At 38.2% G+C, this 72,089-nt stretch overlaps 3 protein-coding genes and 2 pseudogenes across 3 annotated transcripts; 3 read left to right on the top strand and 2 right to left on the bottom strand.

Annotated features, from left to right (window-relative positions):
* The first annotated feature begins 7,178 nt into the window (after positions 1–7,178).
* On the top strand, positions 7,179–13,515 carry LOC149829076 (putative prolyl 4-hydroxylase 6). Its single transcript, XM_090017270.1, has 8 exons — positions 7,179–7,308; positions 7,386–7,475; positions 8,503–8,560; positions 8,683–8,787; positions 10,359–10,416; positions 10,526–10,701; positions 10,774–10,831; positions 13,093–13,515. The coding sequence occupies exons 1-8, from the start codon at positions 7,235–7,237 to the stop codon at positions 13,461–13,463; spliced, it is 990 nt and encodes a 329-aa protein (XP_089873396.1). The 5' UTR covers positions 7,179–7,234; the 3' UTR covers positions 13,464–13,515.
* A 4,524-nt stretch (positions 13,516–18,039) lies between these two features.
* Positions 18,040–34,845, top strand: LOC149829077 (uncharacterized protein At2g24330-like). Its single transcript, XM_090017271.1, has 6 exons — positions 18,040–18,173; positions 20,114–20,386; positions 21,986–22,130; positions 33,114–33,223; positions 33,344–33,761; positions 34,378–34,845. Exons 2-6 carry the CDS (start codon positions 20,117–20,119, stop codon positions 34,632–34,634), a joined length of 1,200 nt encoding a protein of 399 aa, XP_089873397.1. The 5' UTR covers positions 18,040–18,173; positions 20,114–20,116; the 3' UTR covers positions 34,635–34,845.
* Positions 34,846–35,464: 619 nt separating this feature from the next.
* LOC149829078 (thaumatin-like protein pseudogene) lies at positions 35,465–36,203 on the bottom strand (annotated as a pseudogene).
* An 8,366-nt stretch (positions 36,204–44,569) lies between these two features.
* On the top strand, positions 44,570–49,146 carry LOC149829079 (serine/threonine-protein kinase D6PK pseudogene; annotated as a pseudogene).
* Positions 49,147–54,996: 5,850 nt separating this feature from the next.
* LOC149829080 (HIPL1 protein-like) lies at positions 54,997–68,774 on the bottom strand. The gene is made up of 7 exons (XM_090017272.1): positions 68,403–68,774; positions 68,097–68,254; positions 65,023–65,808; positions 64,702–64,918; positions 62,673–62,851; positions 55,726–55,967; positions 54,997–55,594 (listed from the first exon to the last, which is right to left on the bottom strand). Exons 1-7 carry the CDS (start codon positions 68,527–68,529, stop codon positions 55,201–55,203), a joined length of 2,103 nt encoding a protein of 700 aa, XP_089873398.1. The 5' UTR covers positions 68,530–68,774; the 3' UTR covers positions 54,997–55,200.
* Between the last annotated feature and the right edge of the window lie 3,315 nt (positions 68,775–72,089).

The following is a 72,089-nucleotide window of genomic DNA, read 5'->3' on the forward strand; positions in this document are numbered from 1 at the left end:
TAATCGCTTTTACGGGTTATGTCTATGTCAACGAAGGGCGAACATTACAAGCCTTTATTCACTGCATACATCGCTAATTCCTTTTGTGATTTTCACTCACGTAGAGTGAGCATCACAATGATTTATGAACAATACACGTCTCTAATCGCTTATTGGATTTTCATTAATGAAGGGCAAACATTACAAGCATTTGTGCACTGCATACATCGCTAATCCCTTTTGCGATTTGTAAGATATTATGTGTTTTCGAGTAGCGATTTGTGAGATATGGTTTTGTTTGTTAATATCGATTTGTAAGCTATTATGTTGAATTTCCGTATATCGATTTGTAATATATTATGCTCAATTGTTGTATATCGATGTGTAAGATATTATGTGTTTTCTAATGTCAATTTTTATGATATTTGTAGTATGATTTCTATTGTAGAATTACAACAAAGAATTATAACATTAGAACACATAATTATCTATTTACAACAAAGAATTATAGAATTACAAAAAAAATTATCAATTTACAATAAAGAATTATAGAACTACAACAAAGAATTATAGAATGCTAAACATTACAACGATTTGTAAGATAAGAAAGTTAAATGATATAACTATTTTGAAGCTGAAGAATCACACACGATTCCAGTGTTGCGTTGCTCACTTTTGAATTGAACAGAGCCTGTCATGAAACAGAACAATATCAGACACTACATTAAGTTCAACAAGAAATGCGAACATCCTCCCAAAATTGTTACATACCAAAAGACTTGTCATACTTATGCCATCATTCCCAGTATTGTGAGAGGTGTACGCTTCAATACCTGAAGCGTACGCCTCAGAGGCGAAGCGCACGCTCAAGGTATTGAGGCGTTGCAGTGAAGCATTTTAGGCTTGAAACACACGCTTCACTCATGTGAAGCGCACGCCTCAAGTCGAAATGTGCTTCACTTCTAAGGCATGTGCATCATGTTGAATGTCGTCTCCGATTCTCGATTTTGTTTCGAAAGAGATCAGAAGAGGTGAAATTGTTGCAGTGAGGAAGTGATGGCGTTTGCCATTTTTGCTAGAATCGTTAAAGTTTCCCGACGGAATTTGAGGGTGTAAGAGAGGGAGTTGAATGGCTAATAGAACTAATCCGACCGCCAAGAGCATCCACGAAACGAACCCTCAGAATCTTGTAGAGAAGGTTTTGAGGTCGAAAATCTATCAAAACACCTACTGGAAGGAGCAAGAAGGAGCAATGCTTCGGTCTCACCGCGGAAACCCTCGTCGACAAGGCCATGGAGTTGGACCATTCCGGCGGAACGTATGGTGGGAACAAGAAGGCGACTGCTTTTATGTGTTTAGTAATGAAGATGCTTTAGATCCAGCCGGAGAAGGAAATCGTCGTCGAATTCGTCAAGAACAAAGATTATAAGTAAATGCCCCAACTTGCTTTTTTTTTTTCTTTGTTCACTTGTTATTATTATGCCCTCGTTGATGGTGACTTTTACTGAGTCACCGGCAGCCTTGTCGGTGACATACCTTGTAACTGGGAGGCTAAATGGGTATGTGCCTGTATCAGTGGCCACTCAACCTAATGTCACCATCGCTGAGCTCCTGGAGGTGCCCTCATCGGGGAGCAAGAGTTGGATGTCGTTGGGGGTCGCTGCCTCACCGACAACATCACCGGCGACATCCTCATTCACTAGATATAAAAAAAAAGGGGCATTTGCCCTCGTTGATCTATGCTTTGGCCGACCATCCAGGTGCGATCACCAGAAAGCTTTGGGGGACCTCTTCTATAGACAGTTGTCGATTCACCGACATCTTTTTTTTTCACTCACCGGATATCGAAGGGGGCATTTATCTGGTTTTCTCATAAAACCATCGTTTCCAAAGAATGATGCATTGTCAGTGACGGTTGCCATCATCGACGGCCTTTCGACTGGCTGCCAATGTCAGGGTGACATTGATCGGCGACGTGAGCGATGTGGGTCATCATTACCCTTCTGAGAAAAAAACTGATGGCTTTCAGTTTTCTCAGAAACCGAAAGCCATAGGATTTTCAGTTTAAAGCAAGGTACCAGGACAAACCGGGTATTCCAACCCGGTGGCGGGCCCAATCCAAACCCATTTTGGGTGGATCGGGTCTGCCCGGATCTTATCGGGTCGGTCCTGACCCAGGATCAAACGCAGACGCATTAATGGTTTTGGGTTTGGGTCTGGTCTAAATTCAAATCTGTGTCCTGTTTGGACCGGGTCACTGAGTCAGACCCGGATCCTGTGTGGAAAGGGTCTAACCCAGATCCTATGTGGTTTGGGTCAAACCCAAATCTTGTATGGATAGAGTCTGCTCCAGATCCAATTCGGATAAGGTCTGACCCGGGTCCTGTTTGGACCAAGTCAGACTCAAGTTTTTGTTATGGATCGAATCTAAATTCAAATTAAATCGGATATGATTCGTAATATGGTCTAGATAATATTGACACCTGAACCAGATTAGTGACCGATACAACCCTTCTGAGACCGGTTTAGAGCCATTTTTTACTGGTTCCTTATGATTTTTTACTGGTTTTGAGATGTAGAGACTTTGTTTTCATGAATTCATGAAAAGACAAGGATTTTCTCATTTGCTTTGTTCACTTGTTATTATTATTTTATATTGTCATTTATTATTTATTATTAGTTTTTATTTAAAATTTTCATTGTTTTATTAATATTATATATTTTATTATTTTAATCATGAAGCTTACGCTTCAACGCCTCGAGGCTTACGCCTCGCTTCATAACAGGCTCAACGCCTCACTTCGCCTCATCGCATTTAACAACCTTGATCGTTCCACTCAAACAGGTCAGGTGGATTGCAGGTTACAACAATGTAGTGCACGTCTGTATGGTATTGCTGCATGTTGAAAATTACACAAGTTAGATATTGATAGGTTGCACGTAATACAATTTATATGAGAAACAATATATTGTATTACATATCTGTTCATGCGAAGGGCTGGGTTGCTCAGGGGTTGGTTGTTTTTTAGACATTTTCTTGCCAACCAATTCCAGTGCACCCTTTGTCCTCTGACGATTGCGATCAGGGGCAGGTTTCCTTTTGATACCCTTCACTAGGTGAATATTTCCATCATAATCTACAACATTTACTCCTGACTTATTGAAGATGATGTTTACGCTTCGACCCAACTTCTCACAAGGGTTAGGAAAAGCGTGATTTTTACTGATGTTGTTCGATCGTGTTTTCTTAGATTGGTCTTCACGAGCTGCAACAGACTCATGATAAATTAACTGCACTTTTTCAAGTAATTCCCTTGACACGTTTCTTATACATACATAGGCTTCTTCGCTTTTCGATGCCAAATCTGCAACATGCATAAATGACCTACATAATTGTTGATAACGAGAGACTATCTGGCACTTCTCATCAACACTAGATGGACTGACATTATTTATCTCTAGCAGTTCAATCTTTGTTTGTCTCATCCATCTTCGCATTATATATGATTCAGGTATTTCTTGTATCTTCTCTTGATTAAGTGCCTTTAATGCATGATGACATAAAATACCTTTGAATTCAAACATTTTGCACATATATTCAACTATTATGTTGTCAACATTGTACATAACATATGCTTCTTGCCTTTTTGGATACTCTTCACCATCCCATACAACATGGTATTTATGCACATTCCCATATTGCATACGTCCTTCTATGTTGCAATTCATGACTTATATAACCTTCTTCTTAGTCCATTCAAATACAGTTAGTGTATACAGATCTGCAGGTCGCGTCAATATTTTCATGCCCAAAGTTACAGGGTGGGTGTTGAAGCATTTCACATCTTGTTCAAGCTCATTTTGTCTAAGACCGTCTACAAATAATTCATATTGTTCCATGAAACGGAACATTGTTAAACATGAATACAATATTTTTTTCAATGTAGCATGCATATATTCAGCTCTTTGTGTGCTTATCATACCTGCACAAAAGTATTGTTTTTCATATGCCAATGCCCACTTCTCTTTGTCTGCATATAAATGTTATAACCACATACAGTCTTCAAGGTCGTACATCAGAATCATTTGCTCCCAAACAGACATAAAGGTGACCTCGTCTATGCTCTTAAGTACACATTGTCTAAACTCTTTATCAAACCCTGCCTTCTGATTAAAAAAGTGTCATATGTTCTTTGCTGCATTTTGAAAGATATGCCACAAACATAGGCGATGATGTGCATATTGCCATACATGAGACACTACAGCTGCAATTGCATGATCACCATATGTAAGTACAACTCTAGGGTGTTTTCCATTCATTGCCTGTGTAAATACTCTGAACAACCACTCAAAGATTTCCTTGGTTTGGTCATACAAAAAGCATTGCCTAATATGCAACTCCGTGAATAATGGTTCACTCTGACAAACTGCGCAAATGGCCAATGTTCCGTATTAATCTTCACAGTTATATAAAAAACAAGCACATCATTGAAGCATTCTTAATCTACTCTTGACTTTGAATATGCCGAAAACATATTCACAATATACCCATCTTCATCTAGTTGCATTGTACTAAAGAAACCAGGGTCAATGTTTGATTTTTTCTATAGGTAATCAACCAAAGAACATATTCCTCCATTCTTCATGTTTTCTAACCTCTTCCTTCTCAAGTGGTTTCTTAGATCCAAAGGTGTGAATGGTACATTCTCGCAACCACCATCTACGTGCACACAGAAATTGTATGTCTTCCTTGGTGCAATGTCAGCGGTATCAGCTATTTCAGTAATTGCAACATGAACTGCAGTTACTTTACGATGTGACCTTAATATAGAAGTCATAAATGAAGCGGCTAATTCATGGTTATGATCATTTATTAAAGTACGAACTACATATTTTTCATTCGGAAGTCTTCTTAACACCGTTCTTGCTGGACAGCCGCATCTTGAATCTGGCTTGCTCCTTGTTGGATTTCTACTTGACTTCTTCCAACCTTACTTTGAACAAACATATGCCTTTCTCACCACGACACCCTGTGCATTTTTTGCCCAAGAATATCTTCTAACACTGAAGCTAATTTTTAAGGCATAACCATTATAAAATTTGTATGAAGCTTCCTCATTATTAAACTGTATTTCCTCTACGAGAACAGAGTCAAGTGTACTATCATGTAGACTTGAGATGCCTGTACCTTTGTCAAGTACACTGTCATGATCGTCTACCTCATTATCGAATTGCAATTCGTCTGCTGGAATATTTAAGTCAAGATTGAATACAATGCCTGCACCCTTCTTATCATGTGCATCATTAGTGCATATATTCAATTCTTCAGGTGCGTCGATAGTACAGATGTTCGTTGCTTCATGACTTTCCAATGATTGAGATACGTTATCTTCACTGCAACTAGTTGATATGCTCAACACTGTCATGTGCAAAATATCAATTTGCGTTAGCCTGCGCATACGTTTACTACGATTTATTCAAGATGCATATAACAACGACTATCGATTAGTTAAGCATAATAGCTTACAAATCGATATTAGCAAACAACACCATATCTAACAAATCGATACTCGAAAACACAAAATATCTTACAAATTGATACACGATAATTCAACATAATATATTACAAATCGATAGTAACAAACAAAACAATATCTTATAAATCTACAATAGAAAATACATAATATCTTACAAATCGATATACGACAATTCAACATAATATATTACAAACCGATATTAAAAAACAAAATAATACCTGACAAATCGATAATAAAAAACACATAATATCTTACAAATCGATATACGATAATTCAGGATAATATATTATAAATCGATAATAACAAACAAAACAATATCTCACAAATCATTACTAGAAAACACATAATAGCTTATAAATCGATATACGGCAATTCAGCATAATATTATAAATTGATATCAACAAACAAAATAATATTTTACAAATCGACACTAGAAAACATATAATATCTTACAAATCGATATACGGCAATTCAGCATAATATATTATAAACAAAACAATATCTTACAAATCGATATACATGTTACTATAACCACAATTTGTGTTACATTGCATATACTGAGTGAATGGATGATACCGGATGGGGTAGAGGCCTTTGCTCGCATCTGTAACCAAGCATTTTTGTCAACAGGTCCCAACGTCTTACAAATGTCTTCAGGTTTCTAACCGTTGAAACAATAAAATCTTCCTGGAATAACAAAACAATGCCTTAATGACACTCATGATGACATACGTTCTTCAACAATAGCACGATGACATGGAAAGGTACTCACGACGCTTTAATGGCATTTGTTGAAATGTTTGTGCTTCATTGCTTTTTTTCATACTGCCTAACGAAAACGAAGAAGAAGAGAAGATTGTAAAAAGAAATGACCGACAAATCTCCCTTGACGCCCACCAATGATCGAACCAGTCGTTTGATTTATAGTTATCTCCACGAGGTAGGAACGAACCAGGAAAAGTTTTTTTATCTAACAAGTGTCTTTCTTTGCTTCTCCCTCTCCTCCTCCTTTTGTCTTTATTTTTAGCTTGTGCTACAATAAAGGCGGAACGTGAAAATGTATATACGGAGAGCGGGAGAATATTTTCGTCTAATGCATATCTATCGTATGGGAAGACATTTTCATCAAAAGCATATCTACTTTTTTTATATGTTATTTTATTATAAAGTCGTCATGGGCAACACTGGCATATGAATTATCGTGGCTCCCAAGATATTCCTCCGTACACACGGGAACACATGAATTTGTGTTTCGGGGCCACCCTCTCAGCAAGAGACACCGTTTCACCCTGGCAACCATGGCCCGTTATTTGTTGTGGGGACCCGCCAAGTGGATGGTGAGAGGGCAGGAGCTAGCCTTTGACCATTCCACCTGAAAGAAACCCCACTTGTTGCACCATCCTCACGTCTTATTCACCAATAGACAAATGAGTCCAACTGCCCAAAGTTCCATCTCTCACATCAACCTTCATGGGGATCTCCAAAACCACTATCAAAAGTTTAAAGCAGCCAACAGAAATAGCTTTGACTTTAGAGATAGAGAGAGTTTTTATATCAGTGTGCGGCCATCAGACTGCTGATAAACTGGGGAACTTGTGAGAGGAAGGAGGGAACCAGCCATACTTTATAGATCACCATGCGGAACCTTCGCTCTGCGATCCTCTCCTCCTCCACTGTTCTTCTTCTGCTTCTTCTTGTTCATCATCACTATCAAAAGTATGGCTTTGCTGGTTCTGTTACTGCTCTTCTTCTCCCACCTCAATCCCTCTCACTCTCTTGATCTTAAAGAACTGTAAGGGCCAGGCTTTTTTTTCTCTCATCTCTTCTCTCATCTTTTGTTTTTCTTTACCTATCCTTTTGGTGTTGCAGGTACCGCTCTCTTCTTGGAATTGAAGAAGTCGCTGATCCTTCCTATGGCTTTGATCCCACCAAAGTCAGTCAAGTTTCTTGGCGTCCAAGGTATGAATTCCTTCTCTCCATTAGATAATCACGGAGAAAACCACTGATTTTCTGATCACCGGCAAGTACTATCATTTAGCTAGCCCTCGGAGTAAAACAGGGGCTCCCCCGTGGTTGGTAGGAGCTGTCAGTGCACTTCTCCTTGTGGTGGCAGGTTCAAAACCCAGTGGTACGTTGAATAATAACTTGTGGGTCTGCCTAACCCCAGCTTGCCTTTAAAAAAGAAAACAATTGTAGCACCATCTTGGGATACTACCCAAATTACTTCCTAGTGGTCATTGTTGTTGATAAAGGAGGCGGTAAAGGTAATGACTCCTTCGTCCTAGGTTCGAGGTGGGTTTTGTAAGGGGGGTGTTTGAGTATCCGTCCGCTGGACGCACCGAGCGCGGGCTCCATGAATGTCTGCACGCCCGCGCAAATGAGGGATGCGGGGACGCTGATTTGGTGTGTTCCTTAGACGTGAAAACAATGTCTGCGTTGTTCCCTACCTCCACGGAACAGTAACCGACGGACGGGAAATGGACAATAAAAAAGAAAAACAGAGGTTTTTTCTATTGTGCGTGGATGCAGCAGGACAGCACATCCTGAAACGTCTGCAAACAGTACAGGACAAGACACGCTGTCCTATCCAGCATTGTCCGCCATTCAAACGCTCCCCAAGTTTTTGGGTGTCAGTAACCCACGTCGGCCCATTAAAAAGGAGGCCGCAAAAGGACACCTAGCGCGTTCCCGTATTTCAGGGTGCTGGGGAAATGCTGACTGCAGTCAGTCTTAACCTTTTGCAAGAAGCGGCCGCATCAATACTTGAACCCATGATCTCTCACCGTCAGCCTGATCACATTATTGTCAGTAGCCCAAGTCAGATCCATTTAATAATCGGATCCGGGTATGGTATCAAGTTTTGCACCCCAATACAACTAAAATCCAAATCCTAAACATTGGATCTTGAAATTAATAGTTTGTTCTTTTTTTCTTTATGGATTCCATTGAATTACAACATAATTTATGTTATTTTTGCATTAATTAGGGCTTTCTATTACAAAGGGTTTCTGTCCGACGAGGAGTGTGACCACATTATCAATTTGGTAATTTGGATCCCTTTTATTCGATGGTTTTGTTTTTGAAAGATTTTATCTGATGGTTTTAGACTCGTCCATGTATCCAAATTCATGTATATGGCTGAGTTGTGGTGTTTGGGTTATCACAGGCAAAGAGCAAGCTTAAGAAATCTATGGTGGCAGATCATAAAAGTGGGGATGGCTATCTGAGCAGTGTCCGTACGAGCACAGGGGTTTTCCTGAGTAGGGGGCAGGTGAATGAGCTTGTGTGTGTGTGTGTGTGTGTGTGTGTGTGTGCACTTGCACACGCGAGATAATTATCTGGTGGAATTGTTCCTTAATTAGGCTCTGCTGGTCTGCAGTTTTAATGTTTTCTCGCCTTGGTTACCTTCACCAAAATGCATGATAAAGAAAATGTTTATAATTTCTAAAACATTTGAAGTTTAGGTAGAAAATTACAGAACTCTTTTAGAAAATAAGGACAAGTTTGACATGGGGGACAAACGCCACGCCGCAGGGCAGGACGCTCGGCGTTTGTCCGGGACGCTCCCCGTCCCACCAAACTTAACTGCCTAGGATGCGCTCCCCCATCATAGTGACAAATATAGCGAGATTTGTGAAAATCTTGCGATAATATCGCGAGAAATTGCCTGAAAGTTTAAAACGGCAATTTCTCATGAGATTTTTAAAATATCGCGAGATTTATGAAAAAAACATAAATACTGTGATTTAAACGTGATATTTACGTTTTAAACTGCTATTTATCATAAAAAAAAACGTGTATTTTTATTTTAAAATATTTTTATTAATAATTTCTTATAAAAAAATATTCTTTATATTTTTAAATTTTTTTATTGCCTAAAAAATGCGAGATTTATGAAAAATTTTCAAATTCTCACGGGTTTTTGGAAAACAAGATTTTGCCGTTTTTAATGTTTGTCACTATGGCGCTGCATCCTGCACTGTGCATGTTGTCCGCACGTATCAAACGTGGGACAGCCCGCCCAGGCGCGTCCAGTGTATCAAACGCGCCCTAAAACCCAAAAAACTATTTGGCGCTAGACGTCACCATTGCTCGTAGTTTAGAAAATAGAACTCAAGAAACTATTTGGTGCTAGAGGCTACCGTTATTCAAAAGTATAGTCAATACTTGTAAAAAACAAAAGATAGTTTGTAAAATATCATATATGGTTTGTTTTTGAGGTGTCTATACATCACACATAAAGGGGTTTTTGAGTGCACGGACCCAACTGTGTAGAACAAGCCTGTCTGGATACTCTTGTCTGGGCACAGAGGTGTCCTGGACAAGTTAAGCTCTTGTTTCAGGTGTTCTACTCCTTTTTTTTTTGTTTTAATTTTTGTGGTTCTTGTCCCAAGTGTCCTGGACACGACTGCTCCAGGAGGACGTGTGGGACACCATGTTTTAGTCATCCCACACGTGTGATGTTTATGGGGGCATGGGCAGTAGCGACCCACGGACATTGCTGTCCGCACAATCAAACGCCTCCTACAGTATCTAATACTTGGGACATGGTGTGCATCATGTCCAAATAGTGTTGAACACTTTATAGTTCAGAAGTAGCAATTTTCAGCTCAGGTCAAGATATGTTGGTGCCTAGGTAACATAGGTGCAGGTTTGCCAATTCGGCAAAAAAATAAAAACTTTTCATTTTCTTCTTATCAAACAAATTGTCTTGCTTTTTCTTAGACAGTTTATCAAGCCAATGTTGTCATGAGCAAAATAGAAAAACCCTTTATTTGTTTTGAAACAGCTCGTCTTTCTGATCAGTTGTTCCCATTCTTTTTCTTGAATATTGATATGAAGGATGCAAGTGTTAGGAAAATAGAGAGCAGAATCGCTACTTGGACATTCCTACCAAAAGGTAATCTATGGTCTCCTCTATATTGTTGATTAAATTTTCTTCAGAAAAAATAAGACAGTGTTTGGCAAACAGAAGCTCAATGGGTACTTGAAAAAATTGTTATGATCAGAAAATGCTGAAGGAATCCAAGTGCTGCGGTATCAAGATGGCGAAAAGTATGAACCCCACTTTGATTATTTCACAGATGAGAAGAACCTTGCTCGCGGCGGCCATCGGATGGCAACAGTTCTCATGTATTTATCAGATGTTGCAAAAGGAGGGGAAACAGTTTTTCCCAATGCTGAGGCAAGTCGTTGTAATATTTAGCACTTTATTCCTTGATTTTATATTTCTTAAAATGTAAAGTGTGGTTTGCAGGGTGTAACTCAAGTAAAGGATGATACTTACTCAGAATGTGCAAGAAAGGGTTTGGCAGGTGCACAACCCAAACTGTATTGATTTTTTCCCTGTATATATATGTATATGAGTGACTAGAATATGAGAACTGAAAACATGAGAACTACCTGTGAGCCACAAATTTCATAAATTTTTTATTCTTTTCTCTTGAATCTAACCATTCGAATGTGATCTACATGCTTGGTTTCATAAGAACAAACTCTTGAATCATCCCATTTTGATGCATAAATGAGTTTTTTTAAGGCTTTAAAATCAATGGCTCATATTCTTCATAAATATTCAAGCATTAAAAAATCATATTTTTTCATAAAAAATATACAAGCCAATGTTTCATTCCTAGAAAAATCATCATGCCAAGCACATCCACATGGTTGGATTTGCAAAAAAAGTGTTGAAAATGCCCATATTTTTTGTTCTCATATTCTAGTGATATATATATATATATATAGGGAAATGAAAACCTATAAAATGGGCACGGTTTTAAATGAAACATGCTAATTGATTTTCAGTTATTTTTTTTTTAAACTCAAACCCCATAGATGTATTCAGCATGATTGATTTACTAGAAATAGATACTTGGATCATGAATTTTGGATGAAAATATAGTATTTAGAGCGTAAAAAAAAATTATGAAAATTATGAGTTGTTGATTTTTGAAACCTTATAAAAACCTATCCATACATCATAATCAAATGCCCCAAGAAGAGATTCCTATAAAAACAAGCATCTGTACGGTTAGAATTTCAAAAAAACACCAAAAATCGAATAACATGTTTCATTTAGCGACCGGCCCATTTTGTAGGTTTTTATTTCCCTATATATACGGAAATGTGTAGGTGCATAATCACTTTTGAACATAACCAGAATGAACTCGTGCTGAGCGTCCATCGCGCGTGCAATGGACTCTCAATGAAAGTTTGCACCAAATAACACCTTTAGTGCGACAAAAAGTCGCTGCTAAATTAAGGTCTTGTACCTTTAGCAGTGGTTTTTTGTCATGGCTAAAAGTGTTTATGTGGAAATAATGATGCTCAAGGTCCCATACCTTTAGTGGTGACTTTTTGTCGTCGCTAAAAGTGTTTATGTGAAAATAATGATGCCTCAAGGTCCCATACCTTTAGTGGCAACTTTTTGTCGCGCTAAAAGTGTTTATGTGAAAATAATGATGCTAAGCATCCATCGCACGTGCGATGGACACTCAGCGTGCAATGGATGCTCAGCGCAAATTCGTTTTGGTCATGTTTGAAAGTGATCATGCACCTACGCACTACTCCCTATATATAGAGAGAGTTCCTCGTCCTGTTTACACCGTGTGGATGGTCTTAATTTTTCATTTTTTACATTTTTTCGGTTCTTTTTTCTGCAGTCTAATCTTACAGATATGATATACTTGGCTTGTTTTGTAAGAATCGGCTCTTGGATCATCCTATTAGGAACCAGTAAATCTCATAAACCATATTAGAAAGGGTTTGTCCTGTTTTTATATGGCTTCAAAAATCAACGGCCTAAAACTTATATAAATTTCAAGGATCATAAAATAGTACATTTTCATCAGAAACCCACAATCCAATAGCCTATTCCTTACAAATGGATCTTCTCGAAATAATCATTTGCTTGGAACAATGGAAATCAGAACACACACACACATATATATATATATACACTTTTCGAAATTATATCATCAGACACCTTCTTTGGGACTAGGGGTGGGCATCTGGCCAGCCCGGAGATGGCCCGGTTCTTAACGGTCTTGGGTTTGAAGATCAGCCCATTGGCCCAACGAGCCAATGTAAAGCAGGCCGGGTCTGACCTTACCAGACCTAAATCCATTTGTAAATAGTAATAATTAACAAGTTCTCAACTTTTCATATACTCAACTAATTATCTTTCTAATTTTCATAAAATTAATGCAACTAATTAGGTAAATAGTAATAATTATCAAGTTACTATGCTATAGTTGATTTTTTTTTTAAATATATCATTAAAAAATTAATAAATAACTCAGGCCCATCGAAATGGCCCGAGCCCGACTCCGGTACCTAACGGGCCGAGCCTAAAATCTTGGCTCAAACCCAGCCCATGGCGGGCCAGGTCGGCTTGGCCCATCGAGCCGGCCCATTGCCCACACCTATTTGGAAGTTTATGCTTTCCTTATTACCTTCTAAAACCAGGTATTTTGTTGCTTACTTGCCTTTTATGCTACTATTCTGACTGTTTTAAATAAATCATTTCAGTCATGCTATCCAATCAATGCTTATTCTCTCTCTACTTTGTTTCCAGTGAAGCCTAAGAAAGGGGATGCAGTACTCTTCTTTAGCCTTAAGCCAGATGGAACAACTGACCCAGCTAGTTTGCATGGGAGTTGTCCTGTGATTGAGGGAGAAAAGTGGTCTGCACCATGTTGGATTCATGTCACAGACTTCACTTCGGTGGTAGATGTAAAGGAGGCCATCAAGGAAAAGATTGATCTTGTGGCAAGAGAGCAACCCAGCATTGGCATTGCAGAGAGTATAACAGATGGAAAAAGGAAATTCGGAAATCAGCATCATGTTTGCACAACAGAAAATAAGTGCAAAAAGGCAAACGTTTATGATATGGCTGCTTTATGCAAGGATGTTTGCAGCATGTGTATGGCATATGGGTTTCATTGATCTTATGTATTCTCATAGGAAAGAACTTTTTGATTGTGGAATGAAATAAAAATTTGTTTTTTTTTGTTATTGCATGATATGAATCCTATTATTGTCAAGTAACAGCCTATAATATTCATCTTGTAACCATGATTAGAAATATCAAAAGGAATCTAGCTTTTCTTTCTTGAAACAGCCCCACAATATTGATAGGTTAATTTGTTTTTATCCGAGTGTCAGTTTGAGATGTGATTTGGTATATTTGAAAGGTAACATCCTCAACTTTAATTCATCTTTTAAATGCGAAACTAAATTTTCTTATCTTAAAACAGTAGAGACTGGTACGATTCAATTCAACGGATTTGATTGTGTCATAGCTCTATAATTTGGATTAGATTTATTTATTTTATCGTTGAATGAACTGCATTGCTGATATTGACCCCAAAAAAGAAACAGTAGGTACAGCTAGTCCCGTGAACAGCCAACCATCTCACTGTGAAAATTGGATAGGTTCTATCTATGGTCATTAAGGCCTCCTAAAAGGATCGACTAAATTCATCGAGTTGTTCCAATGAATTGAAATGGCCAGTTATTAATGGAACACGCTCAAAGTGATTTCTACATGAAAAACAGGTTTTTGGTCAAACAAGTCATCTTGTTTTGGCCCTAACTTTGTGTTTAGGTGTCGAAATAACATGATTTTTGTCATAGCCAAAAGTTAGATTCTTTAATTTAAATTTTATTTAAAAAAAAAATCTTTAAAATGTTATTTAAAAAAAAAAAATGCAGTTGAAATCAGATTCACCTTATAAAATACCAGAAACACCATGTTTTTGAAAAGCATTCTTGTGGAAAACATTTTTTGTCAAATTTGGTGTCTCTACAAACCTATCAAGACAACATAGGTTGAATTTCCAACTCAGAAATTATACTCGATAAAAGGACCTCAGCACAATTGCTTATAGGGATGCACACTAGCCAGGATCAAGCCGAGCTTGGGCTAATTCGGCTTGGCTCAAACTGGTTGTTCAAGCTCGGCTCAAGCGGAGCTTGAACAACTTATGCCTGGGATTGGCTAGAGTTGAGCTCAAGCAAAGCTTGGCTCGGCTCGAGCTGAAAACATTTATAATAAAATTTCAAAGTTTTTTTAGATTTGTGTCAAAAGCACTTTTTTAAAAAAGTGGTGGGATATGAACTCATTTCACTTTCAAAAGAGTCCAAAAACTTAACCGTTAAGGTAACACCTCTTTTGTGTTCACTTAAAGAAAAATACAATGCATATATAAAATCTAATCTATTTATATAACTATGTAAACAGAGCTTAATCAAGTTTATCTAGCCTAACCGTGCTTACACTCATATATAGTACTCTACATTTTTTTTAAACGGGAAAAACCCTTATGTGGCTCTCCTCAACTTGATGGTACATCTTTACTTGCTGTTAAAGTGTAATTAGACCTGAGCCTGCATTCATTCGAATGTGGTGTTGATGAATCCAAGTTTCAGACTAAATCCTATTATATCTAGCTATATACAAGCTTGAGGTTATCTGGATCTAGGGCTCTGCTTAACCTAACCAATTCCAATACAATATGGTTGAAATTTGAACCTACACTGGAAGATCCAGTAAAAATGTTAGTGCGTACGTAAGACTTAGAGTGGCAGTTGGACCTAGACATGGTTGGTATGTTTCTAAACTAAACCGGATTGAAAGTGAGATCCAAATAAACATGCCCCGCTTGATATTCTTCCTTCTATTCATTAAAAGGCAGTTCCTACAATATTAAGTCTGTTCTGCAGAGTGGCGGAGCCACGGGTGGGCATGAGTGGGTGGTCGCCCACCCCAAAATTAGAAACCAAGTGGGAAAAAAAAATCGAACACGTGTTGGGCACGTGCCAGACACATGTCGAGGGTGCTCCCTTAAATCGAACCCGAATCAGATTCGAGCCAGATGCAGACCCGGGCCCGACCCAGGCTTTCGATCATTCGAGAGTCTGCGTCTTTAAAAGACGCAGGCCGAAAGAGGCGAGGAGTAAAATCTTTGCCGTTTTCCCTCTCTCCTTTGCTCTACCCCTCCGTTCTCCATCTGTCACTGGCGACCACATTTGTCAACGCTCCTCCCCTGGGCTCTGCAGCCACCGGCGACTGCACCGCTGGCTTTCCTTCGATGAACCTGCATTGCCCCCCTCTGAGCTTCTCCCTCTTTGCTGCAAGCTTCGGCGACGCGAGCTGCCAGTGTCAGACCTTCCTTCTCCTTCATCATCTTCCTTTCGCCTGCGACCATTTCTAGCCGCCGACCATCGCAGGTAACCTCACCACCCCCCTCTCTCTTGCTTTTTTAGTCGATCAGCAGGAGCTGAAGCCCATGCCTGTCGCTCCATTTTTTGACAAAGCACGGCCTGCCGACGGGTGTGGTCGGCAGGGGCTTTAGGGTCCCTTGCCTCTTGATGTTGTTCGGTAGGGGGCTTCGCTCCCCCCCCCCTGCCTTGTGTTGTTTCCCGACAAGGGGCTCCGCCCCCTGTCCCCTTGTTTCCAGACGGGGGGCGAGGCCCCCCCTTCCCTCTTATGTTTTTTGGCGGGGGGCTCTGTCTCTTGCCTCCTTGATGTTTTTCTAGCAAAGGGGCGAAGCCTCCCCTGCCCTATTCTTGATTTCCAGTAGGGGGTGACCCCCCTGCCTCTTCTGCTGTTTCCCGGCAGGGGGGCAGCCCCTTACCTCTGCTGGTGTTTCCGACAAGGGGCTTCACCCCCATTGCTTCTGCGAGCCCTTCCCGACAGGGGGCTTTGCCCCCGTCCCTCGATTGTCGGCAAGGGCTCTGCTTCTCCTGTCCAACCAATGAAAAACTTTTGCTCCACCACTGGTTCTGCTTATTGTTCAGTAGTTGTCATAAGCACACCGAGTAATCATGCATTAGGTTGGATCCAGGTCCAGATCCAACTGCGGAGGAATGCATCTAACTATTGATTGCTTTCTTGCCAACTTAATCTAATAGACCTATAGGGCCCATTTATATGGATCTGTGGTTTGGTTTCGCCAAGTCATGGTGGTGTCTGCAGGTCTAGAGTGAACAGATTTGCCAGATGCCCGAAATCCTAAATGTCTTTTGCTAATTTTTGACTTTGTTACGTTGTGTTACTCATTTACAATTCTTTGATTTGGATCCAGATTTTTAAGATCCAATTTAGTTATGTTAGAGATGAAGGCTGTTCAGGTCATGGATCCACCAAAAGCTAACGTGAATCCCATCTCAGATTTGACAAGAAAGCAACATGAGAAGGTTTCTATGATAAGAGGTGTTACCAGAGGGGAAATGGGTCTCACCCCGCCTCGCCCCGTTTGGACTTGGGATGAAGGACAGGGTCCGGGTATGGTGATAAATAATAAGACTCATTTAAGACCCGGGTCCAGACCCGAAGGTCCGATTAATACATAAATTCAGGTATAGTTTGTGAAATTTTATACCTGATCCGAGTTTTGTTTAAAACCCATAATTTTTCAATGTAAAAATGATAAAAAAATATTGTTTTACTGAGTATGGTCCGAGTCTGGTTCATGTAGTTATTATTAGGTCCGGGTATGGTTTCTCTTATGGTGGACCCAATTAGACCCGAACCCAAACCAAATACCATACCTAAAAATTGGGCACAAGTGTGGTCCTACCTGAGTCCCAACCAAACCGACCCGTTGACACCCCTACTAATAGCCCAACTAAAATATATTACCAAGGCACTATCATTTTTTTTTTGTGAATGTCAATGTTGATGTACTTGATTTATTCATCATGATTCATGTTTGATCTGTGTCACTGGGTGCGCGCCCATAAATGTGACCCATTTGTAAGGACAGGTCATTTGCTAGTAATATATATTTATGACAAGGAACCCTCACCGAACCGAAAACACCGGGTGGGGATCCAATACCACCCTGCCCCGAAAGCTACAGACACACCCATGCGCCAGTGAGGTAAAAGTGGACCTTAGGTAGTTTGCTTAAAGCCTGATGATGATAAAGGTGACTTACTTATCGAGTGTTGAGAAATGAGAGAGGTGAAACAGGGCAATTCTGAGCTGGACAATGGCTGTCTGGGACCGGGTCTAGCCCATCCTGCTGTGGCCTTAGTGCTGCTCCAAAGATCACATTCAGATAGAGAAATAGGAATCTGATGCAGGTTGGATCTTGGTATCACAATAGTATCACAGGGTAAAATAGATAGAACAATGTATCATCTTTTGTACGTACTAGAACTGAAATGGGTTGGACCTGATTCAGATGATTGTCTTCGAGAGTGGATCCCCATGGGATCTGGCCACACAAAACCCAATTTCAGTGTTTGGGTCTAAAACAAATGTGGATATGGGAAATCTGATCAAGGTTGGATCTTGGAATGGTGATAATGGACCCTGCAAAAGTGGGTCTATAAACAAGATTTTGCATAATTTTATATGTTTTCTTATATATTTTTAAAATTTAAATATAATTATATTTTTTTGTGAAGGACGAATGTTTTTAATTTATCGCGAGAGTTTTCTTTGCCGAGAAAATCCCAATAACGTGATTTATGAGTCGTCGTGACCTTGGTGCAAAATTGCAAATGGACCCTCTAATTTGATGAGAGTGCAAAAGCAGGCCATTTTGCTTACCCTGTGCTCTCTCTCTCTCTCTCTGTGTGTGTGTGTGTGTTTGTGCCACGGAAGCAAAAGAGGAAGGTCGAGGAGGAAGGCAAGAATAGAAGGTCTCTCTCTCTCTCTCAATTGAGCGATACCCCAAATGTATCCTTTTCTTTCTTTCTCTTTTCTTTGGTCTCCGTTTTTGCCGAGTCCATGGATGAACCAACAGGAAATCCCCAAAATCAAAGGCAATTTTGAGGCATCTGTTCCCTCAGAGGCGCAGATGGTGTTGAAGGGTAGAGAGATTTGCACTCCTTTTTTGGGGTTTCTTTTTCTTTGTTTGAACTTGTTTAATTCTGCTTGCCGAATTGTTTCTTGTAAGTTGTAACCCTTCACTGCATATATGGAGTTATATGTTCTGCTGCCAACGTCTATTCTATAGCGATGTGATTCTTCATGACCAACATTAACCGCAATCGAGTTACATGGTTGAGACTCTAAAACTTGGATGGGATCACTCAGTTTCACTCAATCTGACTTAGGGCATCATCTGTATTGATTTTGATCGGTGTCCATAAATCTGAATAACTTAAATCTCTTCAATTCACGGGAAATTTTGGCTGATGTTTGTGTTTCCTGATATATCATGTGAGTACCAACTTAGTTTTGAAGTTCATTACTTAATAGAAAAGTTATATCATGATTTGTTGATTCATTGACCGGCAGAGTAGGTGCTTTTTGGAACGGGATCTTACAAAAGAGTTGCAATTTCAACAGAATTAGGATCATTCTTGGGCATGTGGATGATATGGCGCTCTAGCGCCATTGAGGACTCTTGAGATTTTTTTTGTTATATGGCCTAAATGGGCATTTTTTGCTGTCTTTTCGAGAAATGGATGCTTTAGTGTTTTGACCTAGAATGAAGAATTGAAGTTTCCTTCTACAACTGCATCTTGAAGCTGCATGATATGTTCAGCGGCTTTTGAATGACATGATATGCAATGAACATGATTATGAGTGTTAGCACTAATGACAAGATATTGACATGCAGTTTTCATGCATCTCATGCCTATGTCACATGGATATGGATGCAAGAGCAGGATACAATGTGGATGTGCTTCGTACAATAGGATCATTTTAAAAAATTAGGACACAAGGGCATGGCCGTACACACATATAAATGCATGTGTAAAATAACAATTCTCAATTACTATAATTAGGAACATCAAATAATGAAACTAAGTTGAAATTGAAATGTAATGTAATTGGTAACAAAATTTTAAAGAAAAAGAACTCAAGTGAATATGAAATAAGTAAATAAGATCATAAAAAGAATAGATAAAGTTAGTGACACAATGTTGACTGTGCATAAAACTGGTTTGACTGTCATATTGTATCTATGTAGTGTTCGAGGATTCCGAGGGTCGTGTCACATAAGATACACATGCTAAGTGTCTGTGTGACATAGTCTCATGCCTTACAATCGATGTACATATATACATTGTTTGTCTTTGAGAGATGCTACATATTTATACGGAAGGGGATTTTAACCAGAGTTACCGGAAGCTTCTTAGATAGGTGGGAAGCTCGCTTCCCGAAAACTTGCTTCGGAAGTGTGATACTCCTTGCTTCTTAAACTTGATGAGAACCTTGATTTCCTTGCGCTTCTCTTATGCTTTCTACACTCATCATCTATTCTTCTTATATGTTCTCTTACTCATCTTTTCATGTTTTTTATGTGTTTTCTCACTCTTCTCTCACTTTCATGTGCCTTCTCTAAATTGGTAGTCATCATTTTTAGATTTTGTTAGAAATTTAATTCTTACACTAAAAAATTATGAAATTTAATATTAGTTACTTTTATTTTAATTTTTCTTTGTGTTTCATTTTGATTCTCATTCAATTCTTATTTATCTTTTTATTCTTTGCTTCCCGCTTCCTATACATTTTAAAATGCATCGTTTCTTGCTTCCACTTCTCATTTCATTTTTTGCTTCCTCTTCCTAGTCTGACAACCTTGATTTTAACTGCTCAACAGCGTCAATACTTTCATTTTTTGGTGTAGGAAATGGCTGATGATGCCGGTGATAAGCAGCCTGCTGTTGAACATTCAACTGCTTCTACTAGTAAAAAGAATGATCAAGCTACAACTCAACCAAGGAAAGGAATACTGTCTCGCATTTGGCATGGAATTTTCAGAAGGGGTGGCGATGACTTTGAGAAGAAGTTGCAATATTTGTCCAAAGAAGAAGCTTCTGTTCATTCAAGGATGAAGAGGAGGGCTCAAAGTTGGCGATCTGCGGCAAGGAATATTATGATTTACTCGGTGCTTTTGGAGGTAGCAACTGATCCCTATCAATCTGACAACACTATTTCTTGAACATCTGTGTTGCACTTTTTTATTGGAAAATGCATGTATTATGTTAACTAACAAGTTTATGACTTTTGGCATACGCTCACACAGATGCACAAGTACACACACACACACACACACATGATGATTCTGTATCCTCGAGTGTGCAACACAGATAGGTGATGATTCTGTGAGCATGCATGCTCCTGCTTCAGTGATGGTGGTGGCGGAGGATGTCACTTCATTTAGAGCATGCCCATTTATTTAGATACCATTGGTATGAATAAATAGTTGATTTGAGACTCAGTTCAACCAAATCAAATTCATTCCTTTGACTGGAATATGGCTGCTTCCATCTACCAGTTTGGGCTAATCCAATGCTTGAAAGTACCATAAAATGTGAGTGTATCACGGACATGATATGGCCAATTATGCACACATATATATTCATGCTTTCTCTCTCTCTCTCTCTCATTTTTGCCAATTTCCTTGGTACCAATAGATGGATTGGTGTTAGTCTACTTTTTTTTTTGACCAAACAAAACCCATTTCTTTGATAGGCACAAGACTGGTGCCACTCCACCAGTTTTTGGTCAAATTAACACTAGATACTGTTGAAAAAATGCTAGTATATCACCGACATGGTGCACTCAATTACACACAACATTTTCATTTGCTCTTGTGTGTGTATATGTGTGTAAAATGATGCTACTTGTGAAGGACGTTTTCACATATCTGGAGTGCATTACTTGAAAAGCTTTCATTTGCCAATGGTTTTAAACCAGAGTTACCAGAAGCTTCTTAGGTAGGTAGGAAGCGCGCTTCCCGGAAACTCACTTTGGAAGCACGATACTCCTCGCTTCCGAAACTTCATGGGAATCTTGATTCCCCCACGCTTCTTCTATTCTTCCCACACACATGGTATATGTTTCCTATATGCTTTTCTCACATTTTTTTTCATGTATTTTCTCTCACGCTTTCACTCACTTGTCATGTACTTTTTCTAAATTAGTAACCATCATTATTAGATTTTAACAAAAATTTAACTCTTTAATTGAAAAATCATGAAATATAAGAATAATCAATTTTATTTTAGGTTTTATTTGCTTCTTGTTCGATTCCTATTCAATTACCATATCGCTTCATTTTTTATTTATATTTCGCTTTCAAATTGATACTTCGCTTCCCGCTTCTTATAAATTTCAAAATGTCTCGCGTCCCGTATCGTTTCCCACCTCCGCTTCCGCATCCCGTGTCGTTTCCCGCTCCCGCTTCTTAGTTTGGCAACCTTGTTTTAAACTCATAAAATCTTAATATCAAATACAATATATTCATGTATCCCTTTTGTGTGGTTTTTTTTCAGTCATTCGATCTGTGGAAATTCAACTTTTTTGTAATGCTTCAAATTTTATTATGATCAGCTTTTCCTTGTTCATTTTTACCTGCAAGAGCATTAGTTTTTCATTTTTTGAGTAGTTTGGAGAGTGCTACTATCTTATGTTTTTCTAGTACATATAGAACTGCATTTGTATGTAAAGAACTTAAATCCAAGGCAGATTGCTTATTTCAATTAATGCTTCTTAGGCTGCTGCTCTGGTTTATGCAATCATGACAACAAGATCATTGGATCTCAACTGGAAGATGAGGGCACTAAGGGTGTTGCCTGTATTTGCTGTTCCTGGTTTGGCTGCTGCTATTTACTCAACACTTTCCAGCTGTACAAGGATGTGTAAGGCAGAAATCTACTTTTTAGAGAATTGTCTTAAGATTTTTTTTTCTTCTCAAGTTAGGTCTTGAATTACCATTTTTAGTTTGACCATTTTCTGCATGTAGAATGAAAAGAAGACCAACGGCTTAACTTCTAAATGGTTTATCACATGGTTGCCAGACTAGGAAGTGGAAGCGGAAAATAATACGGGAAGCAGATGTGAGAAGCGATGCATTTTAAAATGTATAGGAAGCGGGAAGCGAAGAATAAATAAAAGAAATATAAGAATTGAATGGGAATCAAAATGAAACACAAATAAAAACTAAAATAAAAGTGACGAATATTAAATTTTATATTTTTTAGTGTAAAAATTAAATGTTTAACAAAATCTAAAAATGATGACTACCAATTTAGAGAAAGCACATGGAAGTGATTGAGAAGAGTGAGAGAAAACACATAAAAAACAAGAAAAGTTGAGTAAGAGAACATATAAGAAGAATAGATGAAGCGTGTGGAAAGCATAGGAGAGGCATGGGGTCAAGTTTTGGAAGCGAGGAGTATCGTGCTTCCGAAGCGAGTTTTCAGGAAGCGAGCTTCTCACCTATCTAAGAAGCTTCCGGTAACTCTGCCAGAGTTGCCAATCAATGAAGCAGGAGCGAGAAGCGTGTGGAAAGCGAGGCACTATCAAAATTTTAAGAAGCGGGAAGCGTGAGATGAATTAGAAGCGAACCGGGAATCGCCTCAGAATGGACCTAGGAAGCGAACCGGAAACGACCTAGGAAGTGAGGGAGAAGCAAAAAAAGAGAATAAATAAATAAAAATATAAAAAAATGAAAAAGGGGGGAGCATGCTTCCCAGCGCGTTTCGGAAGCGCGACGTTTCGCGCTTCCGAAACACGCTTCGGGGAAGCGCACTTCCCCACTCCCTATGGCCCTTTCGGTAACTCTGGGAAATACAATATCATGCCTCTATCAAGGTATTGCAATAAGACAATAGGGGTGAGTATACCTCTCAACGATTGAGAGATTATCACATGATGCATGGTATTGAAGCCCAAACCACTTGTTCTTATACCCTTCAAAAGAATAGGGTAGCTGAAAGGAAAAATGATCATTTTCTTGAGGTGGCTAGAATTTTATTGTTTGATAAAAATGTTCCCAAGAATTACTGGAGTGATGCAGTTTTAATGGCTGCTTATTTGATTAACAGGATGCCAAGTGACTCCTTGGGAGGATGATATCCTTTGGAGATTCTAGATCCCAAAATCAAGAGGTTTCATGTTGTTCCAAGAATATTTGGTTGCACTTGCTATGTTCATGTTTATGCTCAGTCTAGAGATAAGTTAGACCTTCATGCTATTAGGTGCATATTTTTAGGGTATTCATCAACTTAGAAAGGCTATAAGTGTTATGACCCTATTATGTTATCATGGATGTAACCTTTGAGACTAAATCCTATTATGAATAAGGGGGAGAACAATAAAGAGAAAGTTGAGCCTAATAAATGCTTACCCCTTACTCCCATAACTATTGAAGAAGACCCCAAAGATTGTGTAGATAATGAGGACACCACTAGGATGAAGACATATATGAGAGGAGAGAGAAACATTGTTATGCCTAAGTCGATCATTACCATGATTAAGGAAGCTTCCCAAGATTCAGGACCAAGTGAACATGAGATCTTAGAGACTATACCTAGTCCTCCCTCAGATTTGGACCTGTCTATAGCCATCCGAAAAGGTAAAAGACCGTGCACCTCACATCCTTTGTGCTATTATGTTTCTTATATTGCAACCTCTCGAGCTTATCATGTATTTGTATCAAACTCACAATCTAATCCAATCCCTAAGAATGTGGATGTAGCAATGAGACATCATAAGTGGAGAGAAGCTATGACCCAAGAGATGAATGCATTAGAAGAAAAAAAAATCAAACATGGGAAGTGGTACCATTACCAGAAAGAAGAAACCCAATTGGGGGCAAATGGGTGTACATGCTCAAGTATAAGGCAAATGGATCCATTGAAAGGTACGTGGCACGTTTGGTGGTTAAAGGGTATAATCAATTCTTTGGAGTAGATTATCAAGAAACTTTTGCTCCAATGGCTAAACTGACATCCATAAGAGTTCTACTTCTTATCAACCTGGCAACTTATAAAGGATGGGCACTACACCAACTTGATGTAAAAAATGCATTTCTTCAGGGCCATCTGAATGAAAATATATATATGACCTCTCCTACACGGTTTAGTGTATCCAATGGGAAGAATGAAGTTTGTAGATTGAATAAAGCTATTTATGGTTTTAAGCAATCACCAAGAGCTTGGTTTGAGAGATTCAGCACAACCATTCTCCAATTTGGTTATATGAGAAGCACCGATGATCATACCTTCTTTATGAAAGGTGAGAAGAAATTGTCAATTCTAATTGTTTATGTTGATGATATTGTGATAACTGGAGATAATATAGAAGAAATTTAGAAATTGAAAAATTATCTTTATAAGAAATTTGATATCAAGGATCTTGGGCCTCTACATTATTTTTTGGGGATTAAAGTGTTGAGATGTAAGAAAGGTGTAATGTTGTCCCAAAGAAACTATGTGCTTGATTTGTTGGAGGAAGCAGGAATGCTTGGATGTAAAACAATAGATACACCAATAGATCCAAATCACAAGTTGAGATTCTATGAAGATGACAAAATTGAAGATGTGGTAAAATATCAAAAAATAGTGGGTAAACTTATCATACTGTCACTGGTGATATTTCTTATGCAGTGGGTGTGGTGAGTAGATTTATACATGCGACTTCAAAAGCTTGTACTGATACAATATATTGCATCATGCGATACCTAAAGAAAAATCCAGGAAGAGTAATTTTATATGCTAACCATGGTCACTTCAATAATCAGATGTATGTGAATGCAAACTGGGCAGGCTATGTTGAAGATAGAAGATCTGCTTTGGGCCATTATGCTTTGGCTGGTGGGAACCTAGTTTCATAGAAAAGCAAGAAACAAATTGTTGTGATTAGGTCAAGTGTAGAAGCCGAGTATCGAGTTATGGCTCATGGTATCATGAGGGTTTATGGTTGACGTCTCTTCTTTCAGAGTTAAAAGATTGGGCTTGATTCACCAATCCCTTTATTTTGTAATAATAAAGCCGCCATTGAAATTTCATCAGATCCAATTTATCATGAAATAACTAAGCACATTGAAATGAATTGCCATTTTATAATAGAGAAAGTTGAAGCCAAGCTCTCCCTTTTCCATGTTCGTACTCAATATCAACTGGCAGATATCTTACCCAAGGGTGTAAACCTATGTTACATGGACACTTCTACTAGGTCGAGGTGTTGGTGTCGGACACGGCTCGACAACGACACCGGCATGCCATTTTTAAAGGTTGAAGAGTCCAAAAAATTGGACACAACATGTTGAGTGTTTGACACTTTGACACATATTAGACACGTCCATAGTTGTGTTATAGAGAGAGAGAGGAAGAGGGTTTCGTAACCCCCCTTCCTTTTTCCTTGTTTTATTAGAGATGTTTGTTGAGGTGAGTTATGGGCACCTCGTGTTATATCATTTTAGATTGTCCAAATTGTCATATTATAGATGGTGGTTGAGGTGAGTTATGGGCACCTTGGGACTCTAGAATGATTTGGTATATGATCTCTAATTATGAGTGTGACACTCGTTGTTATGTCTTTTTAGATTGTCCACTTACCATATTATAGATGGGGGTTGAGGTGAGTTATGGGCACCTTGGGACTCTAGAATGATTTGGTATATGAGTGTGTCACTAGTTTGATGTTGGCCATTGATCTTATGGATGCTCTTATTTATATATAAATGTGATGGATATATGATGTTTGAAACCTTAAAATGTTTTAAGGTATATTGAAATCAAGGTTTTAGGGATTATTGTCCAACCTTCCATTGTTTATGAAAATTATGAGTGCATTTGCACATTTGTGATTTTGTGCTTTTGTGCACAAGTGTTCCATATGTTCTTGGTGTGCGTATGTTCATACATTTATTTTCAAGAATATTGTTCTATCGGTTGTTGTATCTTGTTGAAGATACTTTTACATAGTTTATTCCAAAATGTTATTTTTATGGGTATTCTTTTTGAAGAATATTGTTATATTGATTCAAGGTTTGATTTATATATATGTTTGTCATTACAAGTTTGATTACCTCAAAATTCTTCTCCTTTTATGCCCCTTATCTAAGTGTCATCATATGTAGACAAGAATTTTATTACACCTTCGTGTGTTGGTAGCCCTTTGTTGGCTTTTGCTCTCTTGGTCTAGTAGCTGAACACACTTGTCTTGAGTGTTATTTTATGTAGACAAGGCACATTGATTCACACCATGGTGTGTGATTTTAGTCCATGTTGGCGTTTGTGTCCTTGCTCTAGTCGCTGAGATGTATGCCCATGGTTGGCTTATTTCACTCATTTCAAGTGTTATCTTATGTAGACAAGAGATGTATTGTGTTTTAGCCCATGGTTGGCTTGTTACTCTTGTTCTAGTAGCTGAACATACTTGGTTTTGAGTGTATTTTTACGTAGACAAGAGATGCTTTTGGTTCATGTTGGCGTGTATTCTCTTGTTCTTGTCGTAGATGCACTCATTTCAAGTATTATTATATGTAGACAAGAGGTTTTTTTGCACACCTTTGTGTGTGTCTTTGGCCTTTAATGACATTATATTTATATTCTTGATCTAGTAGCTTATACACTTGATTTATGGGTTTTGGAGGACTAATGAGGTAGTTGTTTGTATTAGATGAACTATTGTTGAAATTTGCAAAATTTCATTCATGACTTGTGTTTTAAGATATTCAAGTGAATCATATGGCCTCTTCGTAGGATTATGCTCTTCAAGTGACTTATATGTTCTTTATGGCCTTTTAGGATCTCATTCAATAAAGTATATGTTGCTTATGCCTCTTCGTAGGATTATTGTGGTGTCCCTTAGTGGACTATTTTGTTATTCCCCCATTATGGGGTTGTGTTTGTCCAATATTGGACCTTATGAATGCATTATGCATTCTTGCAATATGTTTCCGCTCACTCTTTAAACATGATATATGATTTTGAAAACTTTGGTTTTTTAAATTTTCTTTTCATGCTAAAGTGATTATCCTATTATGCATAAATTTTGCACCTTGTTAGGAATGTTCCTTTTTGAGTAAAGTGCAAAGATATTTTTTACTTGTTCTTTGTTGTTGTTCCTCAGGATCTTGAAGATAAGAGGAAAATAAGTACCTTGGATAGATCATGGAAGGTACTCATCGTTAAAGACATTGGAGGGAAACATTTACAATATCATTCGTACTGAAGGCTCTTGAAGCCTTGAGATTCTTCCTCGTGCTTTCCTCAATCTTTTCGTTCCCCCACGCAAAGCTTGAGGGGGGGTGTTAAAATGTATCATTCGACAATTGTAATATTATATATATTTTATATATATAAAGGATAATACATATTCATATATGGTATATATGCATATGTATTATCCTAATTATATATATAAAATATATATTTATCTATTTATAGGCATAGGGGTAGTTTAGACATTTCACAGTTTTTACGCATATTCCATTTGGAATATGTTTGTAATTTTATTTTTAATTTTATTTTTAATTTTTTTTTTTATTTTTTCCCTTTTTGTGGTTTGCGCCACCTAGGGAGGCTCCCCAAAGAGTCGTTGGGGAGCCCCCAACGGTCACAAATGTGACCGTTGGGGGCTCCCAACGATTCCTTTGGGAGCCCCCTTGGTGGCCCCTCTCTTGTGTTATAAATAGGGGTCTCCCCCTTGGTATTCTTTACTCCTTGGAGGAGCTTATGCTCCATTGTATGGGGTTTATACCCCCTTCTTCCTTCTTCAATAATATTCAACTTATGACTTTATGTCATATTTTTTGCCCCTTGTGTGGGTTTATGTGTTAGCACATTATGTGCTTGTGTTGTTCCCTTTAATGGGTTTATTCGCACTTCATGTGCATGTGTATGAGTTCTTTATTGAACCTAATGTATTCAAAGCCACTTTCTAACAAGGCCTAGGAAGACATGGATGGAGGTGATAAGAAAGGATATGAATGCTTTGAACCTCACCGAGGACATGGCATTGGATAGAAATGAATGGAGGAGAAGGATTCATGTGGAAGACCCATAATGATTTTCTTTGTTGGTTCATATCGCCGACCCCAATTGTTTTGGGATGAAGGCGTAGTTGTTGTTGTTGTTGTTTGTTGTTGTTGTTGTTGTGAAATTTTATGAATATATTGAATACTTCATGTTTATGTTTCATAAAATATATCCACATATAATGAGAAAAGTTATCAATGAAAAAAACATAATAATGACTACCGCAAGGAGAAACACTAGGTGCTGATCCCCATACATTAAAGTGCACGATTTTAAAAGGTTTTGAAGCCCTTTCTTAAAAAAAGTACATGACTCTTTGCAATTTGACAACTTAAACAAATAACACTAGCTGACTCATATTCTAAACTGGACTCAAGAATGAGTTTATTAGAAATCAATCTTTCAATAAAACCACGACTACAATGAGCAAGACAACTGTGCCAGACATTGACTTTATTTGATCAAGTAGTACTAAACAAAACTGATGGATTGAATGACTCTATACTAGGCTTCAAAACTGAACCAGCTAACTTGGATATAGGATCTTCTTTGAAGATGTACATATTTTTCGATCTTTTGCCTATCCTCTTTGTGTGAAGATTTTCGACATAAACAAAAGACATAATCAATATCATACTTGAATTGGTATTATCCACAAGTTTGGAAACATGGATTAGATTTTTCTTGATATTGGAAAAAAAAAAGACTTTGGAGAGATTTAGGGAGTGCAACTCTTGATCTTCTACTATATACAATGCCTTCTTTATACCCTTGAAATTCAGTTGTAGACTGATCAGCTGTTTCTTGCTGCCCACCATCCAGTTCAGCATTCTCCTCTTGTTCCTGCTCTCCAATGTTCGGTTCAGCTGCCTCCCTATTCTGTTTTTGCTGAACATATCCAGGAATAAGGAGAGCAAACAATTCAGCACGAAGCCACGACTGATAAGACTCAGTTTGTGTACCTCCTTTATTCGCAATCCGATCTTCCATGTCTTTGGGCACATCCTTGAACCACTCATCAAACAAGACATTTCGAGATATCCGGATACACCTCTCTGATGGATCATAACAATGATCCCTTATAATTATCTACATATCCAACAAATCTGCACACACGAGCTCTTCTGTCAAACTTAGTCAGCAAAGCTTTGTCTATATGAACATGATGAGTGCAACCGCATGCCTTCAATTCATCATAATTCGGATTTTTTTTCCATACAACATAAAAAATGGTGACTTATTGCCCAACTTCTTCATTGGTAACTTGTTTATCACAAACACAACAAAATGAAAAGCTTTCGTCCACAAGTATAATGACATTACTAGCATGAATCATAGCAAAGCTACTCTCCACAATATGGTGATGCTTTCTCTCTGCAATGCCATTTTGCTGAGGTGTATATGGACAAAATATTCTGTGATTAATCACATTATCTTGTAAAAATTAATGAATTCATTTGGGCAAAACTCTCTGCTCCCATCACATTTGTAATTGAGAAAAGAAAGCGAGAACTTATTCTTGACAAACACATGGAATAGATGAAATATACTAAAGATTTTAGATTTATCCATGAATAACGAGTGAAGTCATCAACAAAAATAACATAATATTTGCTCCCAAACAATGAATTCTTGGGTGTTGAATCCCATACATCAAAATGGATAATTTCAAAAGGTCTTGAACTATTATTATTTGATATGGAGAAAGGCAATACATGACTATTGCACATTTGACAGCTAGGACATAAATATGTTTCAAACTTATCTAAACTAGACTTGGGAATCAAAGTGCTTGAAACAAGTTTCTCAATAAAAGACCTACTACAATGGGTTAAACGACTATGTCATATTTTAAGCTTATTGGATTCATGAACACTAGAATCATAGACAAAAGAAGACGATGACAATAACAACAATTCCAACTTTGGCAGCATACTCGAATCTGGCTTGACAAGCTTCACAAGACTCTCCTTAAGAATGGTACATATTTTCACATCTTTCCCCTTTAAGGAACATCTTCATGAGAAGATCCTTAACATAAAAGGAATTTGGGGTAAATATGATGCTAGAATTAGTATCATTCACAAGTTTAGAATCAGAAATCAATTTTTTCTTAATATTGAGAACATAAAAGACATTTAACAAGGAAAGAGACTTGGATTTGGACATAGAAATGGTAATTTGACCAACATGTGATATGGGGTGTTGAGTTTGATCGTCAGTAATAACATTGCTTTTACCATGATAAGGAATCAATTTAGAAAACTTACCCACATCACTGCTGATGTGATTTGCTGGCCCGAAATTAATGTACCATATCTCTTGCTCATTATGCTTCAAATTTAGCCCTGATAAGTGCTCCCAATAAGCGGTTCTTGTCCAAGGTAATGTTGGTGGGACTCTTAGTCCCACTCGACTGATCCTTCTAATGCTCTTGATTTCCACCTTTCAGCTTGTTTTGAACCATATTTGCATCCGAGTTATACATGGGATCATCTTATACCAACAATTCATCTTTATGTGCCCAGGTTTATTGCATAAATAGTAGGTAGGAATACAACATCGTCCTTGATTATTCTCCAAAGAAGGCATATTGAGTGTGGGCAACAAACCACGTCCACCTGTACTGTTTCTTCCTCGGCCTCAGCCTCCACGAAAACCACGGCCTCTTCCACAGGAGAATCCCATAAAGAAAACTTCATGTGAATCTCCTTGACCTTTGTTAGCATTATTGGACAACCCCTTGAGCGACATCTCAAAATCAAGTAACTTGGACGTCAGATTGTCAAAGGTTGGGAGATTGTCAAGACATGATAAGGTGATAGCAAGGACATGATACTCTAAACCTAACCCATTAAGGGTTTGTTGCACTTTGTCCTTGTCCAAAACTTCACATCCAATGAGAGCCTGTTAGTCAGTTATGCTCTTGATTTTGTTCAGATAATCCATAAGATTGGTATTGTTGTCCTTTTTCAAGTTTTGGAGCTCTCACTTCAAATATATGTCTTTAGATTCAAATATCTGAGAATATGTCTGAGCCAAATGCATCCACAATTGCATGGCGGTGCAATCATCTGATATACCAATCAAAACTTTTTGAGGTGACGCAGACAACAAGTGATTCATCCAACTGATAAATTTTGGATTTCTGGTCTACCTTGATGAAAGAACTTGCTCTTTCTCATCTTTATCTTCTTGCAAAATAACCTTTGGTGGAACCGAGATAGACCCATCCAAATGTCCCGATAGATCCTGACTCCTTATAATTAGAAAATTAGAATTGTTGAGTTTTTCATAGACCAATTGAGGGAAAAAAGTGGATGACAGATTTGGAGGAGATTGGAAGTTGAAATCCATGACAGAATATGAATAATAAAGGACCGAAATAAGGAAAGGGAAATATGAGTAACACAAAGATGAAAAGAGAGGAAAACAGTCAAAGGGATAAGAAGAGTAACCTACTCCACTCCATCAAGCACAAAACAAGCAATAAATGAGATCATAAAATCTTCCTTTTTTTATCAGAACCAGAAACAGGAGATCTCAGGTATCTTGTAACGTCAAAGCTTGTTTTTGAACTATATGAGTGAGAGCAGCAGCAAATATTCCAACACAGGTGGATGTATGTTACAATAAAAGGCTAAAGAAAATCACAAAGAAACATCAGATTTATAACCCAATTCAGATTCAAGCATAAATATGGAAGAAAAGTGGTTGCCGATGTGTTAAGCACAAGAGGACTGCATGCAAATCAGATCTGATATGTATGAATTAGATTCTGATAAAACAGTATTTAGATCAGATCTGATTACGATATACTTTGGTATGTCAGATCTGATCTGGAGAAAGAGAGAAAAAATATGCCTTGACTTGAGTAACAAGATAAAGGGTACGATTGAAACAGCAATAGAGAATGATTGGAAACAACAAGAATATGAAGTAATATGCCTTGACTTGACCAACAAGATAAAGGGGGACGATTGGGAAACAATAATAATATGAAAGAAAAAAATGTGAGGAGATAAGAAGAAATAAGAACAAGAGAACAGGAAGAAAGATTCAGAAAGGCAAACATGATCTATATGAACATACCTTGGATAAGTCTCATCAATCGGCGTGGCGCTCTGATACCATAATAGACTTTGGTATCTTGCTGTAGTTTCAGAGTTGCTGCAGAGGAGAGGATAGAGGAATAGGCAGGTTCAGAATTCACGTTCCCAATGTGGGAACGTGTGGTATACTTGCTATTATATATCAACCAATAACAATAAATTACAACATTAATCCCATATGAAATACAGAACTTTCATAACTGACATTGGTAATAACAAAATACAAAAAACTAATAAAAGTACATCACCAGACGTGAGAATCATGACAGCATATGGATCGGTTCAGGTTTGATCCACACTAAATCTGAATGGATCCAGATCCAAGAGACGTCCCTGGTCATGTCTCAATAAAAATGGCTTTTTTATGCTCAGTAATGGTAACTGCATACAATCATGGAATGTATTGTATTCTTCAGTCACATGCAGCTGAAGATTTTCCTATAATGCTAAATGTTTTAAAATGATCTGGTTCCAGATGCACAGAAAATTTGTACAATCAAGAAAATATGGTAAATTAATTTTACCTTGAATTCCTGGCCAATGGCCATGTGTAACTTTTTAATCGTGATGCAGTTATATATATATATATATATATATATATATATACACCTGTGCTGATTTTGAAACTTGGGTACTTATTATGAAGATTTACAGTGTTGTGCTTTTTAGAATTTTAATCTCTCTTAAAGCTTAGTTAGTTGTGGTGATTTTAAAAATGTAAATTCTTTCATAAAATTGACAGGTGATCGCAGTGACCAGAAAGCACTTGAAAGGTTACGTGCTGAAAGACAAGCAAAAATTGATGAGCTTAAAGAGAGGACAAACTATTATAATACCCAGCAGCTAATACAGGTAATAAAGAAGAGGTGATATGGTTTGGAGTATTATCTCTAACATTTGTTTCTTAATGCAATGGGTGAATCCTTTGTTTATCTGTGGACCTCAATTCCTGTTAATTATATAAAAATGCAGAGATATGATACAGATCCTGCAGCAAAGGCTGCTGCTGCCAGTGTTTTAGCATCAAAACTCGGGGCGGATTCTGGCCTGAAAGTATTTGTTGGGGATGAACCAAAGCTTGACGTGCCATCTGGTAAAAGCAATGATGCCGAGGTGGTGCCATCAACTGGGCTCCGCAATAGGAAGTCATCTCACACAAGTAACAATGTGGGAAGCATTGTAACTCAGGAAATTATCGAGGAAATACCCGGCACTTCTGGTCTTGCTGAACAGCAGTTTGTTTCTCACAACCAAACAGTTGCTGTGAGTCATCATCAGAGATCCACAGCTAATGATGGTGGATGGATTGCACGTCTTGCAGCCATGCTTGTTGGGGAAGATCCTACGCAGTGCTATGCCCTCATATGTGGCAGCTGTCATATGCACAATGGTAAGTGGGCATAAAGGGGCATAACTTACAGACTGCAATAACAATGGTTCTTTCAATTGTCATAGGCATAAATTCAAGGCTTTGTGTTTAACCATATCCCTCAACCAAAATCGCTTACATAAATGACACCCTAATTTTTCTAAAGGTGGTTTCTATTCCTGAAAACACTGAAACTGGGCTTCTGTTCAGTGGAACAACATTAGCTATTTTTTCAACATCAGGTAGTACACCTTAAAAGTGACGCAAAATTTTTTATTGAGTCTCTTAAAATGTTCCTTTTTCTAATATTATATTATATTATATGTATGTATGTATATATTTATGGAGAGAGAGATGGAAAATCCTGCTGAGTATAACCCTTCCAGCTAAATTTAGGTACACAATTTCGCTTGTGCCAAAATTTTTGCAGATAAAACTAAAGCCTTTGCTAAGTTTGCATTTCTTTAAGAAGTTCCTGGGGTGTCTTTGTATCATCAGCGTGATGATTCTTTCCATCAGTGAACATGTTTCCACTTATTATACAATTTAAAATTGGTTTGGAATTTGCAAAAGAAATCCTTTTTTGAAGAAAATCGAAGAAATTTTATATTACTGATCTTCAGCTCCAATTCTGCAGGGCTGGCAAGAAAGGAAGATTTTCCCTACATAACTTACTATTGCCCTCATTGCCATGCTCTCAATGGCCCCAATCTACAGGATCCACTGCCGTCTGATTCCAGTTCTAAAATGATCAGTCCCCCACCTTCTGATGATGGTCAGAATAGTAACACTGGTTTTGTGTTGGAGGGTGATGTCATTCTTAACTCAGGTTCACCGGAAATTGCACAAGTTAGTAAAGTGAAACAATCTGATGCTGGTGCGCCAGCATCTTGATGAGTATGTACCAATAGATAAGCTTGGTGTGTGTATCAGTAGAAATTGCATTTTGTGTTTTCTGGGTTTCTTTCATCATATATTTTGAGATAACAGAAAGAAGAGGGTTGGTTTGTGTAATTAATAGACCGATCATGTTCATGTCAAAGTTATGTTTGATCATTGTGAACCTTTTGTTCTTAATGATTGAGGCTGTAACAGAGGAGCTTCCTATACTGATTCCGTTCAGCAGTCGCATGAACCCCAGTTTTTTACTTTCAGGGGATCAGTCCATCACTGTGTGATGATGCTAATGTTTGTGTTATGCTGGCTGTGTTGGAGAGTGCAGTTCTATGTGTTTTCCAGAAACTGCACAGTAAAGCCTGGTGAGCTATTTGCGCGATCTGTATCATTGAGTTCCTTTTTTTATTTCGCTTTGTGTGTGTGTCGTGTGCACGCACACGCTCACACTCTGTGTGCATGAGTGAGAGGTGTCAAGCTCCAATAAGATGTTAATTAGTTATTTAAAGCACAATTACATGCAAAAAATAGCACAAATGGGTCGATAACTCCAAGTGCCTTATTGACAAGTTTATTTTTTGATAATTATTGACAAGTTTATTGAAAAACTGTTTTTGCATGCTGTGATGGTGAAATTGAAACATGCCTTTCATCACATATGCATCACTTGCCCACTTTGAAGGACAAAAAGTAATGACTTACTCATTGGACCAGTGGTGTCCCATGTGGTAAGCGGGGTCCTGTGTCAAGCTGAAGGCCCAGGATCAAATCCCTCTGCCACATGGGGCGGCTGTTGTTCTGGTAGGGGTCCCCCTAACCCCAGCTTGCCTTTAAAAAAAACAGCTATTCTGTGGCATTGGATTATCAAACGCATAGCTGAAGTAATAAGGGCATGCATCCTTGAACACTTTGGAATACATGCTGGGCTTGCACTTGTCTAGAGTTCCATACTCATTCCTGCAGCAGCACACATCCAGATTGAAGGCCAGGCATGCACTTTTCCAAGTCACCACCACACCCTCTTTGTTCACTACTTGCAGCTCCTGTGGGCAAACAGAGCCACTATTCAAGCTCTTGGAGCAACCCTCAATGGTGCAGTTTGATACTTGCCTTCCACCCCTCAGTGGGGACACATCAATTAGGAGGTTGTAGACATCAACCAGGCTTATGTCACAGGAACTTGGCTTGGTTCTATCTGGTTCCAGTGAGAACTGCACCAGTGTGGCTGGGGGAAGGCCAATGCTTCCATTGCAGCAGTCTCCAGTCTTGCACACCAGCAACGTTGTCTTGGTGAGTAGCAGATGTCTGAGCCCAGATCCTGCCCTTCCATGAGGGCTCTGCTTGCACCCTCTTGGTCTGCCCGGGTGAAAGGAAGAAGCCTCCATCAGCAACCAAGGGATGGCCTGTGTTTGATGCTGTTCCGGGCCATACTGGAAATTTGCACTTGTTGGTCAGGTAAATGTGACGGATTGTCCCATAATTGGACCATGGATCCCTGCAATAAGCCACATCTAATGAACCAGAGCACGGTTGGCAAACAAACTTGCTGAGTTGACTCAGCAACTCCATGACTTGGTCCGAGTGATGTCCCAAATAGGTCAGTGAGGCAGGAAAACTCGTATTGGGCCTAAACATGGTCCAAAACCAGAGACTCCATGACTTGGTTCACTTGGGTCATCTTACAAAATGTAAAGCATTCATTACACACTATGGATGATTATATGTACAATCCAATTAAAAACTCATAAGTGCAAGTTGTATCGACTCAATCTTACCTCATAGATATGTTCATCCTGGTTTCTTTGCAACAGATGGCACCTTGGGTTATATTTTTCTGACGCATAAATATGATTTTTTTTCTAAGTCATTAATTTTTGGTACATTGTGGGTCATTGATTTGTGAAGTCTTGAAAAACCTGCTTATGTGTTGCAATCACATTTGTAAGGTTAGATCAATAAAAAATTTTGAAAAACAATGTCAAAAAGTCTGTGTTTTCTACAAGATAGTATGTACAATTCGACTGTAGCAAATATATGTCCATCTGAGTTAACTCTCCAAGCCATAAGGAGTTGAACGGTTGTAACCCAATGGTATATGGTTTATTCTTTAACAGAACATTTCGCAATGACTTCACATTCTATGCAGCATCGATGCATGTTGGGCATGCAGCAACATTTTGACAGCAACCCATCTTGGCATTTCTCGATTTGGGCGTGGTGTCTGAGAAATGTGTTAAGATGGATGGCCATCAGCAGAAAAGTGTCCTCCTTTACAATAATGGCGTGTCATGGTCTCTTTTTCCGTGTCCTTGTGACGCAGGGGAGGACATCTCATTGTCATCTTGCTTGGATGATCAGGGGAAAGCAAGATTACGATGATTATCGACTTGGGGCTGGTCAACCAAGTTTAACCAGGCGTGTTGAGCGTCATAATGGTATATAAATTATGATTACCAACGTGATATGAGAAGCAAAATTTAATTAATATTTTCTCAAAACCACGTGGTAAAGGCTTATTAGTAGGGGTGGCAATCGGGTCGGGTTGGCGGGTCAGAATACCTCAACACGAACACGACCCGTTTATTAAACGGGTCGGATGTGGCAAACACAAACACGACCCATTTATTAAACGGGTAACCTGACACGACACGGTTAACCCGTTTAATAAACGGGTCGGGTCAACACGATTACACGATACGGCGATCCGTTTATTAAACGGGTTGACCCGATAACATAGACACGATAACCGCACAGGCATACACCACCACTGGAGAGGAGAGGTCTTGGGCTGCAGGTTGACGGGTTCATGTAAACAGGTTGACCCGACCCATTAGGAGTTAGGGTTATATATATAACGGGTTGCGGGTTGACGGGTTCGTGTAAACAGGTTGACCCGCCCGCCTAACCCGTTTATTAAATGAGTCAAACGGGTTGGCATACCCCTAACACGAACACGGCCCATTTAATAAATGGGTTAGGCGGGTCGACCCGTTTATGACACGAACCCATTTAAGCCAAACCCTAACCCGGCTAAGAAGCGGGTTGGAGGGTCGGGTCAGATTTTGCCACCCCTACTTATTAGTAGGGGTGTCAACAGGTCAGGTGGTTTGGACTCGTGGAACCAGACCTAGCCCCGATTTTTGGGTATGGTATTAGGTCTGGACCCGAGTCTAATCAGACCCACCATAAGAAAAACCATACCCAGACTCGATAAGAACTACATGAACCAGACCCAGGCCATACCCGGTGAAATAATATTTTTTATCATTTTTACCCTGAAAATTTGCGGGTTTTAATCAGAACTCCGGTCGAGCCTGGGTCTGGTATAAAATTTCACAAGCTATACCCAACTCCATGTATTAATCAGACCTTCAGGTCTGGACCCAGATCTTAATCCGGTCTTCTTATTTATCACTATACCTGGACCCTATAGGGTTTGGTACAGGTCAGGTCCGGGTAAACCTGACCCATTGACACCCCCTCTTATCAGGCACACTACTTTTTGAATTAGTTTGACCATTACCTGAAAGCGACGTCAAGAATATTCCAGTGTGTTCAATTTATGCATGACCTTTGGCAAACGCACCCGAGCGAGGAATGACCGGTCCCTGCCTGGGTGCAGTCCTGCGTTTGACACACAGGAAGTACCTGGCCGGCGGGGAACAGTTGGTCCCCACTGCTTTGTAATTGTGAGGAGGGCGAGTCCTGAACAAACGCCACCGGGCAGTCTAGCGTATCAAACACACCCTATATGTTTCCTATTTGTTGACAAGCTATTTTCATGATTTGAGAATAACTCTAGACCAATGTTGTCAGTATTGTTACGAATAGGCCTGAATTAGCCGATTCTTATCTATGGGCCAAAATTCGATATGAAAAAAAAAATCAAGCCTATTCGCCTCATTTTTAGTATTTAAAAAAATAGTTTAAATTATTTTTAATAATTTTTTATATTTTTGTGACAAGTGTCATTTGTTGGTTAAAAATTAGCCGATTCAGTTCGCGGTTCAGAATCAGGATCGGCCGATTCCCTGGGTTCCATATGATTCTGACAACATTGCTCCAGACAGTTTTTTTTTACTTTATTATGATTTTTTTTTATAATCAACATTCTTCAGAGTAAAACCCTAGTTCCTCTTAGATCACAAAGGAGAGGCTAGCACATTTCATGGGCCATCAAGCCTGTTAATGTGGTGGGGATACTTCTTTTTCTACAGTCAGCCATCAAATGTTGGCCCACCAACAATCTAATCTAAAGTTTTGATTTCCAAGGTGGCCAATCCAAATTATAAGTTCATTCCAGATGCATAAGAGCATGCATCTGTGACAACTTACAAGCAAGAGACTGAGTTTTAAAATAAACTTCACAAATCATTTATTTGCCATGTTGTTGAAGCTGGTCTTAGCATGCTTAGACGTGCTTCCATGCACGCCGGGTACTGGTTGGACGCCTTCAGGGCTGCTGTATACTTAACCAGTAGGGTTCCTAGTCTTACGCTTCCTGTTGAATGTTATTTCAGATTATGGGCACTTGAAAAAAATTTGATGTACCTGATATCCTTACCTTGTTCCATACAATTGTACCGAACTTATGCTGAAGTTTAAGGCCTGTGTTTTTATAGGTTATAGTGCTAACTATAAAGGCTATATGTGTTTTGCAACAATCCAACAACATTTTGTTTTTTGAAGGACATCAAAAGATAATAGTGAACATTAAGTCAGGGTTCTTACAGAACCTGTATACATTGTCACCTAAAAAGAGAGAGAAACAACAAATGTTGTACCCAAGCTAGTTCGGATTTCGATCTGCTCATGAGGATCAAACATCACACTTTATCTAGTCTCTTGATTCCTAAGAAACCACCTTCCTCTTGTAACATGCTTCCAAGTTGGTCAGGTATGACTTATTGCACCAGAGAGCAGCAACCCAAACACTTCAGATGTTGTCATTAGTACCACAAAATAAAAAATTAGCAAAAAACATGCAGAAACAGAGGAAGCAGTCCTCATCCCAATCTAGCAAGCTCTCAAAATGCTTCAATTGTCCACACCCCAGTATCACAATTGCTTTAGAAACTTGCCTGCAGCCCGATTATCATCTTGAACAACAACACTAATGGGTGATGCTCTTCATCAAATTGAACTATAGCTGCCTCTCTGAACTCCATCATTATGAAAAAAAGCCACACACAAGCAAACATATCAGTGGAATTGATCTTGAAGCTGCTTAACATCACCACTGGTCAAATCAGCATAACCAAATCAGAAGCTCAAGTTAATGACCAAAGTATGAACATTGCAATCACGTAACAATCAAGTATAACTTGGTGTACTGCTTTATGTATATGCTTTCCTTGATCAGTGTCTGCATGTCAAAACTTGCATCAGCTATCCATGTGACTGACTTATATGCTGATGAACTTGTGTATGAAAATTGGAGAGCAGAACTACCACACTTATTTGCCGCCACTCACAGGATCCATACAGTTCTGAACTTTGAAAACAAAACATTGGGTAAACTGAACCACAAAGTGAAGATGAATAAAGAGTAAAGCTTAGTGAATAAAATATTTAATATAAACGAGAATGCTCAAGCATGGTTTTCTTTTCAATTAAAGAATTTGAAAATATAGTTGATAGTTCTCAACATCGACAATAAAAATTGGGGGTCAGGTATTTTTGGAACAAGAGTGCAAGTATACTTAGATAGATACAGTGCCCTTGAATTTGGTTGATTCAAGTCGACACAACCATAAACCTTCAAGCTTTACAAGCAATAAATTAAAATTCATGTATCAAACAATTAGGCTCTATTCAGAAACAGAAAAATTCAATGCATATACAACATATCAATGATAACTTAATGCATATAAAGAAAATCCCAGCTTCATTAGACAGCATATCAGGAAGAAAAGAAAAAACAACCCACCGCTTCATGGAGAAAAACTATACAATAGACAATGGCTATCACTGAATCAGAAGCAAACCAACAAACAGAAAGATTTTTTTTTTAGATCTACACCCAAAAAAACCCTACGATAATGAATCAGAAACTAAAAAGGGGTTGCTAGGTGTAAGTCAGAAATGCAGCTCAGAAACAAAAAAAAACAGAAACAAAAAAACCCTTGATTAAAAAATTTACACCTAGCAACTCCGGCGATAGATCTACACCCAGGAAAAACAACCATTGATCACTTTCCCCAAAACCACGCTATTGGATCTCAATGTACCTACCAGAGAGAGGCAGCTAGCAGCAAAAGAGCTCGCACGAGAGAGAGAGAGAGAGACTTCATGCCAGCGGCGGGTCGCCGGCCAGGTTCAGGCCAACGGCGGGTCGCCGTAGAGAGAGAAGAACGAGAACCTGTTGTCGCCACGCCGCCTCGCTCCTCCGATGCCGTCATTAGTGTGCTCTTCCGCTGCAGCCGCGCTCCTCTTAGAGACTGGGAGGGAGACGGAGAGGGGAAAGAGGCCTCAGCTGCAGCCACGATGCCGTTGCTAGTTGATTCAAAGGAACGAGAGATAGAGAGGGAGACGAAGAGGGGGAAAGGAGAATGAGAGGGAAAGTGAAAAAGAAAATGGAGGGAGACATCGTGATTTTTTTAGGTAATAATTCGAGATCCAACGGCCAAAAGTTTTAAGTACCATTCAGCACTTAATTATTAATTATTACTTAAGCACATACCTCTCTCTCTCTCTCTATATATATATATATATATATATATATATATATATATAACACGATTTGGCGTAATAGTGAATGCCCAATCGTCAGACGCACGTCCAGCATCGATCTGACGCAAAAAAAAAAAGCAAAATTAGCCGTGGTCGAAAGATGACCTTTAGTGGCGGTAGCGACCACCCTAAAGGTCCTTTTTCTTATTAACGTGCATGCACCACGGGCGTCCGGCTAACAGTGGATGACTTTCTCCTCTCTCTCCAAACCCTTATCTTGGAATGGGTTTTCCTTCAAACTCTCGAATGCGTAACACCATGCATCTTTTAAAAAAAAATCAGAACTGCCGCTAAATGTGTGCTTTTCTGCCCAAACTTTTAGCAATAGTTTAAGACCTTAAAAATCTGGAGTGCAAAAAAAATAGACGACAAAATCACTGTTTGATCACGCACAATCAATGGCTCGTCCAAACAATCTTCAAAACTTTAAGTGTTTGAAGATACATGTTACTATATATAGTAATGCTAAGGTGCTTCAGGAACACCTACTCCCACTTATTAGAAATCATAATTGTAGGTTGTATCTTCTCAATCAAACCTTATCGATGTACTCAATATAATTTATTTGATAGGAATCATGCTTTGGATCATGTCTTTTGGACATAAAAATAGAATTTTTTAAGTTACAAAATTTTGATACATTGTGAGCTATTGATTTTTAAAGGTCTTAAAAATCCTATACAATCACGTGATCCAAAATTTGTTTTATGACTATAGATCATATCTATAGGGTTTGATCAATAAAAGAATTGAAAATCTAAAGCTTCTATCAGGTGGGAGTAAGTACTTTGGGAGCACCCTATCATTACTAATATATATATATAGAGAGAGATTATGGTGTCATTTTTTTTTAAGTTAGGTCACCATTAGGAAAATCATAGTTTTAGGTGTTTTAGGCTTGACATTGCTTATTTATGAAACAAGTTTTTTTTAATTAATTTGATGTAAGAATATAAATATTTTATTATCAAAATTTTAGTTCAATATCAGCCATTGAGTATATACCTGACCTTTTTACCCTAATGAGCTGGCAAGTGAGTGAATTGGTTTTTCCTGTTAAAAAGAATTCAAATCAAATGTCCGTTCGGGTTTAGCTCATCTTTCCAAAGTCTAAAACAGCAAAACTCTGTTTAGAACACAAAACACGTTTTTTAATTTTTAATAAAAACTTTGAAAATGATAAAACAAACAAAAGTTTGTCTTCTTCAAAATGAAAGCAGAAAAAGTCTTTTCTTTCGGAGAAGCATTTAGAACACAAAAAGATTATATTTCAACAGAACTCAAATACAATCGAACTTTTGTTTGGATCCCGAGTTTGGATCATATCGAGTCTTGAATTTGAGTGCTAAAGTTCCTATACCCTGCCTTGCTTTTTCAGAAAAAATCTTATATATGTGACCAATTTTTACCTTATTTTATAAAATTAAAATGGAATGAAGCCCCTACGTAGTATTTGTTTATCTTTTAACTCATTTTGTTGTCTTTTTATCCTTTTTAATGCACTTTTATTTTTAATACTGTATTCATTATTTAACAAATGTTTGCCAAGATTGCTACCTCTTTTAGATAATCGTATAAAAATCACCTCATTCATTGAGTTTATTGGCACAAACCCCCAAGTTTTTATTACTCACCACAAAGTGTATTTGATTTGGACCTCGAGAGAGAGAGGTTTGGTGGTGCAAGGATGGATGATCAGGTTCAATGTGATTGCATACTTTTAGTGTGCTGCTGCACCTGATTACCATCCATGATCTGCTGGTGCGACACACTGAAAGGTGAGCAATCACATTGCACCTGATCTTCCCTCCTTGCACCATACATCCCACTCCTGTTCAGATGGAGGGTGATAGGTGCCTGATGAAATGGAGGGTGCTTGAGGCAGGCAGTCAGTCTTCTGCTTCTTAGCTGTGGCCTAGATTCTCTTCCAAAGCATGGGGATGGAAAGTAGAGGGAAAGCTGATTAGAAAGAGACGAGAGAGAAAATTATTGTAAAACCACCTGCTTGCGAGTGTGTGCAGCTGTCCTGCTCGCACTGCGTTACTCCCGAGGCTGCCTGTCTTATTGTTTGCTGTGATGTTGTGATCTTTGAGAATGAGAGAGGTCAAAAAAATACCAAAAAAAAAAAAAACCAAAAGACAAACCCCAATACCATCATCAATCGATTCAATCCTCTCTCTGTGTCTCTCTGATTACGCACAGAGGAAGGAGACTCATGTTCTTTTTGAATTTGAAACCGCATGCCTTGCTTTTGCAATTTAATGTCAGCTTCATTAGATTTGACGTCTTGACTGAACGTGTCTCTTCTTGAGACTCGAGAGCGTTCAAAAGTTCGAACGCTTTGTTGCTTTGTGCTCTCGTCTCCTGCCCCCATGTTATTGTGCTTTGAGACTAGTCCATTCACAACGCCGAGAACCCAAAAAAAATGTGGGGACCCCAATTCCCCATTGCCTCTTTTTGTGAAAGTGTTTCTGAGGCTGCCTGCTTTTGAGTATGTCCCAATGACTATATTCCCTTATTTTTGCTTCCTTTTCACCAAAAAGCTGAGATGGGTCGGTCGTGACTAAAGGACTAAGAACAGGTACTAACCTTGAATGTGGATTCTTGGTGCCTCTAGTGCAGGAATGCAATGCACCTTGTTGGTTGTTCCAGACCTGTGTTGAAAGAGCTTTTTTTAGATAATGGATGAAAAACAGCCTCATTCGCCGAGTTATTAGCATAAAACCTCAAGGCTTTTCTTTCTCATCAGGGGTACACCCAGCTCGGCTTTGCGGCAAGGGATATTCACTTGTATGTTTCTAACTCATGACATCCTGTCAACTTGGTAACATTTTTGAGTCACCTGGCCTATCAGTCTATTGGTTGTTCCAGCCCTTTGTTGAAAGTGTTTTGTTTTTCAGATGGTCGGAGAAAAACAACCTCATTCACTGAGTTTATTAGCGTAAAACCTCAGACGCCTCTTGCTCAGTAAGGAGTACACCCAGCTTCAACCGTGCGGCAAAGGATATCTGTTTTCATGTTTCTAACTTGTGACATCCTGTTAACCTTGTAAGATTTCCGAGTCACCCCTTCCAGATGAGTGCAGCTCTCATCGGGCTGTGTTGAATGAGTTCTTACTGTTTTCACAAGGGTGGTTTTTTTCTAGGGGTATAAATCCTGTACTGTATATTTGAAGAAAGTGCAGAGGGGAATACTAGCATAGTATGGCAGCTGTGATTGACAAAGATATGGTTGAAGAGATGGATTCTCTCTGTCAATCCATGAGCACTTCCTCTATCGAGGGTGGTAGCTGTAAGGGTGGGGATCCTAATGTTGGTGCCCCACTGAGCTCCAGTGTGAGCAGTATGGACCTTAGCTGTAAGAGCAGCCTTAGCAGTACCATCACCGCTGGTACCAACAGTGTGAAGAGCAGCACCTGTAGTAAGCTGAGTGATGGATTGAAGTTTAGTGATGGTTCAGTTTTTGAAGGGAAGAAGGGTGAAAGAGCTGCAGAAAGCTCTAAGATTGCACATGTGGACTCCATGGATAGTGGAAAGAGCAGTTTGAGCACGTCGAGCTATTGCAGTAGCGTGTCGGGCGACACCGAGAGCAGAAGAGGAAGCTATACAAGCTCGACCGGCACGCCGAACAAGCCCCATAAGGGTAATGACCTTCGTTGGGATGCAATTCAGTATGTGAAGTCTAAGGATGGGCCATTGGGCTTGGGCCATTTTAGGCTGCTTAAGAAACTCGGCTGTGGAGACATTGGAAGCGTGTACTTGGCTGAATTGAGAGGAACAGGTTGCTTGTTTGCAATGAAGGTTATGGACAAGGAATCTTTGGCAGGCAAGAAGAAATGGTTGAGGGCACAGACAGAGAGAGAGATCCTCTTGTCTTTAGACCACCCCTTCTTGCCGACTCTGTATGCCCATTTTGAGACGGAGAAGTTCTCTTGCTTGGTGATGGAGTTCTGCAGCGGAGGCGACCTTCATATGCTCCGGCAACGGCAGCCAAGCAAACGCTTTTCGGAACATGCTGCACGGTAATTGTTGCCTGTGGTGATTTATTTTCCATCATGGTGCCTTTGCTTGATTAGTGTTGGCTTTCCTTTTGGAGGGATTACAGCTTGTGACATTTTAATTATGTGTTCTTGGTTTGGTTTCTGTTGTAGAATTAAATATAACTGTTAGGATTTGGAGAGATCCTGTTATTTGAACTCATTATCATGTTTCTTCATAAACCATTTTCAGTTTTTGTTATTTTGCAATTAGATGAGATAAATGTGCAAGCTGATCAATTTCTGCACCTGTGACATAAAATAGCTTCAAGGGGAAGCTTAATCATCATTATAACATTCTCATTGAAATTACAAGAAGTTCTGGTTTTACCATGAATCTAGTGCTAAAACAAAAATGGCATTCGTTCCTGAATAGACATAGGTCAGTTGCAATGCAGAAATCATTCTCTATGATTCACTCACGTAGGGACGCCCAAGTTCCTCCTTAATTCATGGGCTTTTATAGATGTTTTGCTTTCCTGAGTCATGGTTGAGTATTTTAGGCTTACTTTTGAATTACTGTGAACAGAAAAGCTTACATTTTATTTGAATAGAGTAGCACTTTGTCTTAATGAGTAGAAAGGAATTGCAGGGAATCAAACGCGGCATACTCCAATCATTGGAATCTGCAAGAAGTGTCCCAATCGTTTGAGTCTGGGAAAAATGACAATTTTTGGTGATACATATGCTCTAGGATGGGCTTTTACCAGTAAATAGGATTTGTAGGCCCAAAATGCCTCAGGTTATTGAAAATACCAGCTAAATGTAGTTGAAGTATGTGTTTAGATACTTTTAATTAATCAAGCCCCATAAAACTCAGATTTAGATGCACAGTCTTAAATTGAGAACACCAAAGGTTGGGATACTTAGGCATATAAGCAAAGGCATCTCTCTCCAGCACTCGTGGTCCATAGGCTTGGGTGAAGGAAAAAATATAAAGCATTTTGCGTAGAATTACAGTATTAGGATAAAGTGGTAAAATGTGAGGTACATTGTAAATAAGTAGTGTAATAAAAGTGATCACCTGCGACTATGTAGGACCTGGAAGCACTTGACCTGTTAATTATATAAAACCTATCAAATGAGTTCTAACTTTTGATTGATTATCAGAAATCCAATAACAAAGAATGAAAATGAAAAAAAAGGTATCTAATGCATTATTTAGGCATTGATTTCAAACAGGAAAAAGTAAAGTTAGCTACATGGCTTACAGCTACAAAATGAACAAGTTGGTGAACAAGTTAAGAACTAACCAGGAATATCTAGAAAGAAAAGTATATCCTCACCATAATGAACTTAGCTGTGATTTGCATGACATAGGTTTTACTAAAAATGCGCAGAATATTTTGAAGTTTTCAGTGCTCCAACCATTATCTGGGGCTTGGAAAGAGTAACTCCTTAACTGTTAGGTGCCATTAGAGCATTGCATAGTGAAATGAAGTACAAAAAATATAAGTTAAACACCAAATTTTTGCTATTGTTTTATATGATTGAGATTTCTGCATAGGAAACTCATATGGCTTGGCTTGGATAACACTAAATATATTTTCCAATGTAGATAGCGTGTTTGGAGAACTTTCATATATAGATAATCAGGGAATGGCACAAGTTAATGTGTATTTGAATTTCAGCAAAAAACCCTTGAAGAAATATTAATAAGTTTCTTCATTGGAAACACGTGCACAAGTGCATCATTCAAGCATAAACATTTGCAGTATAACATTTATTGCTGATTTGGTACAGATAAAGCAGCTGTTTGAAGTAACATATTATACCACTTCTTGGTTGGCAAAATTGCCGCTTGGCAGAGATAGGAGCTTTGATGACATTGCTAATCACACAAAATCCTTCAAGAAAATGGTTGTTTGGAATATAAAATTCAGATTCTTCACTCTAGAATATGCAGGTTTCTTCAAGCTGAGATCTTAACTCAAACTAATGCTCCCCTAAATTTTATGACTACAATAATAGAGACTTCATTATGTTTCTAACCAAGAGGGGCATTGTACTTCATGTATGTATTTATGTTCCTTCTGTTAAGACACTTTAGCTTGTAAGGTCAAACCAATCTGCTGTCCTACATAAATAGTGAAAGCTTCTAGTTGTAGTCAAACCTTTATCCTATCAGGAGATGAAATATTCAATCAAATAGTCCATTTTGAGCTGGACACTGACCTAGCTTGCTTAATTACAATATCCCTTTGTATTTGGATCTTTGAATCATCCAAACAGAACCTGATTTAGTATTCCTTATTTCCTGTGCCTTTCTTTGGATTTCTTTCATTAATAGTGCAGAAAGGGGTCTGCAGATATTTGTGGTACATAAGCACTATACTTGAACTAAGTGCTGATTTCAGGCAGCATAGTGATCCATGGCTAAATACTGTTCCAGTGGTTCCTCCTAGAGTCCTAGACCATGAGTAACTTTTTCACAAGTCAGCAATTTCCCAGAATAATGATGGATAGTTTATAGCCATTGTTCATGATTCATTTCTTTTCCTCTTCTTGTAGGCCATGGAATAACATACTTGTAGTTCCTTCTCTTTCAAGGATTGGTTAACCTTAATTGTCTTCATAAATATATGCACTTCTTTATTGTCATCCATTCTTGTCTCAGTTTTTTTTAAGCACATTTTTTAATAGTGTTAAGTTTACACAAAAGAGCCTTCTATTCTTCAGGTATTTCCTTTGTGCCTACCATGTTCGTCAGCAGTATGTGTATGGTTGAACCATTTTAATTGACAGAATATATCCGCTTGTGGATATAACAAATGTTGGTTTTATTGCTTTTTTATTAATGTAACTGGCAAACTATCATTAAACTGCTTCTGAATAGTGTGTACAATTTTCAGTTTCTATGCATCAGAAGTTCTCCTTGCACTTGAATATCTACACATGATGGGAGTTGTATACCGGGATCTAAAACCAGAAAATGTCTTGGTGAGAGAAGATGGCCATATCATGCTCTCAGACTTTGATTTATCATTGAAGTGTCATGTAAGTCCAACTCTTGTGAAGTCTTCATATATAGGAGCTGAAACCTCTAGGAAGATCCCTGCATACTGCATTCAATCATCCTGGACTGAGGCAGATTGTACAGTAACATCTAGCATGAAGCCAGCATGTCTGCAACCATCTTGCTTTGCACCTCTCTTCTTCTCCTCTACTAAGACTAGAAAGCTGAAAAATGAAGGTACGTTCCTGAGCCATACAGCTGCTCTTCCGGAGCTCATTGTGGAGCCAACCAGTGCGCGCTCGATGTCGTTTGTGGGAACTCATGAATATCTTGCACCTGAAATCATCAAAGGTGAAGGCCATGGTAGTGCTGTAGACTGGTGGACATTTGGAATATTCTTGTATGAAGTACTGCATGGAAAGACTCCTTTCAAGGGTCGAGGCAATCGCGCTACCCTCTTCAATGTTGTCGGGCAGCCGCTTAAGTTTCCAGATGCACCTTCAGTAAGTTTTCCCGCCAAGGATTTGATTAGAGGTTTGCTTGTAAAAGATCCAGAACACAGGTTAGCATACAGGAGAGGGGCCACAGAAATCAAGCAACATGCATTCTTTGAGAGTGTTAACTGGGCTCTCATTCGCAGCACATCTCCTCCAGAGATTCCTAGGCCTGTGGATCTAACTTTTGTTAAGAATGCAGCTGCCCCATCAATGCCAGTGCCTTCAGTTGAAAAGGAAGTTACCGACTCAGACAAGTCATCAGGTTCTTACTTGGATTTTGAGTTTTTTTAGATCGGTTTTGCTTTTGATGGATTTGCAGACATCCTTGAGATCATCTATGCTTATACGGATGGTTTTCGTTGATGAAATCTTGATTCCAAGTTTGCTTTCAATGTAAATTGGATGGCCACAATGATGAAGCGTTTGTGCGCCTGCTGTTCTCTTGTAAAATTGAAATCGAAGCTTGTGTTTAACATGTTTTGCTGCTGCTTATAATGTTTTTATTGTCATTTGGAATGTTTTATTATTCTAACTAGGGAGAAGTAATGAATCAAGTAATCATAACTACCAATCTGATCATTTGGAATTTCTTTTGGTCCAGCTTTTACTTTTCTTGCCTGCTATATCATCCTAATTCTCTCTCTTAAGATCTGGAGAGTGAAAAAGGGAAAGAGCACATTATATGCTTTCCATAGTTTGAATATTTCTGTTAATTCAACTTGTGTACATGCTTTGTATCCTTTAAATAGTTAGATTTTCTAGTTGTCTTAGTACTGTGTAATTTTTCCCGTTTATACAGCCTCACAAACTGTCTCTTCTACAATAGAAGCAAGATGTTCTAGGAACCATAATACCCCAACATTTTGAAAATATCATGAAAAAAGCTCTTCTTTTCAGTGAGAATGTCGGATGCTGTTGTAAAATCCTAAACTGAATCCGAATTTGTTTATTAATTGGATTTAATTTCCTTTACCAAATCCGCTTAATGGAGTCGAATTAGGGATACCATCTGATCCATTGACATCCCTATTCAAATGGTATCCTGTTTTTTGAAAAGAATGACCATGGTACGATTACTCTTTCTGGTTTGCTTGAGAAACTCTTTTCAAACAGTGTTTAAACAATTTGGTCTGCTTGAGAAACTCTTTTCAAACTGTGTTTAAACTTTAAACCTTACGTGGCTTAAGCATACGATATTCTCATCATCCCACTGAGCATCCTAAAAGGCCTGTGTGTGTGTGTGTGTGTGTGCTGAAGAGCTTGCTGAACTTAGGCTGTGTTTGGGACCCTTGCAATGGGATGGAAACACGGTGTGTTGCCAAAATATCATTTTGACAACGTGTAGTGTTGAGAGATGGAGTTGCCAAAAACATCCTCTCGTGAAAGGTGTTGAAATGTGGTGTTGGGCCTGCCAACACCAGTCCCAAGCATTGTTTCAGCAATGCCACTGCTCCCAAACAGCAAGAGTACAAGAGCATGGTGGAAACCACAACACAACCTCCCCATTCAATGCTCCCAAACATAGCCTTAATTAAGTGGCTAGTACAATTAGGTTCCTGTTTGTCTAAATATGTTTATTTGTGCATCTGATGGCCCCCGCTTTAGCTATGGTTATAGCTTGGGACGTCACAACCTGCCCCCACGCCAAATGAGAAGAGCCCTCGTGGGATTCAATAGTGTTTTTTTCACAGTTTGTCATGATCAGATGCTCCTAGGTCCTGAGAATGAGTTGATCATGAAAGTAAAGGAAAGCCTTTTGTTTGAATCAAAGTTATGTTGAGGGCCAGCATGGCCCCTTTGCACACGACTTATTAGGAAATGATGCAAATCAAAGGGAAAAAATTATAAGCAGAAAAGAGAACTCCCAGCATTTCTTTGCACCAAAAAATCCCATTCATGTATTCTGCACATAATCTTTTTGAAGAGACCACAGACAACTTTCTATATGATATCACGTTTCCTATATGTTTCCCTGATTCGTTCATTTATATCATGCGTCATAATATTTAATTGATCAACCTCTGGTCAAATCCTAAACTTAAAGATTATCTCCCAAATTTTGCAATATCTCGAACGAATCAAGGTGAGTAATCCCCTTGTGTTAGAGTCGCTTTCATGCAATTCAAAAAAGCATTAAGAATTTAAGACATGAAGTACTGCATTATAACCAAAGATTAGACTAAAATCAAATTCAAACTTAAAGCAAACAAGAAAAAAAAAAGACACTAAGCTTTAGCTAATCAGATCCCTTTATAAAGATATTTTAAACACCTATTTATAGAAAAAGAAACCCTAAGGACCTAATTTTAAACATAGATCAATTTTAAATCAACTCCGCCTGTGTAGTTATACACTGCCGGTCCCAAGCCCGGATAAAGGAGGAGGGTTGCGGTAGGCCTGTGACAGCCAGCATAAAAACTTTGTCATATCCTATGAAAATGAACCAATATGAGAATTTCGTTGGGGCGTTCCCTACTGAGCGACGCGCTGTACTCTCTAGGCCCGGAGGCAGTGATAAATGTGCAAGGGTTGCTAGGTCGTCGCCCAGAAGCGACGCGTCACACCGGCGCCCGGGTGTGGTGTCAAATAGGCAAGGGTTCCCTCACTTTGTTGGACGGGTGGGGGTAAAGAAGTTAGTCCAAGACCATAAAATTAGGTTAGCCACTTGGAATATAGGGTCTTTAACTGGTAAGTTGGTAGAGTTAGTAGATGTTATGTGTAGGAGAAATATTGATATTTTATGTCTTCAAGAGACCAAATGGGTAGGTGAGAAAGCTAAAGTGATAGAACCTTGGGGATATAAGATTTGGTATACAGGAATAAATAGGAATAGGAATGGAGTAGGGATTGTTATGAGTCGTCAGTTTATAGATAATGTAGTTGAGGTCCGTAGGAAGGGTGATAGAATTTTACTTATTAAATTAGTATTAGGTACGGATATTATTAATATTATTAGTGTTTATGCACCTCAAGTAGGTTTAGATGATTCCATTAAGCATCAATTTTGGGAAGATTTAGATGGAGTAGTACAAGAGACATCTTATGGAGAAAAGCTTTTCATCGGCGGTGACCTTAATGGACATGTAGGCATTAGTAGGGATGGATTTGAGAATATCCATGGAGGCTATGGTATAGGAGAAAGAAATGAAAGTGGAGAAAGGATTTTAGATTTTTGTTTGTCCTATGATATGATCTTAGCAAACACTTGGTTTAGGAAGAGGGAGTCTCACCTAGTAACATTTAAAAGTGGGGTTAATACGAGTCAGATAGATTTTTTCCTACTTAGAAAGAGAGATAGGGGTTGTTGCATCGATTGTAAGGTTATACCAGGAGAAAGTGTAGCTACACAACATAGAGTCTTAATTTTAGATCTTAGAATTAGACAATGCCGCAAAAGGGATAGACATAGGATAGATCCTAGAATTAAGTGGTGGGCACTGAAAGGAGCTAAACAAGGAATGTTTGTAGAGCAGGTAGTTAAGGAAGTTGATTGGTGTCTCGAGGAGGATTCAGAATCAATGTGGAATAAGATAGCGGGTGGTATGAGAAAAGTAGCTAAGGAGGTATTGGGTGAGTCTAAAGGCGGTGCACCACTAGGTAAGGATACATCATGGTGGAACGAGGATGTCAAATTAGCTATTAAGGTTAAAAGAGAGTGTTATAGAAATCTAAGTAAGAGTCGTGATAATGAGAATTTGGAGAAGTATATGATAGCAAAGAAGGAAGCTAAAAAAGTTGTTCGAAACGCGAGGGCTAAGGTATATAAGGAGGTTTATGACAAGTTGGATACCAAAGAAGGCGAGAAGGATATTTATAGGCTTGCAAAGATGAGAGATAGGAAATCGAAGGATTTGGGTATGGTTAGATGTATCAAAGATGAAACGCAAAGGGTTTTAGTCAAAGATGAGGAGATTAAGGAGAGATGGAAAGATTATTTTGATAAGCTATTTAATGATAGTCATGCTCAAGATCTTGGAGACTTCTCCATTCCTTTTCATGAGATAAATCGTGACTTCATGCGCAAGATTCAAAAGAAAGAAATTGCAGAGGCTTTGAAGAAAATGAAGTCAAGAAGGGCAGTTGGCCCAGATGGTATACCTATCGAGGCTTGGAAATGCTTGGGAGAGAAAGGTTTAGAATGGTTGACAAATCTTTTTAACTTGATTTGGCGAACAAATAAGATGCCTAATGAGTGGAGGAAGAGTACTTTGGTGCCTTTATATAAGAATAAGGGTGATATACAAGATTGCACAAACTATCGTGGTATAAAACTCATGAGTCATACTATGAAACTTTGGGAGAGGGTGATTGAGTCTAGGTTGAGGAAGGTTGTCATGATATCGGAGAATCAATTTGGTTTTATGCCTGGAAGATCAACTATGGAAGCTATACATCTTCTTAGACAACTTATTGAAAGATATAGAGAGAGGAACAAAGATTTGCATATGGTTTTTATTGATTTAGAGAAGGCATACGATAGAGTACCTAGGGACGTTCTCTGGTGGACAATGATGAAGAAAGGTGTTTCTCTCAAGTACATTAGTATAATTAAAGATATGTATGAAGGAGTAGTAACCAATGTCCGCACTTGTGGAGGGGTGACAACCAATTTTCCGATAACGGTTGGGTTACATCAAGGATCTGCTTTAAGCCCTTTCCTATTTGCGATAGTGATGGATGAGCTTACGAGATCAATTCAAGAAAATGTACCGTGGTGTATGTTGTTTGCTGATGATATTGTTTTGATTGATGAGTCTAGAGCTGAGGTTAATGCTAAGTTAGAATTATGGAGACAGACATTGGAAGCTAGAGGTTTTAAGTTGAGTAAGAGTAAGACTGAATATATGGAATGTCGGTTTAGTAAGCAACGAAGTAGTGATGGGAGTGTAGTGAAGCTTGGTGAGCAAGATATACCGGTGAATGATTATTTCAAATATTTGGGATCCATCATTCAAAAGTATGGAGAAATTGATGGAGATGTAAATCATAGGATAAAGGTTGGGTGGATGAAATGGAAAAGTGCTACTGGAGTGCTGTGCGATCGTAGAATGCCATTGCGGTTGAAGGGAAAGTTTTATAGGACGACTATTAGACCCGCTTTACTATATGGTACGGAATGTTGGGCTGCCAAGAGACATCATATTCAAAAAATGAGTGTAGCTGAGATGCGGATGCTTAGATGGATGTGTGGAAATACAATAAAAGATAAGATTCGGAACGAAGAGATACGTAAGAAGGTAGGTGTTGCACCCATTGAGAATAAGATGCGAGAGAATCGTTTACGGTGGTTTGGACATATTCGGCGAAGGCCTAATGATGCTCCAGTTAGAAGGTTGGAGAAATGGGAAAATATATTAGTTAAAAGAGGTAGGGGTAGGCCTAGGAAGACTTGGATGGAGATGATAGGAAAGGATATGAATGCTTTGAACCTCACCGAGGACATGGCGTTGGATAGAAATGATTGGAGAAAAAGGATTCATGTGGAAGACCCAAAATGAATTTCTTTTTTGGTTCATATCGCTGACCCCAATTGTTTTGGGATGAAGGCGTAGTTGTTGTTGTTTGTTGTTGTTGTATCAATTTTAAATCCATGATACATATCATTAAAAAAACAATAACAAAGAGTCTAGATTCTAGAATATAAAATGGATCCAGATAGATCCTATGAGCTAGATATGGATCTTCAATCCAGGTCCCATCTTTCTCCTAATTTAGACCGGAAATTGAAAAGGGAAACTACCAAATGGCAAATGTCTCAAAAGCCAGGCCGTTACTAAGCAGCAAAAACTATGAATGTGGAGACAATGTAGCCAAACCTTCAGACAACAAATTATATCAAGAAACTTGGCAGTTGACTACCGAAAAAAATCAATTTTTTTAAGAGAAAAGGATAATTGCATCAATAGAACAATCTTGGACAAGAATGGATCTAGATTCAGTATAATTTTGAAAATCTAAAAAAAGAAAATGACAGTTTTTGTATGTATTCAAATACTTGGTAGTGAGTACTGTAAAAACACAATTACTCTTGAATTTAACTTATTATTACTTTAAAAATAGACCAGAAAAAAACATGCTTGGTTTACTAGCAGCAAACAAAAAAATAGGCCTACTCACAAGCCATTTCCATGAAACATGCACTAGAGATTTTACTCCCGCAATGTTATACTAGAAATGCATACGTTGTCATGCGTACAAATACAAAGTATACACAAATGACCGGATATAAAACTGAGCAGCATATCCTAGCCCCTTCACAGCTACACAGTCAACTAATTCATAAGATACAGCTGCTCCCTATCAAGATAATACAGCCCACTTTGGAAAAATGGCACTCTTCCAGAGTCAATAGATCAAGAAAAAAGACAACAGACATATCAAAACAACTGATTTGTTTAGAAATTCAATTTGCCCTTCTGCAGGAGATGCAGGGCTAGGAGCAGAACTACCATTTGTTGCTGAAATGACTTCTTTTGAGCATGTGTATTTGCAGCGACTGGGAGGGACCACCCTGTATACTCCATTGATGGTCAGTAGGTAGATATCCTTGTTGTTATCTTCTCCAAAGGAGTAGATTATGTTCAAAGCAGGGAGGGGATTTCCTGGCGTATATGTGCAGGGAATTGGAGAGTCTGCAGCACAGTTGAAGGGAATCATGGTGCTATTGAACTTCCCACTGCCACTTGGGTTTTCAATACTTGCCCACAATGCTGATGCATACAAATCAGCATGCAAGTACCTGAAATTTGTCATATTCAAATATAATACAGCCATCAGCCAGAGTATCCCAAGTTGGATTCGAGCAAAAGAGTATGATTCATTGAGTCACTTAACACAATAACTAGAAAAGTTTCAAGTTTTCTCACTCACCTTCCATACATACAGGGATCTGTTGTTGACCTATAATAGTATCCACCAGTTATTGAGGCAGAACCTTCATTCTTATTGACAGAGGAATGATTATAACCCATAATAGGAGGTATTGCTTGTATGGAGCTGGCACTTGTATTCCCTCCAGGAGTTGATAGAGGAGTGAAAAGATATGGACCCTCATAAACATGCCATCCGAAATTTCCACCTTTCGTTACCAAATCAACCTCTTCATATAGTTCCTTAAAGCAAGATACCACACCAGTTTAGTCATATTAATTAAAACATAAAAACCTTGAGAACTAGTCCATGATATCATAACTCTGGATTTATTCACAATAAAAATAGAAAGTTCATGAAACCAAAAGACAGTACATCTCATATAGTTCATTGCCAGAATTTGAGGGGCCTAAAGAGGTGAAAATAAAAGAAACACAAACAAAAAGATGTTCATCAGCTTACATCCCTTGATGCATTCCTGTAAGCAATCAGAAACATGTGAGAAAAAAGAAAGTACTCTATGTCACATAGGTGCAGGTGCAGGTGCGGGTGCGGGTGATGCGTCACTTTAAAAAACTTGGGTGCGGGTGCGGCGATGCGGCACTTTAAAAAACTTGGGTGCAGGGAGGGTATATATATATATATACTGTAACAGTTTTAAGTTCGCATTACTAATGAAATAAAAATAATTATCATATCAATTCATCATGCAATAAATCAAATTAACTACGAGTAACGAAGTACAAGTCAAGTCAAGCAGATTGCATATCAATCAAACAAGTCAAGTAGAAAAGAATCAAACAAGTCAAGCAGAAAATAAGCAAATTATACTAACCAAGGTCTTGCCGAACCCAGCCTTGGGTTCGGTAGATCCGGGTTCGGTTCTTCTGAACCCATGGTTGTTGGGTTCAGCTCTGCTGAACCCAGGCTTGGGTTCAACTGAGCTACACCCAACAACACTGGGTTCAGCAAAGCCAAACCCAACAACCTTGGGTTCGGTTCTTTTGAACCCAGGTCTGGGTTCAGCAGAGCCGAACCCAGCAACCATGAACCCAATAACCATGAGTTCAGCAAAGCCAAACCTAGCAACCCTGGGTTCAGTTCTGCTAAACCCAGGAGCGTAAACTAGCAGGCCTGGGTGCCTAGGTTTAAGTTGTGCTAAACCCAGCAAACCATGGGTAAAGCTGAACCCAGCAACCATGAGTTCGGTTCTGCTTAACTCAGGAGCATAAACTAGCAGGCCTGGGTTTAGGTTGTGTTGAACCTAGCAACACTAGGTTAAGCAGAGCCGAACCCAGCAACCCCAGGTTCAACAGAGCAGAACCCATGGTTGTTGGGTTCTGCTCTGTTGAACCCAGCAACCATGAGAGTCGAACCCAAGGATGGGTTCGGCCCTTGCCAAAATGAGGGGAGGAGGAGAAGGAAGAAGGAGAGAGAGAGAACGAGGAAAAGAAAGAGAGGAGGATTACTTGTCGCCGTGGGTGCCGGTAGGAGGAGGAGGACCGTTGCGTTACTGTCGTCGGTAGGAGGAGGAGGAGCGAGGACGAGGGGCACGGAGGAAAGGTCGAGAATGGAGTGTGTGTGTGTGTGTGTGGGGGGGGGGGGGGGGGGGGTTGTGTTTTGTGCAAATGTGCTCTAACACGATTTTTTTTGACCGAAATGGTTGATTTTTGAACACTTATAACCCTGGGTGTGATTGACCACACCCCAAAAAATTTGACCACACCTAGTGCGGTTGATTTTTAAAATAGTTGCATTGGGTGTTGCACCCGCACCCACGTTCCGTCGCGTCGACACGGGTGCGGCAACCCTTTAGAAGATTCCATGTGACATAGAAAGTATTCTGTCACACATAGGGCCTCCTATATTAACCAAAAAGTGCAAGCCATGATATCACAAGCATGCTTCCCCTTCTTCCTTCTAGGGTCCTAGTATCAACATCTTCATGGAATATAGTAATATACTCTAACTTGTCCTTTCAAAAACAGCTAGTTTTAGAGACCTTTCATGGTCCATAAAATTTTCTAATTTTCCACAGTTAAACATAATACTGGAAAAGTGAAACCACACAGCGTACTCACACCTTGACCAAAAGACTAATATTGGTAAACACCATATTGTCCTTGGGCTAGAACTTGGTTGGTGTTAAATATAGTTGTATATATATATATATACATATTTATATACTATGTCACATGGGTGCGGGGGTGCGGCAAATATATATATATATATATATAGTCCAAAAGTTGGACATAAATGACCCTGGGTGCGTTGACTGCACCCACGGTCAGGTTAACCGCATCGGGTGCGGGTGCCACACCTAGTTGGAGAATCTTTGTGACATATAGGGCAAAAAAAATTTCTTGGCAATTTTTTTTAAGTCCAAAATTGGACCAAAATGACCCTAGGTGCGTTGATCGCACCTAGGGTCGGGTTGACCGCACCCGCGTCGCGTCGATGCGGGTGCGGCACCCTGCTAGCCGATTCCCTGTGACATAGTTTATATATGTATATATACTATTTATGTATATACGTATATATATAATATATATAATGTATAATATGTATATTTCATTTATGTATTTTTTGTTTTTTTCTTTGTAATATGGCTTTTGAACTAGCCATTAGACATTTCTAACGGCTAGCTAGTAGGGTCTCTCTTGTATGCTTAAAGCAAACTCCTAAGGCTTGGTACGATCGTTTCAGTCAAGGTTGTAAGTAGCGTATCGTTACCCGTATCGATCAGGCCCAAAGTTAGATACATACCGTAGCATATTGTAAAAATTATAATTTTTTAATAAAAAAAATCAAAAATTATAAAAAATTCAGAAAAAATAGCAAAAATTATAAAACATCACAACACATGAAACAATGATGAATTACACAAAATACAACAATAAAATCACATGAAGCATTTATGTCTCTATGGGCTACATAAGACATCATCAAACATCAACTAATATAGACAATATTGCATGAATATCTCATAAGAACAATGCAAAATATTAAATATTTTGCAATCACTCTCATGCAAAAGCCCTCTCCCTTGCGCACAAATCGACATCCAGAACACTCTCATGCCTCTTAGGGTGTGTGGGTTCTCCTCTAAAGGCCTCTACACAAATGAGAGAATCGACCCCAGAGAGGTCTTTAAAACAGTCACTGATATCACCAATATTTTGAAAGTATTGAGATATCGGTAATTTCAAGGTTGTTGGTAATATCGATAATATATCACAATACTTTCAAAATATCAGCAAATAGAAAATATCACAATAATATCGCGATATTTTTACAATATTTTCTGAGTTTTTTAAAAAATAAGTTTGCATTTCCTATTTTTTTGTTTTTTTTTATATTTTAAAACCTTTAAAACATGTTTCTTTATATTTTTGAAAGAAAAATAATACAAAACTTATTATTTTTTTAGGCTTTTGTTGTTATTTATATTTTTTCATTTTTTTAAACTCCCAAGATTTTCCCGAGATTTATCAACTTTTGAAAATCTCTCTGAGAAATACCCTCGGAGAGAAATTACCCTTAATAATACAAGTGACTGCTTTAAAACCCAAAATTAAAAAAAATGAGTTTTGGCCCTTTTAAAGTGCGTCAGACACATATTGTACGATACACCCGGTACAATATAAGGTTATGTCGTACGATACAACTAATATGGATATGAATCGATGATACACACTCGTATCATGATACGAGTGTGTATCGTATCGAGTTATGCCATAGTTACGATACGTATTGTACGATACAGTACAATACTTACAACAACAGTTTAAATAGTGTGATGATTCAACTTAGTTTTAAATCTTGTTATAATAATACTGCATTTGTTAAGTCTTCTGATGCAAGTATAATAATTATACTTCTATACGTGGATGACATGATTATCACAAGAAGTGATAGGCAGAGAGTTAGTCATATCAAAGATGTTCTCAAGGCTACTTTTGATATGACAGATTTTGGTTTTCTTTGTTATTTTCTTATAATTGAAGTTGCTTATTCACCTCGTGGGTATTTTTTATCACAAACTAAATATGCAACTGAGATAATTGAAAGATCGGGACTTATTGATGAAAAACGAGTTGATACACCAAAAGTCATCAATGCAAACATGAAGAAAGATGATAGAGAACCTTTAAAAGATCCAACTTCATACAAACAAATGATTGGAGCCCTAACCTATCTTTCTATTATTTGTTCTGACATTGTACATGTTATTCATTCTGCTAGTCAATTTTAGCATTCTCTCACTACAGTACACATGAGTATTATAACAAGGATAGTTAGATATATTAGAAATACCATTAATCATGACTTATTTTTGCCATCTTCTTTCCCATTAGAAGTTATTGCATATTCAAACTTTGATTAAGGAGGAGATGTGAATGATAGATGCTCAACCACCGGGTTTTGTGTTTTTGTAGGTGGCTCCTTAATATCATGGAAGTGAAAGAAACAACAAAAGGTGTCCTTATCCTTTTCAGAAGTCAAATACCGTGTCATGGCCACTACAACTTCTGAGCTGGTGAGGTTAAGACAATTGCTATAAGACTTGGGTGTTCACATAGCGGAACTTTTAATATTATATTGTGACAACAAAAGTGCAGTCTACATAGTAGGCAATCACACATTCCATGAGTAAACCAAACATATCGAAATGGATTGTCACTATGTTAGAGAGGAATTCTTGAAAAAAAACATTACACTCATAGTATCAACTTGTGGACTTCTTCATCAAAGTGCTTCCGCCTCCACGATTTCATTTTCGTCTTGGCAAACTCTCGGTTGTGACACCGTGAGTTTAAGGAAGGTGTTAACATGTAATGTTGGACATATATATGTATATATATATATATATGTATATATATATATATATGTATATACATATACGTATATATGTATTTTAAGTGTTTGTAATAGGATCTGCCCTTTAGGGTATTTTGGTAATTTGACCCTTATAATAAGATCTGCCCATTGGGGGCAGAATTGTCTTCTCATATTTTTCATTTTCTTATTTCTGTATTTTTTGCATCTTACATAGGTATTGTCAAGGGCATTATTGTCCTTGACAATGTGACTGTTGAGGGTCCCCAATTGCTAGAATCTGTATAAATATAAGGCACATTACCCCTTTGTGGAGCATGCATTTTGTGTGCATTCCTCATATAATATATTTATATATTTTTAAGTGTTCTTTTGGCCCTTAGTGGCCCTTGTGATTAAACTAGGGTTACAGGAAACACTATAGCACTTAGGGAAGCGCGCTTCCCCAGAATGTGTTTCGGATTCAGAAGCGCAAAACACGCCTCTTCTGAAACGCACGGGGAAGCAGCCCTTTTAAATGGGAAGTGTGCTTCCCATTTCGCTTCTCGCTGGCTTCCCAATATCAGGAAGTGAATTTTCTTTTTTTAGGGACTTGGAGCCTTTAACAATTTTTTTTTTGCCCAATATCAAGAAAACTTGATTCCTATTCGCTTCCCTCTTTGTTTCCTCTTTGCTTCCGGTTCGCTTCCGAGACGATTCCGAGTTCGCTTTTAAATCGTCATGCGCTTCCCGCTTCCTAAAATTTTAGAAGTGTCTCGCTTCCGCTTCCCGAATCACTTTCCACTCTCGCTTCCTCGATTGACAACTCTGCACTAAACCCATCTTTGGGTTGTGTTTTGCCTCTTGTGTGAGGTGTGAGAGCTCTTGTTTATTTCATTATAGGTGGGAGTACTTACACATCCAAAAAGTATCAATATCAATTGGAGTACATACTCAACTAGTATTGGCATAATTGCATACCCATGAATATGGCCACAGTTCTTCATATTGTCAAATACAGTTAGGACTATTCACAGGGTCGTTGCTATTCACCTCTTCTCACTTGACTTGTCTGCATAAAATCAAGCAGATTAAAGAATACAATAGAACAACATTCTAGTACAAGATTTTGCACATTTCTAGGGGATCCTTCTATCTCGTGATTACAAAGTATAAAGAAGTGCCACTATCTTCTACAAAAGGCAAATACATGACGATGGCATCCATTGCCACAGAGGTTGCGAAGTGCCATGATGTTCTCACTAAATTGAGGCTCTACTTGCCCACCCTTCTTTTCTATGATTATAAAGGGCATCATTTTCAGCATTATCCATCATTTTATAATTGAACTTTGCACAAAAAGATAGAGTTCGCTACAGTTTTTATGGAAGAATCATTGCCATATGCATCTACAAGCATGCAGACTGTTGAGTTCTTCACAAACTCTGCAATTCCATTCCTTGGCCAAATCTCAATGATAAACTTGTGGGTTGGAAGGAAATCTTAGAAGGGGTGATGTTAGGGGTTTCTACTCTTTATTCTTTATTTGTTTTACTCTGTTCATAGTGATCCAGGTGCAACTCTACATTGTCATTTTTCATAATTTGTGTAATTATGGTGGTTTAAGCCGCTAATCATCCCTTCTTTTTTTCCTGTATACATCATTGATTATATTCTTAGGTATTGAAATTTGGTTCTTTTCCTCCCTCTTTTGTTTTGTAATGACCAAACTTTCCCAAAATAAATGAATAAAAAATTTAAGCAGCTACAGCAAAATTAAAAGACTAAACAAGAAAGAGTATTCAAGTCAGTGCAATAACGTGAATGATATTGTCACTAACTCAGAATTTTTACAGTAAAGAGGAATAAACTTGCAGTAGAATTAGTAAACAAATCATATTGTCAAATTCCACAATGAGCATTAAGCATATTCAAGAAGTCACTGGAATATTTTTTCGGTTCAATCTTTTTGTCCAAAAATGAAGAAACAGTAACACAACAAAGAAAGCTACCACAAAAATAAACAGTGACCAGGTCATAAAGGATATTAATGACAGAGATCTGAATGCCATACTATGAATATGCACAAGTAGAAGTAGAACAGATCATCAAAAGCTGTAATTTGAAACCTGGCCAACATCTGCACATAGGAAGTATGAGGGCCTTTTGGAATCAAAACTGCAACGCCATGGATTTCTAAGTCCAAGGGCCCATATTTCAGGTTGCAACTGATTATCTTCAGAAAATGGATTGTCTTTTGGAATTGAGTAATTTCCCCAGAAACCTTGTTTGTCTATATCAGCAGCACCTGAAGGGGCATAAAATTGAAGAAAAAACATTGAATAAGAAAGAAGGAATATCTTTTTGACATAGAGATCCAAAGCATTTACTTTGAATTATGTGTGCATAACTCAGAAAAGCTACCAATCCAAATAAAATCTCTAAGCTACAAGGGTAAATAAGCGAACACCAAATTGCTAACGAGAAGAAAGGATGACAATTGACAAGTTAGTTTACTTCATCAACTTCTACACTTGCAAAAATTTTTCATTTGGACTGATGTTGATAAAGACTGTGGCATCAAAAAGTGAACAAAAAATAGCCAATTATGAAAGTCTTTTTGAGATCTCACAAGCCAATAGATGTCTCCCCATCCAAATTGGCATTCTACATGGAAAAACCCCAGCATCAATTTGCTCTCTAATCCCTTCATGCATACACTTTACTAGTCCATACTAAGCCTAACACACAGGCAACACTTGGCCTCCATAGAATTTTTTTCATTTCCATGCATTTCCTTTTAGCAAATCTCCTTTACAACAGCAAAGTCTTGGAATCTTTTGGTACTTGACTGAATCTTCACCCTTAAAGCAATTTTTGTGATTCAGTTACTGCTTTTTCTCAAGCAATTTTCTACTTTTCTACCTTTTCATTGTTCTGGATGATAGTGCTGCCAAGATCGAGGATAGCCTATAGCACAGGCAGCAAAACATGCATATCCTTGGACATATTTCCAGTCATTACTCTCAAATTAAATTAGACCAGTAAACTAAAGATGTCAGTAACCTATTAACAGCTTATTATTAAACCACATAGTTGAAGTGTCCAATGAGCAAAATCGAGGGTACTGTTGCGAGAACATCATTTATGTCTTCCTTCAGTTGACCGAATCAAAGGATTTGACCAAATTGTTGAATGTACATTTTGTGATGTAGGAACTTGCTCAAGTATCAAACAGTTAGAAACCTAGCAAGGAAAACTAAAACCAAGGGCTTCTGGAAGCTCTGTATGTCTTCTACTCGTCTTTCTTTTCTTCATCTTCTTTTTTCTTTTTTTGTTTTGGTCATCAAATATCTCAGGTACCATAGTAACTCAAGCATCATCCTTGAAGGACCTTTGCTAGTATTTGTATTGAAATTTTGGTAATTCCAAGTTGGTTCATGCAATGTTATCTGCATTATACCAATAGAACTGGCTTATTCCCAGTGTAGCTTGTCAAATTCTTTGTCACTTTGAGGCAGAGCAAAAATTTTATCCATTTACAAGGCCTCTATTTGATTACATTTCATTGGATAGAACTCATGCTTACAATTTTAATCATAGTCACAATTATTGTTGATATTTTGAAACATGATATTTATGAGAAAAACGCCCTAGCCGCTATTAAAATAAAATTATCATGATATTTTAACATAAATATCATGATATTGTGAAAAATCTTACTTTATTACTTAAAATATATATTTTTGCTATTTTTTTATTTTATTTTAAAAACATTTTCTAATTGTTTATTTATGTTTTCATAAATGAATAATGCTAAAACCTAAATTATTTCTTATCCTTTTTAATTTTTCTTTACATTTTAAACTTTTTTAAAGCATCCGAGATTGTCCCAAAAAAAACCAACAAAAAAAAAGAAGAACGATACAGCAAGAAACAAACAATTACAAAGTCAGAAACTAGATCTCTCATAGCCAGTACGTTCTCATTAGATATGTAAGCCATTAGTGTCCTGCTCTCTATACAATTTTTTGTTTTAAACGCCTTTGCTGCTTGCTATAGCCGACTAACTAGCACTGAAATATAAGCATCCTGAAAGCAAAATTAAAGAGTTAAACTGAAAGTTCTATTAGTCATAGAATGATATTTGGTACTCACTTGGAATGTAATCAACATCAAGACGCATGATCTTTCCAAGCAAAGATTTTTTATTTTGAGCAAAATTGAAAGGGTCACCCCTACTGCCACCATCACCCATCATAAAGTATAAGTATCTGTCTGCTGGGCCAAAGAGAATCTGCCCACCATGATGAGATGTATAGGGAAGACCCATAGTAAATATTCTCCTCATTTCCAAAGAATTAGCAGTTGTTGCCTAGAAAGAATGACAAAATGTCATAAAAGATCTCTAGCAAAGAAAATATTTGCATAACTATTTCATGCAGAACATTATTCCTTGATGAAGAATGTCATGCATACCTGGGAGGGTGGTATTGAGCCATTTGCAGAGTACTCTGCAACAACACTGCCATATTGGCATGGAATGGAATTACTGTCTGAACCAATCTTAGCAGGGTCACAGTCTACTGCAGTATTACATGCACATCTTCCAGAACAACCTGGTGTCGTTGTCTTGTCACAGTTGTAAGAAACGAAAAAACGCCCATTTTTAACAAAATCTGGATGAAATGCTATTCCCATTAGGCCAAACTCTGAATTAAAATGTACTACATCAGTTATGTCAAGAAATGGACTCGACTCGTCGAGGTGCAATGTTTCACCGGACCCAGCTTTAGGAACTGTTGCCAACCATATTTTTCCAGCTTGGTTGGATAGAAATACACGACTGCTACCATCAGGATGACTCGCCATATTGAGATAAGAACCATTCCCAATTTTCTCAATGCAAAGGCCCTTTGGAGGTGAATCTACAGTACTATCTAGTGATACTTGAGTTCCTGAAAAACAGACTTGTTCCTCAGTAGAGGACCCACCAAATGCAGCACAGAAGTCCTTCTCTGACTGCCAAAAGTCTGTGAATTTGGATGAACTGGCATTGGCTGTGGGTCCTCCTTTAAGTGAAGCTGCAAAAGGGGAGTTCCCAATGGATACATTTTGACATGTCTTCCAGACATTGGAACAGTAGTCACTTGCAGCATCCATCAACTGAGTTGAATCTTTGGAAACAGTTCCATTGCACAAAGCAGGAACACTACCCTGCTGTGATTCTATCCTAAATAACTCGGAAGAGAACTGATCACATTTCTGCAGAAGAAGCAAAATGAGAAGCTTGAATTAAGTGGATTATCAAATCAATTGATGTACTAAACAAAATTTATTTTAACAGAGATTCATTTGATAAAGATTAGGAGCCAAAGAAAAAAAAAGAAAACCATTGGATTGTCCAGTACAGGACTCCATGATTAACACCAAAATTGTAATTAACTATTTTAACAATATTTTAACACAGAGATGTATCTGAAGGGTTTTATATGCAATGTAACTTGGACCGAACTTAGCAAGGTTGGATCTTCTTCACATTATTGGGTTCATAAAAGCACTGTGGTACATATAAGTATAAATAAGAAAATTTATTTATCCATTATGAGAACATCGAAACAGCTTTTACCCATTAGAAGTGTCTCTCTCTTTAAATTGTATTTATCTTCATTCCACTACTTCCAAAAAATTGACAAAATTGCAAAGAATATCCACCCTATGTTGAACCTCACCTCTTCATTGCACTTCCACTTTTCTTCTTGTTATTAGTCTTGATAAAAAATAAAAATATATGAATTATGTGATTTGTGACAAGGATACAGAGTTTAGGATGCTAATGGATTTAGAAGACCAAGCTAAATGCTGATGATGAGGGTGAAAAGCATAAGGTCAGATTTTTTTCTTTTAGCCAAATTCACTTAGGATTCTTTTGATTACATGCAGCCTAATATGATATAGAGTTTCATCAGATGGACTTGAAAAATATGTTTTCTTAATGTTCATCTCGATGATACACCTATATGGCACAACTCGAAGGTTTTGTTAAGCATAAAGACAAAAACATACCATATGAATTAAACAAATGCATCAAGTTTATATACAGCTTTTAGATAATGGTACAGGAAATTCATGTTTCACTGATTGAGTATAGATTTTCTAATCTCATGTGACCATAACATTTATTTTGAAGACAATGAGAAATATGCAATATATTTTTCTCTACATGACGATGATATATTCCTAGCTAGTAAGCATAAAGATCATATCATTGAACTGGTTCTTAGGACAAACACGCAGAATTTTTTGAGGAATATATTTCATAAATTATATATGAAACTGAATTTATCCAGAACAAAAACCAACGGAAGGATCTTAATGGAATGCATCATAAAAGTGATCTTCCTTGGCACCAGACCGTGATAATCATGGAGTTGACAGGGTTCTGCATGAGATATTTCCACCAAGAAATTTTTCATTGACTAACCAAAGGCTACTTTACAAATAGAACAATGGTCATTGATTCACTAACAGGAATTATAAATCAATCTTTCAAATGCATTATTGGACTAAAATGCACTTATTCTTTTCTACTGTGGCCAGTCTGAATCTCCTAATTTTGTCATCCTTGCTTGCCAAGTGAGATGAAGCCTTTGAAGTACTTTAGGGTGTCACTTCATGCTGGTAGAGTTGGGATCACCATGTGGGAGCTTGGGAAAAAGTTTGTGGTGCTCGGCCAAACATAACAGATTCCCAACAGATCACTACAAACTTCATAATGATCTTAAGAAGCAAAATGAAGAAAAATAAGAAAAAGAGCCAGGTGTAAGATCACTTAAAACCAGATTGCTCATTAGTATGTCTCATCAATCTAGCCTATGAACCATGCCAAATAACCAACTGGGGTCCGCTTCTTTGAGAAGAGCTGTCAGTACACGTCACCTTGTGTTGGGACGTTGCAAGTTCAAATCCCAATGGTACGTTGTATAACTAGTGAGGGTCTGCCTAACACCAGCTTGCCTATCAAAAAAAAAAAAAATGAACCATGCCAAATATCGGAACCTATGTCAGAAATATCATGAATATTTTTAAAAAATACTGTTATTTTATCGTGATATTTTCAAAAGCTTATCTTATCCCATAAAATGATATTTTTCAAAATATCGACTATTTGACAACATCGTGTTTTATGCCATTAGTAATGACATAAAAACAATTTTGTTACATTTCTATCTATTTATATTTTTATAATTTCATGCATCTTTACATGTGCCAATATTTTCTTAAGATTTTCCTGAGGAAAACCAGATTTTTCAAAACGCGAGATTTTCCCTCACCGAGATTATCTCAAGAACAAGAATTGTAACACTGATCACAACTTGTCCTGAATCACTGTTTAAACAAAAAAAACACCATTCAAAGTATGCATATCTTTTCACATAGGCAGCAACACAGTGCACAACAAAATAAATGCCGATCACCAGAGAAACTAATTGAGACAATTCCGCTGATAAAGAGCAAATCAAGAGCGACCATCAACCAGTATAGCGTCTTACTGCGCAGAGAATCGATTTGATCACCGCGCCGCACGCGGGATCCGACACATTGATCGAATCAAATTGCGTCTTCAGGGCAGCATCCTCTTTCGCATCACAACATACATTTCCCGTGTAAGGGCAGAAGGATAAGGGAGCCTTTGGGGGTAATGGAGCCCCTGTTTCATGACAAACCCATAAAAATTATCAACAATTAGGCCCTCTGAACCCCCCAAAACCCCTAAGAAGGAAAACCAACAAGACAGGAAACCAATGCCAATCAAACCACTAAAGAAAGACGCTCAGATCAGAAAAAATGGTACCCACTTGAATCGGTGCAGAGTGGTAGAGCAGAAGAACCCCAGAAGTTGGAGGTGAAGAGAAGCATGAAAAGAGCAAGACCCCTCATGTAAACTCCACAAACCATGGTCTTACCCCTCTCTGCTTTGCTCATGGCTTCAACGGGCTGACAGTATCCGAGGGGTTTGAAAGTTGGTCTTCAATGGGGATTATATATTCATTGACAGCACTATATAAAATAATAAAATAGGCAGTAATTTACTAAATGGGAACACCTTGTTTCCCACCATCCATGGGGCAGGCCGGAATTTAAATGGCACGCAGAAAGGCAAAAATCTTTAATCGGTTTGGTAGAGTGGTTGCCGTGGTACCATTTTTCAAAGAGAGAGAGAGAGAGAGGAGGGGGCGGGGGGGGGGGGGGGGGGGCTTGACTTCTCTCTCTCTCTCTCTCTCTCTCTCTCTCTCTCTCTCTCTCTCTCTCTTAGTATTTTTAAATTTGATTGCCTGTGGTCCACAGTCCACTCCCCACTGGATGTTCAGGGGGGTGGGTCTCCCTCTCTCTCTCTCCTCCTTTCTTTGATATTTTATCTTCTTTTAACAAGCTTTAAGACGTGGTGCATGGCATTACCATGTCATTTCCTGATACCATTATTAGTAAAAGTTGAAAGAGATTTGAGCTTTTCAGTGGCACTCACGCCATGTGAAATCAATGAGGCGTTTGAGAGCCGTAGATAGCGGGAGAGGGGGTCAAACTAAAGATGCAAGAATCTCTCTCATCAAATATCCTTTTAATATTGTATTTCAGTTAAAAAATATAGGATATTAGATTCATCTCAGGATCTATGATCGATCACCTTGGATCTAGGATCTCAGGTAACCAAACGCACCTTGAAAGGTAGACCAAAATGTCTCAATGTTCAAAAGTAGATCGTGGGACTATATTTGTTAATTTGTGGGTACAAAAGCCTATTCTTTTTCATTGTTTTTGTTGTTTTTTCATGAAACTAAGCTTTCATATATATTATTTACATGTTTTTCTTAGTGGAATCGGCTATACCAAGTACATAGGTTTTTATAAAGCTTCAAAAATCAACAGTATACAATGTGCGATAGTTTCATATGACATAAATTTGTGTTTTTTGTTCAAAAAACATGATTCAGAAGTCGATCCCTACTATTTTGAAAATATATTGAATTCATCTATGAGATCCGGTTATATTAAGGGTACGTTTGGTTGCTTGTGGGGTGCGGTACAAATGAGATTCACTTTTTAAATCTTATGAAAAGTCGAATCTCATTATGTGTCATTTGCTGCCTACACATCAAAAAAGTTTGATTCAAGAATTTATTTGTAGGTTTTTTAATATGGAGGTCACATTATGGTCAGATTTGTTGAAAAACATATCTACATGTGGTTTTTCAAAATGTGGATAGGTTAGTGGGAGGATAATCTTCCTCATATGAGAGAGAGTATTTGCTACAATCAATTGTAGGGATCGACTTCATATATGAGAGAGTATTTTCCAACTATATTATACATACTGCAGACAGTAGCAAATATGTATATTATATAGTATATGTATTTATATACTCGAACGGCATCTGTCCTCAGCCATCTCTATTTTCAGTGGAATGCAAATTCTTAATTGATGTGGCCACATTCCTCAGCAGGTGCACTTAAGAATTGATATCCACATACATGGAACCCCTTGTCTCACCTACAACTAGGGCTGTCAATGGGTCGGTTTGGTTCGGACCCGTGGAACCAAATCCAGACCTGATTTACTGGTTTCAGAATCAGACCTGGGTCTAATCGGACCCATAGTAAGAGAAACCATATTCGGATCCTATAAGGATTACATAAACCAGACCAGGACCATACCTAGTAAAATAATATTTTTTTAATCTTTTTTACATTGAAATTTTGCAGATCTTAGTTGGAACTTAGGTCAGGCCCGAGTTTAGTATGAAATTTCACAAACCATACCCGGCTCCATATATTAATCGAACCCCATCAAGTCTGACCCAGATTTTAATTAAACCTTTTTATTTATTACCAAACCCTGACTTTGTAAGGTTTGGTATGAGTAGGATCCGGGTTAAACCCGACCCATTTTCACCCCTACCGACAACCTCTCCCAATATTAAATTTTATTGTTGTCTCTCATTTCATAAAATAGCCTTACTATTTACATGATGTATTTTTTCTCTTTGAAAAGACAAAAGCCTTACTATTTAGCCTATGATTTCAAAGAACATATATAATTTAAAGAGGATCTAAAACTTCAGGTTGAGGATACAGCCATCCACCCTTAATTGCCCCAACCGTAATAAAGCAATGGCAGTCCCCATACGTCCGGGGGGATTTGATCCTGGGCCTTCAGCTTGACGCAGGGCCCCGCTGACCACATGAGTAACCACCGGAGGCCGGCCCACTAAGTGACCCTGTTCTCAGTGAGGGTAATTTTCTCTTAAAAATACAATATATATTTTAAAAATGAAATATAGTTAATATAAAATATTTGGGCAAAAAGGGCTCCCTTCCTTTCATGTTAATGTTGCGTTATTAGACCTGATATTTTCACCCACATGAATATATATATTTTTTAAGCAGAGAAAGCTGGGGTTAGGCAGACACCTGCCAATTATACAACTATAACATTGGGATTCGAACTTGCAATGTCCCAACATATGGTCAAGTATACTAACTGCTCCTGCCAGACAATGGAGCCTGCGTTGATATCCACTAGAATTTTTCCTTTCTATTTAAGGGCGTTTTTCTCGTTAGGGTCACTATGGTTTGTCAGCTAACATGGGATGAACACAGTTCGAAACTCACTAGGAGCATCTCTTGCTACAAGATCCGAGTTGGATGTACTCCCATAAGAACCAAATTCCAGCTGTTAGCTTGAGAATACCCAATAATGGGTTCCATGGAATGAATGATTGATCCATATCCTACTGAGCAAGGAAAAACTAAAAAGGAAAATGAAAACGGGAAACGCATTGAGAAATGGAAATGGGAAATAAATTAGAAAAACTAACACAAAAAGGAACTGAGAAACTTGTGAAAAACACATGGAAAATATTTAAGCAAAAAAAAGGTTTAATTAATAACATAATAAATTAATGAAATGAAACATGAAAAATATGTATCTCACGAAAGGGAAATGCTTGGGAAACACATGGAAAATGTGTGAAAACAGGTAGAAAACGAGTTCCCCAAATATAGCATTTCCCAAACATTTCAGAAATGATTTCCGAAGAAATGTGGTTCCCATCCTCTTAAGGCATTTAGGGTAACCCTGGTTTTACCAACCGATAGGGGTGTCAACGGATCGGGTATGACCTAATCCCAACCCGTACCGGATTCTATAGGGTCAGGGTTTGGTTAAAAGGAGTTTGATTATCTATTCGGGTCGGACCCATGAGGTCCGATTATTAAATGGTCCAGGTATGGTTTATGAAATTTTATACGAAATTCTCGAGTGCAACCCAAGTTCCGATTAAGATCCATAAATTTTCAATATAAAAAAACTTACAAAATATTATTTTATCGGGTATGGACTGCGTCTGGTTTATGTAATTTTTATTGGACCTGGGTGTGATTTTTCATATAAAACATCGGATCGGACAGAAATCCAGATCTGATACCTGCATCATTTAGTCGGATCCTGGTTTGGAGCCACTTATTTTAACGGGTCTGACAACCGG

The sequence above is a fragment of the Nuphar pumila genome, chromosome 9 (genome assembly GCF_984573655.1).
Source record: "Nuphar pumila chromosome 9, dmNupPumi1.hap1.1, whole genome shotgun sequence".
Lineage (NCBI taxonomy): Eukaryota > Viridiplantae > Streptophyta > Magnoliopsida > Nymphaeales > Nymphaeaceae > Nuphar > Nuphar pumila.

What these genes read in the sequence shown, in the direction of transcription:
- LOC149829076 (XM_090017270.1), top strand. Translation starts at nt 7,235, where the DNA reads ATGGCTTTGCTGGTTCTGTTACTGCTCTTCTTCTCCCACCTCAATCCC. An exon ending in TTGGACATTCCTACCAAAAG is followed by an intron (nt 10,417 to 10,525) that starts GTAATCTATGGT and finishes TGTTATGATCAG; the next exon opens with AAAATGCTGAAGGAATCCAA. An exon ending in CAGTTTTTCCCAATGCTGAG is followed by an intron (nt 10,702 to 10,773) that starts GCAAGTCGTTGT and finishes TGTGGTTTGCAG; the next exon opens with GGTGTAACTCAAGTAAAGGA.
- LOC149829077 (XM_090017271.1), top strand. Translation starts at nt 20,117, where the DNA reads ATGGCTGATGATGCCGGTGATAAGCAGCCTGCTGTTGAACATTCAACT. An exon ending in TTTACTCGGTGCTTTTGGAG is followed by an intron (nt 20,387 to 21,985) that starts GTAGCAACTGAT and finishes AATGCTTCTTAG; the next exon opens with GCTGCTGCTCTGGTTTATGC. An exon ending in ATACCCAGCAGCTAATACAG is followed by an intron (nt 33,224 to 33,343) that starts GTAATAAAGAAG and finishes ATAAAAATGCAG; the next exon opens with AGATATGATACAGATCCTGC.
- LOC149829080 (XM_090017272.1), bottom strand. Translation starts at nt 68,529, where the DNA reads ATGAGCAAAGCAGAGAGGGGTAAGACCATGGTTTGTGGAGTTTACATG. An exon ending in TCAAATCGATTCTCTGCGCA is followed by an intron (nt 65,809 to 68,096) that starts GTAAGACGCTAT and finishes CTTCTTCTGCAG; the next exon opens with AAATGTGATCAGTTCTCTTC. An exon ending in TGATGTTGATTACATTCCAA is followed by an intron (nt 62,852 to 64,701) that starts GTGAGTACCAAA and finishes ATGCCCCTTCAG; the next exon opens with GTGCTGCTGATATAGACAAA.